This window comes from Tursiops truncatus, chromosome 6 (assembly GCF_011762595.2).
Source record: "Tursiops truncatus isolate mTurTru1 chromosome 6, mTurTru1.mat.Y, whole genome shotgun sequence".
Lineage (NCBI taxonomy): Eukaryota > Metazoa > Chordata > Mammalia > Artiodactyla > Delphinidae > Tursiops > Tursiops truncatus.
In genome coordinates this window covers 18,741,842-18,813,930 of record NC_047039.1, presented here as the reverse complement: position 1 = coordinate 18,813,930, position 72,089 = coordinate 18,741,842, and the positions used below count along the sequence as shown (strand labels likewise).

At 39.5% G+C, this 72,089-nt stretch overlaps 1 protein-coding gene and 1 pseudogene across 1 annotated transcript; one reads left to right on the top strand and one right to left on the bottom strand.

The window, feature by feature from the left end:
• Positions 1-29,554: 29,554 nt before the first annotated feature.
• LOC109550170 (uncharacterized) lies at positions 29,555-61,953 on the bottom strand. Its single transcript, XM_033857738.2, is given in 7 exon segments — positions 29,555-30,951; positions 30,953-32,009; positions 36,804-36,896; positions 55,348-55,474; positions 57,454-57,512; positions 58,728-58,853; positions 61,836-61,953. Coding segments are annotated over 5 exon segments (1,398 nt in total). The 5' UTR covers positions 57,469-57,512; positions 58,728-58,853; positions 61,836-61,953; the 3' UTR covers positions 29,555-30,845.
• Positions 61,954-67,155: 5,202 nt separating this feature from the next.
• Positions 67,156-70,174, top strand: LOC109550164 (nonsense-mediated mRNA decay factor SMG5 pseudogene; annotated as a pseudogene).
• The last annotated feature ends 1,915 nt before the right edge of the window (positions 70,175-72,089 follow it).

Here is a 72,089-nt window from a genome sequence, read left to right as displayed (position 1 = left end):
AATTCTTTCATGATAAAAACTCCCAACAAATGCTCATAGAAGGACTATTCCACAAATAATAAAGGCCATATATGACAAACCCACTTTTAACATCATACTCAACAGAGAAAGTTTGAAGTCTTCTCCTTTGGAATCAGGAATGAGACAAGGATCCCACTCTCACCCCTCCTTTCAACAGTCTATTGGTAGTTCTGGCTAGAGAAATTAGGAAAGAACAAGAAACAATAGGCATCCAAATTAAATGACAAGAACTAAAATTGTCTTTTGCAGATGACATAGTATGTGTAAAAAATCCTAAAGACTCCCCTGCCAAAAATATTTAGAACTAATAAATTTAATAAACAAGGTACAGAATTAACATACAAAAAACTCAGCTGTATTTCTCTACACTAGGAAAAAATTATCTAAAAAAGAAAAAAAAAAACTATCCCATTTACAATAGCATCAAAAATATCAAAATGTTTAGGAATAAATTTAACCAAGGAGGTGAAAAATCCACTCGAAACTTTGACAAAAGAAATTGAAAAAGTCATGAACAAACAGAAAGATACACTGGCAAAATTTTTATTGTTATAACGTCCCTACTACACAAAGTCATCTATAGATTCAATACAACCCCTATCAAAATGTCAATGGGGGGCTTCCCTGGTGGCGCAGTCGTTGAGAGTCCGCCTGCCGATGCAGGGGACACGGGTTCGTGCCCCAGTCCGGGAAGATCCCACATGCCGCATAGCGGCTGGGCCCGTGAGCCATGGCCGCTGAGCCTGCGCGTCCGGAGCCCGTGCTCCGCGATGGGAGAGGCCACAGCAGCGAGAGGCCCGCATACCACAAAAAAAAAAAAAAAAAAAAAAAAAAAAAGTCAATGGCATTTTTCACAAAAATATAAAATTGCTAAAATTAATCTGGAACCATAGCAGACCCCAAATAGACAAAGACATCCAGAAAAATTATTTTAAAAACCTGGAGGCATCATATTTTCTGATTTTAAACTATATTGAAATGCTATACTAACCAAAATAGAAAGGTACTGGCATAAAAACAAACAGGTAGATAATGAAAAAGACTTGACAGCCAAGGAAAAAACTCATGTATATAAGGCCAACTAATATCTGACAAGGGAATTATTAATATGCAATGAGGAAAAGATAGTTCCTTCAATACATAGTATTTGAAAAAGTGGATATTCACATGCAAAATAATGACACTGGATCCTTTTCTTAAACCACTCACAAAAATTAACTTGAAATGGATTAAAGATTGAAATGTAAAACCCGAAACCGTAACACTCCTAAAGGAAAATGTAGGGAAAAGCTTTTTGACGTTGGTCTTGGCAATGATTTTATGTATACAACACCAAAGCACAAACAACAAGAGCCAAGATAAACAAGTGGAACTACATCAAACTTCTGTACAGTTTCTGCATACAGCAAAGGAAAATAACAAGAATATGAAAGGCAACAGACAGAATGGGTGCAAATATTTGCAAGCCACATCTGATAAGCGGTTAATTCCAATATATATAAGAAACTCATACAGCTCAATATCAAATAATAATAATAGTGATCATGACAATAAATAAATAAATAAATAAATAAATAAATAAATAATCTGGTTTAAAAATGGACAAAGGACCTGAATGACATTTTTTTCCACAAAGAAGACATACAAATGGCCAACAGAAACATGAAATGTTGCTCAGTGTCAGTAATCATCATTGAAATGAAAATCAAAACCTCAAAGAGTTATTCACCTCACACCTGTTAGAATGGTTATTATAAAAGTGACAGGAGATAAGTGTTGGCAAGGATGTGGAGAAAAGGGAACTTTTGTACACTGCTGGTTGGAAAGTAAATTGGTGCACCCACTGGAAAACAGTATGAAGTTTCCCCTAAAAATTAGAAATAGAATTACCATATGATCTAGTAATTCCACTTCTGGATATCCATTCTTTTATTTATTTATTTACTTTATTTTATTTATTTTATTTTTGGCCACATTGGGTCTTTTTTGCCGCATGCAGGTTTTTCTCTAGTTGCAGCAAGCGGGGGCTACTCTTCATTGCAGTGTGCGGGCTTCTCATTACAATGGCTTCTCTTGTTGTGGAGCACAGGCTCTAGGCATGTGGGCTTCAGTAGTTGTGGCATGCAGGCTCAGTAGTTGTGGCTCTTGGGCTCTACAGTGCAGGCTCAGTAGTTGTAGTGCACGGGCTTAGTTGCTCCGCGGCATATGGGATCTTCCTGGACCGGGGCTCGAACCGGTGTCCCCTGCATTGGCAGATGGATTCTTAGCCACTGCACCATCAGGAAAGCCCCTGGGTATCCATTCTTAACAGATGAAGTCACTCTCTCAAAGAGATGTCTGCTCCTCCATGTTCTTTAAGCATTATTTACAATAGTCAAATCATGGAAATAGCCTGTGTCCATTGATCAATAAATGAAAAAAGAAAATTATATATATATACACACACATATATAATGGAATATTTTCCAACCATATAAATGTCTGCCATTTGCAACCACATGGATAGACCTTGAAGACATTATGCTAAGTGAAATAAGTCAGACAGAGAAAGACTTATATTGTAGGACTTAACTTATGTGTGAAATCTAAGAAAGCCTAACTCACAGAAACAGAGAGTAGATGGTATCTGATAGGGGCCGGTAGGGAAGGTGGGCTGGGTAGGTGAAGGTACAACCTTCCAGTTATTAGATGAATAAGGTCTAGGGTGTAATATACAGCAATGTGGCTATGGCTAACAATACTTTATTATATACTTGAAATTTGCTAAGAGAGTATATCTTACAAGTTATTACCATGGATAACAGTGGTAACTATGTGAGGTGATGGCTGTATTAACTAAATTATTGTAGCAATCATTTCACAATATATACAAATGTCGAATCATCACATTCTACACTTTAAAGGCACACAATTTTATTTAGCTATTAAATCTCAATAATCTGGAAAAAACAGTGAACAATGTTTTCTTAGTGAAGGAATTTTTCACCACATTGCTCTACATGGAAAGATGTTTTGTAGACATATTTATACAAATATTTCTAACCGAGCTCATATAAGCTCACTTGAGGACTGTATTATTTTAAAGAATAAATGTGTTCATCACATCACTCTGCATGTAAATAGCTGTTTAAATACACACACACACACACACACACACACACATATATATAAATGTTTCATTGTACTACTTTGATGTGAAGCTGAAAACAAGATTTCAGTGAATGATTCTGTACATTCACTGGTTTGCATTTAAATCACTGTTAATGACACGTTTGAAAAACATTTCAAATAACATTACTAGTGTGCAAATTTTAGAGCACTGTCATTTCAGTGAAGATTCACCACATTGGTCTGCATGGTAAACATCAGAGAAAAATGTTATAAATATGTTTGTAAAAGTGCTGCTTGCTTGAGAAGTTGAGAAAATGGTTATTTCAGTGAAAGAATGTATTCACCATTTGTATGCACACTGGACTGCATATATGTGCGTTAAGTGCACATTTATAAAAGATGCTTCTTACAGTACTTCCTCTGTGAGAAGACTTTTATTTAAGTAAACGAATCTACTCACTGTTGGTAATGATTATAAAATAGTGTGTTTAAAGAGCCACGTATAAAAGACGTATCTAGGAGTGCTATTTAACCTCTAGAGGATACTTATTTCAAGCAGTAGGTGACTTTACTACATGAAATGGATGTTGCTAAATGGTTTTATAGACACAGATGTAAAAGATGTTTCTGAGTACTTCTTACTTGTGAAGTTGAGAATAGTGTTTTATCAAGGAATAGATATGTTCACCACACTGTATTGCTTGCAAAGCAGTGTTTAAAGTTACATGTATAAAAGATGTTTCTAAAAGTACTATTTACATGTAAAGTTGGCAACAGTGTTATCCAGGTATAAATGCATTCACGACAATGGTCTCCATGTAAATCATGTTTTAAAACAAGTGTGAGAATTGCATATAACAGTGCTGCTTGCATGCAGCATCGACATTAGTGTGATTTTAGGAATAGATGTGTTCATTACACTGTACTACATGAAAACAAAATTTTAAAAAAAGCAAATATAAAAGAGGTTTTGAGAATGCTACTTAGTGTCCATATTTGAGAACTGTTATTTCAAGGACAGATGAGTTCACCACACTGTAATGCTTGTAAACTGTGTTGAAAGAGAAAATATAAAAGATGTTTCTAAGAGTGCTACTTGCACGCAGATTTGAGATCAGTGTTCCTTCAAGGAGTAGGTGTGTTAAGAACGTTGTTCTCCATTTAAATAACTGTTTTATAACGTGTAAAAGAAATTGTTTGTAAGAAGTTTACCTTCATGAGAAATTGAGATGTGAGGTGATATATCGTTGTGGTTTTTATTTGCCTTTCACTGATTAATGGTGTAAAAAAGATATTACTAGAGTCCTTTTTGCATGCAATGTTAAGAAAAGTGTTCTTTCAAACAAAGGATATGCATGTAAAATAGTGATTCCAGGCACATGTATAGATTTTTTTAACAGTGTTAATTGCATTGACATTTTATTAATTATTTCATGAAACAGATACATGGAAAATCGTGGAAAACAGTGTTTAAAGACACATGCAAACAATATGTTTCTAAGAGTGCTACTTGCATACAAATTTGATGTTATTTCAAAGAATGGTTATGTTTCACACACAGTAAATTATGTAAAACTTACATATATATAAAAGAGGTTTCTAAGAGTTATATATGCATGTGAACTTTGGAACAGTGTTTCTTCAAGAAATGTATGTGTTGACCAAGCTAATATGCTTGTAAAATAGTATTAAAGATAATTGTATAGGGCTTTCCTGGTGGTGCAGTGGTTGGGAATCTGCCTGCCAATGCAGGGGACACGGGTTCGAGACCTGGTCTGGGAAGATCCCACATGCCGCGGAGCAACAAGACCCGTGAGCCACAACTACTGAGCCTGCGCGTCTGGAGCCTGTGCTCCGCAACGGGAGAGGGCACGACAGTGAGAGGCCCACGTACCGCGATGAAGAGTGGTCCCCACTCACTGCAACTGGAGAAAGCCCTCGCACAGAAATGAAGACCCAACACAGCCAAAAATAAATAAATAAATAAATAAATAAATAAATAAATAAATAAATAAAATGTATAATAGCTGTTCCTAAGAGAACTACTTGAATGTGAATTTGAGACGTGTAATTGAAAATAATGAATGTTACCCACACTTTATTAAATGTAAATCAGTGTTTAAAGACACATGTAAAAAATGTTTGTGAGTACTCTTTGCATGCAATTTTCAAAAAGTGTTATTTCAAGGAATGTATGTGTTAACCACACAGCTGTCTGTTTAAAGCACCGTTAAAGACACATCTAAAAAAGATGTGGACAGCTACATGCAAAAGGATCAAACTGGACTACTTTCTCACATCACATATAAAATTAAACTCAAAATGGATTAAAAACTTAAATATAAGACCTGCAACCATAAAACTTCTCAAAGAAAACATAGACAGTATGCTCTTTGACATTGGTCTTAGCAATATTGTTTTGAATATGTCTCCTCAGGCAAGGGGAACAAAAGCAAAAATAAACAAATGGGACTATATACAAATAAAAAGCTTTGGCCCAGAGAAGAAAACAATTAAAATAAAAGGCTGTCTACTGAATGGAAGAAGATATTTGCCTTTGGTACATCTGGTAAGTTAACATGCAAAATATACAAAGAGCTCATATGATACACCTTCAAAAAAACCAAAAAACAAACTTATGAAAAAAATGGGCTTCCCTGGTGGTGCAGTGGTTGAGAATCTGCCTGCCAATGCAGGGGACACGGGTTCAAGCCCTGGTCTGGGAAGATCCCACATGCCGCGGAGCAACTAGGCCCGTGAGCCACAACTACTGAGCCTGCGCATCTGGAGCTTGTGCTCCACGACAAGAGAGGCCGCGACAGTGAAGAGGCCCATGCACCGCGCTGAAGAGTGGCCCCTGCTCGCCACAACTGGAGAAAGCCCTCGCACAGAAATGAAGACCCAACACAGCCAAAAATAATAAATAAATTAATTAACTAAAAAAAATAAGCAGAGGATCTGAATAGACATTTTTCCAAAGAAAACACACAGATGGTCAATAGGCCCATGAAAAGATGCTCAACACCACTAAACATCAGGGAAATGAAAATCAAAACCACAATGAGATATCACCTTATAACTGTCAGAATGGCTATCATCCAAAAAACAACAAATAACATGTGTTGACAAGGATGTTGAGAAAACTGAAACCTCATGCACTGTTGGTGAGAATATGAATTGGTGCAGCCACTACGGAATACATTATGTAGATTCCTCAAAAATTTTAAAATAGAACTACCATAGTATCTAGCAATTCCATTTCTGCATATTTATCTGAAGAAAATGAAAACACTAATTTGAAAAGATATATGAACTCCTATGTTCATTGCAGCATTACTTACAATAGCTGGCCAAGCAGAACTTGGCCTTGGGCACTGGGCTCTCAGGGTAACAAGCTATCTACCCTGGGTGTCCCATACTTGGCTTTCAGCACCAGGTTGCAGAGTCAACCAGCTGCTCAACTGTGACCTCCCATACTTTGCCTCAAAGACAGGCTGCCAGGTCAACCAGCCATCCCTCCTGTGCATCCTGAGTGTCCTAGAATTGGCCTTGGTGTCAGGCTTCCTAGTCGACTAGCTGACCATCCAAGGTGTCCTAGGCACCTTGGACTTTGCCTTAGGTGCTGGGCTTCCAGGTCAACCAGATGTCCTTCAGGGGTACCCAGGATTTGGCCTCTGGCACCAGGCTGCCAGGTTGACCAGCTGTCTATTGTAGACATCCCAGACTTGGCCTTTGGTGCTGGGCTGCCCAGCTGACTAGCTATCTATCTTGAGCATCCTGGATTTGGCCTCATGTGCTGTGCTGCCAAGTAAACCAGCTGTTTTGTCTGGGGAGTCCAGACTTTGCCTTCTGAGTTTGGCTGCTGGATCTACCAGTTGTCCATCCCAGAGTGTTCTGAATTTGTACTGGGCTGCTGGATTGACTAGCTGTTCATCTTGGGCATCTCTGACTTAGCCTCCAGCATCAGGCTACTGGATAGACCAGCTGTCTATTATTGATATATATACATATATACCTATAAAAAAGAAGGAAATCCTGCCATTGAAAAAACATGGATAAACTATAGGGCATTATGCCAAAGCAAGTTAGAGAAAGATAAACATTGTATCATCTCAGTTATACGTGGAATCTAAAATTAAAAAAACCCAAACCTATAGTTACAGAGAACAGATAGGTGATTGCAAGAGGCAAAGGAGTGATGAAGTACATGAAAAAAAAAAAAGGTTGAATATTAAATTTTTAGTCAAATCTGACATTCACAATAGAAGAAAAGAGCAATATAAGTTACACCTATAGTAACTACAGTACTACTACATTATAGCAATCCTATAATGCAGGGCATCCGGGAGGAATTTGTTCTCTGTGGTTGTCACACTGGATGTGAAAGGAGGGACTTGCTAATGACATCTAGTGGATAGAGGCCAGGATGCTGCTAAATATACTACAAAGGGACAAGACAGCCTCCACAACAAAAATTATCCAGACTAAAATGTCAATAGCACCAAGGGTGAGAAATCACTGTTGTAGATTTTAAAAAAACAAAAAAACAAAATACAAAAACTTGTAATTTATAAATCGAACTTCTCAAAACAATTACAATTAATTTCAATTTTAAGAGTTATTCCTATACGTTTCTTTTGAAGAAAACACTAATTCAGATTTTCCAAGCATCTAAACTATCTACTTTTTAAAAAGAATTAAAAAAAAATAAAGCCAAGATCTTTTTCCATTCTCAATTTTAATTATGTTTTTAATTATTTTTTTTAATTATGTTTTTACCTCCCTCAGCCCACTCTTGACCCAAAATTAAGTATAATTTTATATGAAGATTTCTAAAGGTACACAGGAACTTCTCCCTTTCCCTTTTGTGATTATATCTTCTGAAAGGAGGGAAATGAAAAGGTTTCTGAAATGGAATGAAAGATATTTGAATCTAAAGTAATAATACACAATGGTATTCCCATATACAATAAGCATTCTTTGAAAAATATTTATACATGTGATCTTACAGTGTATTCTGTGTACCACCATGTGGTAAACACATTCTTTAAAACATATAACACTACCTGGATGCATCAAATTTAGCACATGGAAACAATTTTTATATGTGTGCTTTAACAGAGAATATATACACCAGTGTTTGGTAAACACATTCTTTCACTGTAATAAGATAAAGATAGATAGCATTTCTAGAAACATCTTTTTTTTTTAAGTAGTTATGTATTCAGTATTTTTTATTTATTTATTTTTGGCTGTGTTGGGTCTTCTTTTCTGTGCGAGAGCTTTCTCTAGTTGCGGCAAGCGGGGGCCACTCTTCATCGTGGTGCGCGGGCCTCTCACTATCGCGGCCTCTCTTGTTGCAAAGCACAGGCTGCAGACGCGCAGGCTCAGTAGTTGTGGCTCACGGGGCTAGTTGCTCCGTGGCATGTGGGATCTTCCCAGACCAGGGCTCGAACCCGTGTCCCCTGCATTGGCAGGCAGATTCTCAACCACTGCGCCACCAGGGAAGCCCTAGAAACATCTTTTATACACGTGTCTTTATATAGTACTACATACACAACAACTTGGGGAATACATCGTTTCAATAAAACAGCACCATTCTTATTCACATAAACAACTGCCATTCTTTGAAACATCTTTTATGCATGACTTTAAATAATATTATACTTGAACCACAGTGTGGTCAACAAAGCTTTTCCTTATAACACTTATTATTCACATATAAAACTAGTATTCTTTGAAACGTCTTTTGTACATGTGTCTTTACATAGTATATTTCATGCAGAACAGTGTGGTGTGGTGACAACATAATTTCCAGGAAGTAACAATACCTGGATGAAAAAAATAAGTGTATGAATCTTAGAAACATCTCATTTACATGGTTCTTTAAGTGTATTTCATTCACCACATTGTGGTGAAATTATCTTTCATTGAAATAACACAATGCTTATTCACATGTATAATTTTCTTCATTATAAACATTTTTTATACACGTGTCTTTACATAGTGTACTCCTTTAATGTAATGTGTTAATTACATTTTCACTAAATAACAGGGTACTTGTTCACATATACAACTAGCATTCTCACACATCTTTTATACGTGTCGATAGTGTATATAATATGCAGCACTGTGCTGAACACATTGTTTCATTAAAATAACACTACTTAGATGCTACTAAACACTAGCACACTTAGAAACATCTTTTATAATATGTTTGAGCATTATATTCATATCATGCACCATACTTTGCTGTACATGTTTTTCATCAAAACATTGCTTTAATTAGTCACACATATACTTAGCATTCTTAGAAACATCTCTTATACATGTGACTTTATATAGTATATTATGTGCACCACAGTGATTCAATCTCCTTACTGTACTTGATCTAGTAGTTCATATTTTTATTTTTCATGATTCATAATTGTTAAGCTATATGTTTCTAAATATTTATCTATTTTTTCTATATTGCCTAATTTGTTGGCATATTATTTCTTCTTAGTGTTTTTATATGACCCTTAGTGTTTCTAATATATCATTACTTTGAACTAATTTTCGTGGTAATACACTGTTCTTTTTCCATTAAACAATTAGCTTTATGAGGAACATCTTTTATTTAAACGTTTCTTTAAATAATGGATTCCATGCACTACAGTTTGGTGAATACATTATGTCAGTGGAATGTCACTCTGCTCTTTCATATATATAAATAACTTTCTTTGAAACATCTCCTATACATGTGTGTTTACATAGTGTATAGCAAATATCACAGTGTGTTGAAAACATCTTTAGTGAGATGTTTTCAACACACTAATACTCTCATTCATATATACAACTAGAATTTTTTGAAACTTATTTTATACAGGTATTTTTACATAGCATATTCCAACACCAGTATGCTGAACATATTTTTTCACTGAGAAAAAAAATGCTATCATTTTATATATTCACATATAAAACTAGCATTTTAGGGTAATCATTTATACATGTGATTTTCACAATATATTCCATGACCATTCTTCCAGTGATCACATTCTTCCACTTAACACGGACATATTCAGAAGTACAACCACAGTAACTGGAAGCATCCTTTATATATGTATCTTAATTAGAGTAACCTTAAGACCACATTGTAGTCATTCTTTCCTTCACTGAAATAACTTTATCATATTCATTTAGAAAATTAGCATTCTTTGAAACAATTTTATACATGAGTTTTACCATAATGTACTACATTATTAATAGTGGTGAACACATTCTATCACTGAATTTACACCCCCTTCATATGCATAAACATTAGCATTCAAAGAAACATGGTTTCCAAACCTGCTTTCACATAATGTTTTCCATGTACCACTTTGTGGTGAATTATTCATTCAGTAAAATAACACTATCCTTATTCACACATACAATTACCATTCTGTAAAACGTGTCTGTATAGCTTTCATTATAGTGAATTTAATGTACCACAGTTTACTGAACACATTCTTTCATTGAAAGAACACTACAGAAATGCAACAAAATTCTCTTAGGACCATCTTTTATACATGTTCGTTTAGAATATATAACACATATTGTATTTGGTGAACACATTTTTTCATTGAAATAACGCTGTCCTTTATTTACATATACAACTAGCTTTCTTGAAAGATTTTCTATACATGTGACTTTTCATAGTGTATTCAATGCACCACAGTACTGTAATCATATTCTCTCACTGAAATACACAGATCTTATTCACATATACAACAAGCATTCTAAGATACGTTTTTTAAAATAAATTATTTATTTATTTATTTTTGGCTGTGTTGGGTCTTCGTTGCTGCACATGGGTTTTCTCTAGCTGTGGTGAGAGGGGGCTACTCTTCATTGCGGTGCGTGGTCTTCTCATTGTGGTGGCTTCTCTTGGTGTGGAGCATGGGCTCTAGGTGTGCGGGCTTCAGTAGGTGTGGCTCGTGGGCTCTGGAGTGCAGGCTCAGTAGTTGTGGCACACGGACTTAGTTGCTCTGCAGCATGTGGGATCTTCCCAGACCAGGGATCAGATCTGTGCCCCCTGCTTTGGCAGGGGCATTCTTAACCACTGTGCCACCAAGGAAGTCCCTCTAAGATATGTTTTATGCACAGGTTTTTACATACATTATACTACACTCCCCAGTATGGTGACCACATTTTTTCACTCTAATAACACTGTCATTATTTCAAATATACAGCTAGCTTTATTAGGAAAAACTCTATACATGTAAATTCATAATGTGTTTTCATGCTCCACAGAATGTTGAACTCAGTCTTGCACTAGAGTAACTGTCATTTTTACAAGTACAACTGCCTTGTTTGTAATCTTCTTTTATACATGTGTCTTAGCAAGTTTTTTTTCTATGTGCCACAGTGTGATGAACTAATTATTTCACTGAAAGAAGATGGTTCTTTATTTACATATACCACAGGCACTCTAACTTCTTTTATACATGTGCCTTTATACAGTATATTCCATTGATCTGGGATTTTCTGTTGGGAGAATTTTGATTACTGATTTAATCTCATTACTTTTTCTTTGTCTGTTTAGACTTGCTGTTTCTCCCCGGTTCAGTTTGGTAGGTTGTATGATTCTAGGAAGTTAACCATTTCTTTTAGGTTATTAAATTTGTTGCTGTATAATTATTCATAATAATCTTCTACCATCCTATGTAATTCTGTAGTGTCAGTTATTATTTCTCTTCTTTGAGTTTTCTCACATTTTTTCTTAGTCTAGCTAAAGGTTTTTCAATTTTGTTATCTCAGAAAAATCAGCTCTTAGTTTCATTATCTTTTCTATTGTTATTCTGAACTCTATTTTATTTATTTCTGCTCTGATCTTATGTCCTTCCATCTGCTACTTTGGTTTAACTTGATTTTCTTTTCTAAACATGCAACTTTGGTTGTTTATTTGCAATCTTTCTAACTTCTTAGTATATGCATTTATTGCTATAAGCTTCCCTCTCAGAACTGCTATAGCAACTCTCAGGGGTTTGGTAAGTTGTGTTCTATTTTTTATTTCAAATATCCTTTGGTTTTTCATTTGATATTTTATTTGACACACTGGTTATTCAGGAGTGTGGTGTTTAATTTTTACAATTTTCCAGCTTTCCTCAAGTTGTTGATTTCTAATTTTATACCACTGTATTAAAAAAAAAGTCACTTGGTATTGTTACCAAAACAAACTTGGGTCCACTTGCACAATGCACTGTAAAACCAATCTACTAACACTGAGAGTGTAGTGAAGGAAAGTACACTGTTTATCACACCCAATGTGGAGCCAAGCAAGGAGAATGGGCCGCTCAAGCTCAAGAGAGATTCAACTCTACCAGGCCTGGAATGAGCCTGAGTTGCTTTGCTAATATATTTGCATGAGAGTGAACTCTGAACAAGAAGGGAAACATACTAATTAAGAGTTTTGCTTTGGGTCTATAGAATTTAAGAGTGTATTGTACCAACCATAAACACTGTGTATTGAAAACAGGAGCATAGATAATTGCACATGGTATTGGAGAGACTCCTGAAAGCCTCTACCATTGAGGCTCAATATGTAGCAGTAATATGCCTCAATGATTAGCAAAATTTTAAAATAATACATCTCAACCAACATTCCATTTGAGGCTCCCTGATTTCAAGGGGTCATTGCATATGTTGGTGGCTTCTGATCTAATACAAAGTATATTCTGTCACAGCACTTACAGAAGTAAGATAATTAGAGCCCAGATTTGGCCTCTATAGACCCCTTGCTATGACACAGTTTTCAATGTGGTTCATATCATTACTTAGATGTGTAACTATGTTGTATACTTTTCGTTCACTAAACTGTAGATTTCTAAGTATATTCATTGTGAATCTTCTTTAGCAATTGAACCCCTGTTATCTGACATATTTCATGCCATTATGTTTCAAAGAAGAAAAAAAAAACAACAGACTGAGAGAAGGAAAAGAGGGAGCAGTATTTTATACATAATGGTAAACTTACCTTTTCTGGTGCTCTTCAATTTCTTCCCATGGATACAAGTTTGCATCTGATATGAATTTACTACAGCCTGAACAATTTATCATTTCTTCCAGGGCATATCCGCTGTAACAAAACATCTCAGTTGTCATTTTTCTGAAAATGTCTTTATGTCAACCTCAGTTTTGAAATACAATTCCCTTGATATAGAATACTGGGTTACCTTTTTCTGATGAGAAGGATGTCATTCACAAGGTTGTTTCAAATGTGTAATATGTCTTTACATTCTCTCCAGAAGCTTTCTTACATTAAAAAATAATCTCTGTTGTAATAGGTTGTATTGACTCAGCCTATTGATACCTTTGTTCTCTGCCAGGAATGCCTGGGCAAGTACATTTACTATATTGACTCAAAGTGAACCCCACAGACATTTCCCACCATCACCACTAGGGAAAACGTTGACTAGGCCAGCCCTTGTGATTCTCATGATTACAGGATGCAGCTCAGCAAGAAACCATCAGGGAAATTTGAAGAATAAGATTTATTACTCACAGGTCCTTGAGAGTACATGGCATACATGGGGCCACTCACTGAAGTTGTGGGGAGACAGGGAGGGAGGGACAGAGGGAGAGAGTACACACCTGGGGCTCTCCGTTTATTAGGATTAGATGGGTGGGGTGTCTATGGTTTCATGGGTTCACAATTTTTGGGTGAATTTAAAGCATAGGCTGTGAGAATTAGGGTATGGGAAAGAAGAAGTGACCCAAGGGGTCGGTTATAAGGTTACCCAGAACTTTCTAGAAGGGAAATTTTATGAGTGAGGCAGTCTGGTTCCTTCTTTAGTTCTTTTGCTAACAGCTGTGTCACACAGTTGGCAATACCTTTATTTGAGATATATGCCTTTGAAATTGATGCCAGGGCAATCAAAAGCTTAATGTCAGGCACTTACACTACAATCCACCCTAGTATACCTAGGCATCAGATTTAATGGTGAGGACACTAACAGCCAGGGTAGCAGATACGTTAAAAGTCAGGGGTAGGTACCAAGAAAATATGCATCTGATTTCAGTTATGATAACAAATCCTATAATAATTATACAAACAATGGTTGGATATTCAGTCAGTAGCCTTTGTCCCAAACTTGAAAGGTCCAGCCATGAAAATACATCAGTGATCTTGGAGGCCCAGGGAATATGTTCAAAGATTTGGACAGTATTACTGAATATTTTAACATCTTGGGCCATCTTGTATCAGTAGGTTTTAATTTGTCCTGAGTTAGTGATGAACATGCAGCAAGTGGTCCCAGGGAGTGCATAAACTGCTCTTTCCTTGGCAAGACGATAAACTAAGGCCAGGTGGTTTTCTGAAACCACTCGAGCAAGTGACTCATGACTGTTACACAAGGGACAGGGGGTCATGGAGGCTTTGTATATGTTGGGTTAAGATTGCCAATAATTATTTCTTGGCACTAAATACCCAATTTTGTGTGGCAAGGGCCAGTGCACTGGTGCCCAGGCTAGTAAGTCCTAGTAGAACTGAAATGCCCAGGACTAAAGCAATGAAAATGGCTTTTTGTCAGTAGAAGCCAAGAAACTCAGTGATTTTTGTGTCCCGTGGTTTATACCTCCACAGGCAGGACTAGAGAAACAATGATGCACTTAGTGTGTAGCCCAGGGAAAGTCAATCAGAGGAGGGCTGGGAAAGAGAGTAACGTACTGGGTGAGTATCTTACACTGTCGCATAGAGTAGAATCCAAAGTTGGCCATTTTTACTGTAAAATATTCATTGGGCTTGTCAGTGAGAAAAGCAGGAATTTGAGCCCATTGATGGTTATCTGTGCTATAGGAGTGGTGTGATTCACAGGGTACATGGACCAAGATTTGTTTGCTTCTGGGCACAAAATCACCAAGGTGGCTTGAAGGCTACCTCAAAATGACCCTTGGAGGAGCTGTTGGAGTAGAAAACGGATGAGGCATCTAATTGAAGGGAAGCCCAGGGCAAAGACATTATTGTTAAGTGGAGTCGACTGAAATTGAATATGTCAGCAGGGTAAGCATTTAAGGTAGAGTACAAGTGATTGGAGGCCACACGATAGGCCTAGCAATTTCTGACTTCAAAGTATGGGCAGCCCTCTCAGCATATTGGCCAAAAAAATTGCTGGTGTTTGTGAAGCATCTTGCCAATATAGGAGGAAGTGTAGTGGACGTGGTTATGAAAGTGTCAGGGGTAGTCCTGGTAGGGGATGGTGGCGGCCCGCAGAAGTCATGGCTGGGAATTCCTATGTAAGCACAGAAAATTGGAAGATCAAGGAGAGCAGGTAGGGCAAAGAGTCTATATGAGTAATGTTTCTAGGCAGGGAAGCTATGTGATGCTGAATGCATAGTTTTAACTGCCACGATAGGGAAGATAGGAGGCAAGGCTGCCCTGCACTTGACAGAGGATGTACTCACTGTCTGACAAGCCTGTTGGTATTAGGAAGGGTCAGCAGGCAAACACCAGGCAAATTCAGGAAAATAATATTCCAGTGTGTCCCCTGATTCTATTAAGGCAATATATTTAAACCACTCTCTCACAAACGCTTAGACCCTGTTGCAGTATTTCAGAGACATCACAGTAAACTGGGGAGCAGAGCAATCTGGGCAAGTGTCAAGGTCTCTGACACAGTGATATGCCCCTGGTGTGTCCTCTCTACTGTATGGGGCATAGTCATCTCCAGCAGTGACCTCTTGGGCTGGGGCAAATCATCTGAGATGATGTCCTCTCCAATTCTGAGTTCACCTCACTCAGGGGTAAGGTCCTCTAGAATGGTGCCACCCAGGGGGCAAGTGACCCTCCAATGGGGCTATCCGGTTGGGATATTGGTCATGGGCTGGGACAGACTAGCCTGATACAGCTTGGAAGCTTTCCTGAAGACTGACTTTCATATTTGGTGCCTCCAGCTACTGGAACAAATTATTAACACCTCCCTGGCGTCATCAGGGACACATTCCCCAAAGGAACAGGTGGCTGCCCTTTCATTCCATGTGCAGTGCATCCAAGGCACACAAAGATTCTGAGCACATTTACAACCCAGGCTAAAGAAGATCTTCTGGATACTATTTAGGCGTTCTTGGGACTGACCCATGAGGGTGATGGACAAATCATGGGAGCACAGTCCCTGTAACCAGATGGGTTTTGTGTATGGTCACTCACAGGGCCAATTAGTTTGTAACAATATTTGATATAAAGAATTGGTGGGTGAGTATCATTTAGACATCACCTCCAGAGAACCCATTTCCTGTGAAGGGATTCAATCCCTCTGCTGCTTAGATGTGGTGTCATGCTAGCCTAAACCCTTCCAACACAGCTCTCCAACATTCCCCGTTTATCCACCCTGTGGTGCAGTTGTGGACAGGAGAAGTATTATTCTAATATTGTCCCTGAGTGATGGTTAGGCCCCACGGGATCTACCAGTAACTCAATTATCCAGACTGCATAATGCAGTAAGAATGGCTACAGCCATACAGAGCACCAATATCTGATGGGCTTCGATGGGATTCCTTCTGGATGAGCTGCTTGAATATCGATTAACAGCTGACTGCAGTTGCTTTTGACAAGAAAGCCATGGGATACCTCTTGCAGTGTGGGAAAGGTACATTCTCCTGCAATATGGAAAGGCTTTTGATGTCAAGTTTAGCCCTTCCTGTATGCCCAAAACCCAAAAGAAACTCAATAGACTCAGGTTTGGTGCAGAGACCCCAGGAAGCATAGTCAGGCGTGGCCACAGACTATACTCAGAATGTGGAGTAGGTGGCGCTGAAGGTAAGGCTTGTTGGACTTTCTGTTGGGCAGTTTCCAAAGCACACTGCTGGGCCTCACCCTAATGGAAGGTGGCAAATTTGCATGTGGTGGCATAGATAGGGCAAATAACCAGTGAGAGATAAGGAATGTGTTGCCTCCAGAACCTGAAAAGGCCTGAAGCCTGAATGTGTTGTGCCTGTCTGAGCGTAGTGGGTAATTCAACAGTGAGCAATGGATATTTGGCAGTTGGGGGAACTTCTCAGCCCTTCAAGTCCCAGGTGATGCTCAGGAACGTAAAGGTAACACTGGGCATTAGATGTCCTGAGGGGCATTTTCCCAGTCACACTGGTGTAGGTGGTGTGTAAGGGTGTGCAACTCTGCCCATATCATTTCCTCAGACGGACAACTCAGCATAATGCCATCAAAATAATGCCTCAAAAATGCAATTTTCCGGGCTTCCCTGGTGGCGCAGTGGTTGGGGGTACGCCTGCCGATGTAGGGGACATGGGTTCTGTCCGGGAGGATCCCACATGCCGTGGAGCGGCTGGGCTCGTGAGCCATGGCCGCCGAACCTGCGCGTCCGGAGCCTGTGCTCCTCAACGGGAGAGGCCACAGTAGTGAGAGGCCCGGGCACCGCAAAAAAAAAAAAAAAAAACAAAAGATGCAATTTTCCAATTGCAATTTATCTAAATCCCAGGAGCAGAGGTCCGTGCAATTGCAGTATTGTTTAAATATGCCATTGGGAGCCATAGCAATGTGTTTAACCCATTGAAAAGTGAAAGCAAATTGGATCTGGGATTCCTTTGAGATGGGAACAGATATATTAACTAGGTCAATGACGGCAAAGGACACTCCTTGGGCCGCTTGTATCTCCCCAATCTTTCTATAATACTAGAAACTGGTGTCTTAATTGGGAAAACCTGAGAACTGAGGTTCAGCTAGTCCATGGTGAGGCACCACTCATCAGTGGCTAGCTTAAGTACCAGATAAACACTGCTATTGAAAGGGGAGGCTGGGGGCTTAATGACTCCCATTTCTGTAATAACAGGGCACAGGACTTCAGGGCCCTGTTTAAGTCAGTATTGGGGGTGCTCACCATGTTGACCTGAGGAAGAAGAGTCATTGGCAGCCAGCTGGCCACTCCCAGCAGGAAGGCCAGCAAACTGGGCTTCCTCCATGTGGCATAGATTCATGTAAGTGCATCCATGCCAATAAATAAAGAACCAAGGGGGCCACCATAAGAGGAAGCCATTTGATGTGAGTGGTCCCAACAGTTACATCCGAATGGATCTGACGGTTTTACCAGCAATTCCCTGCAAGTAGTAGGGCTCCCACACTGGGAATTTAGAGAGACTACCTGGAATAATAGTGACATTGTTTCCAATAGGGCCAAAAAAACCCTGCATATTTTTACTGTCCCAACTGTCCATCAGAATGGTAACAGGAGCGACTGTCCCCAGCGGATGGGAAAAGCCCTCAGGAGCCACCAATTATCCAGGATAGGGGCTTAGGTGGCTGGAAGTCCTGGAGGTTAGGGAAGAACACAGAGGGAGCATTAAGGACTGAGGGGGTTTTGTGGCAAGAGGATGGATGGTAGAAAGGGGCTGCAGTGTGAGAATGCTAGTTCTATAGACTGAAATTTTGAGACTGGCTGTTCAGAGATCAAGTGGCCATGACTCCCAGCAGAGGTCTGCTATGTATTCCCTTGAGGAGCAAAATTAGGATGGGAATTCATTGGGGAGGAAATGGGGAGCCTTTTCAATTGAGGGAAATTTGCTTTAGGGCCGTCTCTCTAGGGCAGTGGGGCAGAGGGGCATAAGCCTCAAGTATTTGGGTGTCTGGGTGCAAATCTCTCCTCCACGTCTAATGACCGGGTTCATGTCCTTCGGTGCCTTTTGAATGGTTTCAAAAGTCTCAATAAAATGGAATAGTGCCACTGTGTATTTAGGGGGAGCGCCTTGTAAAAATCCTCTGGACTAAAGAGTTAAATGGGCCCTCTTTAGGGTTAGAAACAGAGAGGCGTTCATTTGAGTCACTATAGTCATAGAAATGGGACACCCATTGGATCATGCCAATTTTGTGCAGCACAAGATGGGCCTCATCTAATGTTTTCTATTCACTGAGCTTAGCAGTAATCACCACGATGAAAGGTGGGCATGGTGACAGGCAATAAACACCCAGGTGAGGAGAGGGAGGGCTGGTGCGAGTATCAGTGGTTCTTGTCTTCTCTTGTCCTCCCCTCCCCATCACTAGAGGCCTTAATAACCTTATCAGCTTTTTCCTTGGTGGCAGGGGTATCTCATGAGGTGTGTGTTTTGGCTCTGCCCTCATTCGGGGAAAGCCAAGAGGGCTTAGGTTGTGGTATCTCAGAGGAAATGAGCACACAGCCCAGGTGGATCTTTAAGGTCTTTAAGAGGTACTGGCTAGTTGGTACATTTCAGCAGCTGAGAGTAACACTCCAGGGCCCATTCCAAAAACCCGCAACAGTCCATCAGCTCCCTTCTCTCCCCTCTGCTGCACCAAATTTTTAAGTTTTCAATTGAAGATATAATTTCAGATCTCAGTTTGACTTTGAGTTTTTCTCCTGTTACCTGAACCTTATGTGTTGGTATTGGAAATTTCGTGGAGGACTTCTTGTAAGCCCTCTTAGTAAGTGGCTGACTCCCCTTCCTGGGTGTCCCAGTGAAGCACCCAAGAATTAGGGTCTGCCTCCACTAGTGTCTTACACACAGGGTCTTCGGAAAAAGCCCCGAGGCCTCTGGAGAGTAATAACAAAGCCCTGGCCTGCTGTGCTCCCAAGCCACATCCAGGAAGTTCCTATAGGGATTTTACATTTATGGAGGAGTTACTGAATCTCTTCCAGAGTTTCAGAAGGCACTGGCACAAGATGCTCAGAACACTTAACAGTTGTCCATTAATTTTTTTTTTTTTCAACACTGTGTTAGGGATTGGACCCACTGTTTTGTTACAGGGCCCAGCAGTAAGGCCAGGTAATAATCACAAGATTAAGATACATGAAACTAGCCAATATTCAACAAGTCACTCGGTTTATTGCACAAAATTAGCACACATCACAGATTAGTCAAAATAGTTAACGTTCAAAGGGGATAACGAACCACACCAAGGAGAAGTCTAAGAAAGAAATGTGTCAGCACCAGCAGCAATCTCTCTGGTCCAGCAACAGGTCTTGAGACAAGCAAGAGTGGGAAGTTGCCTTCTGCTCCCACAGAGGCTCCAGCAGCATCAGTCGGGAACAGCTCTCAGCAGGGTGGAGTCGGTCCTCCAGCAAAGTGCCTTCAAGTTGCTGAGTTCAGTGGTCTCATTTGAAGGAGCCTGCTGGTAGGGTATAGTGGTTACACCCCAGGGGGACTCCTCTCTCATTAGTTGCTCCTTCTGTTCTGGTGAAGTATTTCCTTGGATGTCATCGAATACCTTACCTACACTTTTTTTTTTAATTCAAGTATAGTTGACTTACAGTGTTTTGTTAGTTTCTGGTGTACATCAGAGTGATTCAGTTGTACATATATACACATATTCCTTTCCATTATGGTTCATTATAGGATAATGAATATAGTTCCCTGTGCTATACAGTAGGTCCTTGTTGTTTATCTATTCTATAGATAATAGTTTGCATCTGCTAATCCCAAACTCCCAATCCGTCCCTACCCTTGGCAACCGTGTCTGTTCTCTTTATCTATGAGTCTGCTTCTTTTGCGTATATGTCATATTTGACATTCCATATGTAAGTAATATCATATGGTATTTGTCTTTCTCTTTTTGACTTACTTCACTTAGTATGATAATCTCCAGGTCCATCCATGTGGTTGCAAATGGCATTATTTCATTCTTTTTTTATGGCTGGGTAGTATTTGTTGTATATATATACAACATCTTCTTTATCTATTCATCTATAGATGGACATTTATATAGGTTTTTTCCATGTCTTGGCTATTGTAAATAGTGCTGCTATGAACATAGGGGTGCATGTATCTTGTAGAATTAGTGTTTTGTCTGGGTATATGCCCAGGAGTAGGATTGCTAGATGATACAGCAATTCTATTTTTAGCTTTTTGAGGAACCTCCATACTGTCTTCCATAGTGGCTACACTAACGTACATGTCCACCAACAGTGTAGGAGGGTTACGTTTTCTCCATACTCCCTCCAACATTTGTTATTTGCAAACTTTTAATGATGGCCATTCTGACCAGTGTGAGGTGGTACCTCATTTTACTTTCGATTTGCATTTCTCTGATAATTAGGGATGATGAGCATCTTTTTGTGTGCTATTGGCCATCTGTATGTCTTCTTTGGAGAAATTTCTATTTAGGTCTTCTGCCCACTTTTTGACTGGGTTGTTTGTGTTTTTGTTATTGAGTTGTATGAGCTGTTTGTATATTTTGGAAATTAAGCCCCTGTCAGTTGCATCATTTGCAAATATTTCCTCCCAGTCCATAGGTTGTCTTTTTGTTCTGTTTATGGTTTCCTTTGCTGTGCAAAAGCTTGTAAGTTTGATTAGGCCCCATTTGTTTATTTTTTCTTTTATTTCTATTGCCTTGGTAGAGTGACCTAGGAAAACATTGTCACAATTTATGTCAGAGAATGTTTTGTCTATGTTCTGTTCCAGGAGTTTTGTGGTGTCATGTCTTATAGTTAAGTCTTTAAGCCATCTTGAGTTTATTTTTGTGTATGGTGTTAAGAGTGTGTTCTAACTTCACTGATTTACATGCAGCTGGCCAGCTTTCGCAGCACGACTTGCTAAAGAGACTCTTTCCTCCACTGTATATTCTTGCCTCCTTTGCTGAAGATTAATTGCCCATATGTGTGTGGGTTTATTTCTAAGCTCTCTTTTCTGTTCCACTGATCCATATGTCTGTCTTTATGCTTAAAGTAACACTCTTAATTCATCACACTAAGACATCCACAGTCATATACCGAACATTTCAAAACAACCAATATGTAGGTTCACATTTGCCACTATGACTCCATTTAAAATTAATTAATATACGTAAGTCCTATGATTTCACACAAGATGAATCATGACACAAAAGAAATCACATCCCAACACCCACAGTATCCCGTTAGGTTGGGGGACAAAGAGTTACAGCAGCAAGTGAGGCAGCCACTTAGAGAAAGCAAGTCTTGGTTGAATTTCCCCTTTCTTGGTGCCATGAGTTTCTGTTGCAAGGATATTTCCCTCATCTAGGTTAGGACACAATAGTCCTGGCATGCTACTGCCTCAGTGGTTTCAGGGGTAAGCTTCCCTCCACCTTACCTATGGGAATACCCTTTCCTTGTGCCTTTGACCAGAGCTCCACCTTGGGCAGTGATAATAGCCTTATGATTCAATCCCCCCTCCTTAGCGCTCCTTGGCGTGAGGTGTGGAAGATAGTTGATTATATTAACAGTTAATTAAGACCTTTATAATTAGTGGTCTAATCATTTTATTAGATCATATGGCCTTGACCATGCAGCTCTGGGAAAACTGTTCAATTATTACGGCAGTTGTGACACTTGGGGATGGGTACTGCTGACAACACATGGCAGAAGAATATGCAAAAACACAAAGCAGTGTCATGGACCTCCAGTAAGTGGTTGCTGCCTTCTCAAAGGGTGTTACCCAGCTGCGTTAGCCAGTCACTGATAAAGGGAACTCCCCTTGGTTAACTGCAAGTACAATCATGCAATCCTGCTGGCGTAGCCAGCAGGATGTACTGGTCTCATTCTATTAATAGTGAGGTTATTGAGTAGGAATCCCTGAGGCACTCACCTAGGATGTACTACTGGTGGTGAGAAACCACAGACACCTCCTACCAGAGCCAATGTTGTGGCTGGGCCAGCCTGTGGTTATCCTAATCATAGAATGCACCTGAGCAAGAAATCGTTGGAGAGCTCTGAAGAACAACAGGTCCTGGAGTGTACAGGGCATACCTGAGGGCCACACAGTGAGTTAGATATATAGGCATGGAGCACGGACCTGGGGTTCTGTCTTTATTAGGGTCTGGGGGTGGGGGTGTGTCTATGGTTCTGTGAGTTCACTCTTTCTTGGCAAAATTTTTTTTTTTTTTGTGGTATGCAGGCCTCTCACTGCTGTGGCCTCTCTTGTTGCGGAGCACAGGCTCCAGACGCACAACCTCAGTGGCCACGGCTCATGGGCCCAGCCGCTCCATGGCATGTGGGATCTTCCTGGACCGGGGCACAAACCCGTGTCCCCTGCATCGGCAGGTGGACTCTCAACCACTGCACCACCAGGGAAGCCCTTTCTTTGCAAATTTAAAGTATAAGAGCAGGAATTAGGGTGCAGAAGGGGAGAAGCAGGGTCAAATGGAGAGTCATCTAGGTTACCCAAAACTTTCTAAAGGGAAACTTCGTGGGGTGTTTTTTTTGTACTTCCAATGTGTTTCAGTGAAATACCTATCTAGAACTGACTGTACAAATCTTAATTCTATAATCCATATATTGTCTGCCTTTGTAATTTGTATGATGGAGTCCCAAATAGCATGCTCTGACTTATCCAGTGTTGGTACACGACACACCTTTGAGGGCATGGACTTGTTTCCAGACTCCATGGGCTCAAGTCTCAGGTCTCCTATGGGATATTGGGTAGGACACTTAACCTCACTTAAATCATTGTATGTTCATCTGAAAAATGTGTGTAATATATTGACAGCCTCATGGGGCTATTATGAAGTGTGAAGACGTTAATCTATATAAAAGGAGTGGCAATGTGCCATTGCAAGTGTTTTACAAGTGTTAGGTGGTGGTGGTGTTACTATCATCAAATTTACATGGAAGATAAAATAGGAAGTTTTAACAGATTCAGTTCATTGGCTGTCCAGGACCCAATCCCTGCTTATTCTTTGGGGGCAGACAAACATCTGCCCCAGAAGATACAGAGTTAAGGCCTATTAGCTGGATTAACCTGAGAATACACATCAAACCTGTGGGCATCACAGTTTCTCTCCTGAGTTTATTCCAGCCACCTCCAAATGGTCCACTTGCCTCTAATGTTAGCATCTTTAATACATTTTCTGCAAAACAGCCACAATGATCTTTTAAAATATGCAATGTCTTGGGCTTCCCTGGTGGAGCAGTGGTTGAGAGTCTGCCTGCCGATGCAGGGGATACGGGTTCGTGCCCCGGTCTGGGAAGATCCCACATGCCGTGGAGCAGCTGGGCCCATGAGCCATGGCCGCTGAGCCTGCGCATCCGGAGCCTGTTGCTCCGCAACGGGAGAGGCCACAACAGTGAGAGGCCTGCGTACCGCAAAAAAAAAAAAAAAAAAATGCAATGTCTTTAGACTTCTGGGCTGCTAGTGACAGAGTACTTAGTACGCAACTGGTACTAATTCAGTCAAAGACAAGTAATAATGAACAAAATATGTCACGCCAGTATTTTCAGTCATGCACAACCAGGCAATTGCTTTTTGTTATGGGGGCACATTCTTGATCCATAGAAATTATCTAAACTAAAGATCAGAAAGACAAATAGGCTGAGAAACAAGTGAACACTGTATCAATGACCTGTGAGAAAATACTAGCGATCGAATGTGTGTGGTTAAGATATAGAGAAAAATGGTAAAATATCTGAAGAAATAATTACTGAAAATTTCCAAAATTTGGTGACAAAATTACTTTTTGTATCCAAGAATCTCAAAATCAAAGCAACATAAATGTGAAGAAAATATGTAGGTACACAACAGAAAAACTTCAAAACCTAAACATGAGAAGAAAAATTTTAAAGCAGCCAGAGGGTTTTCTGAGGCTAAGCACTGAGGTGTGGTGGATCATCTACTCACATAAAAAACAGAAAAACCCAACGACAACAGCAAAAAAGCCGAGTTAACTGGAGAAAATTGTCTTTAAAATATTATTAAAAGTTTCTGGATATTGTCTGTAGTGCATATTGTAAAGGGAAAAACACAATTTTGAGAAAATCTAAATTTTACTAAGAACAGCCAGAGTCTGAAATATGAATGCATTACTTTCCCCTTCTCCCACCCCACAGATCTTTGCTGTGGGCATGCTAATCTGAGCAGATTCAAACCAGCAAATGGGTTCCATTCCCCCATTTCAGAATTTTGCATTTTTACCTCAGGAGGGGCAGGACATGGAATTTCTCATTTCTGCCCGCCCGGGGCTGCAGAAGCTCTTTCTTGCAGACACGGCAGTGAATATCCCCACCCAGACGGTACACATGGGATGGAAGCTCTACTCCAGGTACAGTAAGTCAAAATTATTTAAGTCCTGATAAACCTCACAGTCGCTCACGGGGTGGAGTCTCCACACAGGGAAGGGCAATCCAAGAAGACTAGCCATTACAGCCCCTATCCAGCATGTTTGCAGAGCATGCATGTCATTCCAGGAGAAGCAGGATACTGCCTGAACCCAGTTCCAGAGCAGCGATGCAGAGATTTTACCTGGGAAGGAGAGGCAGTTGGAACAGCTCCTCAGTTTTGCCTTGAGGAAGTGCATCAGAGCAGGGATAATTCAAGCCTAGCAGCATTATCAAAAACCGTGGAGACGATATGTTCATGTTTCCACTCCAACATGTGAAGAGCCTTGAAACTGTCAGTCCCAGCTTCACAACAATGAAGAAAATCTAACAAATAAAGTGAACAGCTACACTTCTTGGATCTATCAGACAACTGAGGTTGTTAGGGGAGACAGTGATTAAAACTGCCCACCCTAGCCAGGCACCACAGTAACCATTTGCATGAGTTATTTTATGACAGGAGATCCTGGTAAGGAACATGGAGCTAACAAGCTACCACCAACCAGAAGAATTAGGGAAAGGTCAAAAGGAGAGAGGAGACTCCAGTCCATTATGTCCTACCAACCTCCCAGAATCCGCCTCACTGGAATCCATCTGGGCTAAGCGATGCACACGTCACCAGGAAGGGCCCTGAGTCAGAATGTTTGGCCAGAGACAACCCGGAAAATAATCCTATCGCCATAAAACCCGAGACTGCGAGCCACATGGCAGAGCAGTTCACCTGGGTTCCCTTACCCTCCTGCGCTTCACCCAGGTGCCCCTTCCCAATAAAGTCTCTTGCTTTCTCAGCATGTGCGTCTCCTCGGACAATTCATTTCCGAGTGCTAGACAAGAGCCCGCTCTCAGGCCCTAGAAGGGGTCCCCCTTGCTGCAACAAGGTCACTGGGAAAACAATTGCCCCAGAAGAGGTGAATACAGAGAAACACAGCTTGCCAAGAGAAGAAGCTGCTAGAGCCAGAAACTGGTAGGTAAATATAATCAAACTGCTGGAGCTTGAGTATGGACTAGCTTGAGATTTAGAAACTCCCGTGAGCCTATTCTTAGGGGAAGTGCCAGACGTTCATGAGTTTTACCTCAAGGAGCCCCACCAAGTTCTCCTGATGACGGTCAGAGAAAAATCCCCTCGTGTTTCCAGCAGGGAGGGGGAAAAGGAGCCATTTTTAATATATCCAGAGCATACTGTTCTGTGCCTGTTCTTAAGAGAAATTACTCTGAGTTAATCTAACTCATGTAGGGGAAGGAAAACACTCAACTCCAAGCCTCCCTGTTTCTCACACCTACAGGAAACAAAAAGCTGAGAAGCACTTGAGAAGGATACATCCCAGGGGCACAGGTCAAGTAAAAGACTGATATGTAATCATAGACTGCTTCCCCTCCCCCCACACCTATTAACTCATTAACAGGATTCTTGCATAAAAGAGGATTACAGCTGAAAGAACTGCAAGATTTAGACTCTGAGGAGGAAATTCTAGGGAAACTCAAAGACAATCAAGAACAGAAAAACAAGCATATTAGAGGAAATTGATTTAGACACCTACAGGTATAGCAAACAGTGAACAGTGCAGTGAACATGCTAGCATAAGTCCTAGCAAGATAAACATAACCCTCTCACTGAAGTCCCAATAAATTATGTCTGGCTTTCAGCCAAAAATTACAATGTATTACAAGACAAGAAAAAATACAGTATGTAGAGACAAAGCAAGCAAGAGAACCAGACTTAAATTTGACAGATTTTGTAATTATCAGACTGGAATTTTAAAATATGATTAATAGGCTAAAGGCTCTATTGCAAAAAAAAGGATGACACGCAAATACAAATGGACATTAGGAGAACAGAGATTAAAACTGTAGGAAAGGGACTTCCCTGGTGGTCCAGTGGTAAAGAATCCTCCTTCCAACCAGAGGACGAGGGTTCGATCCTTGGTCAGGGAACTAAGATCCCACATGCCGCAGGGCAACTAAGCCTGTGTGCCACAACTACTGAGCTCATGCACCTCAACTAGAGCCCACATGCCGAAAATTAGAGCGCCCACGCGTTATGGAACCCCCGCGCCACAACTACAGAGCCCATGCGCCCTGGAGCCTATGCTCCACAACTAGAGAAGAGAAAACCCACATGCCACAACTAGAGAGAAGCCCGCACACCACAACAAAGAGCCCATGCGCTGAAATGAAAGATCCCACGTGCCGCAACTGAGACCCGACGCAGCCAAAAATAAATAAATAAATAAATAAAAATAAAAATATATATATTAAAAAACCTCTAGGAAAGATCCTAAAGGAAAAGTTAGTAGTTAAAAACACTACAGCAGGGATTTCCCTGGTGGCTCAGTGGTTGGGAATCCGCCTGCCAAAGCAAGGGACACAGGCTCAATCCCTGGTCCAGGAAGATCCTACATGCCGCAGAGCAACTAAGCCAGTGTGCCACAGCTACTGAGTCTGCACTCTAGAGTCCACGAGCCACAACTACTGAAGCCCACATGCCTAGAGCCCGTGCTCTGCAACAAGAGAAGCCACCGCGATGAGAAGCCCACACACTGCAACAAGGAGTAGCCCCTGCTCACCGCAACTAGAGAAAGCCCATGCGCGGCAACAAAGACCCAATGCAGCCAAAAATAAATAAATAAAAAGTAAATTTATAAAAAAAAAAAAGAACACTACAGCAGAAATGAAAATACCTTTGACGGGCTCCCAAGTAGCCTGGACACAGCAGAGGAACAATCAATGAACTTCAAGATGGAAACAGCAAATTGAAATGCAAGAGGAATAAAAGGAAAAAAAAACAGAACACCCAAGGGATGTGTGGACAATTACAAAGGAAGCAACATATGTATAATGAGGGTACCAGAAGGAGAAGGCAAAAACAAATGAAATATTTTAAATAATAATGGCTGAGTTTTTCAAAATTAGAGACAGACTCCCACCACAGATCCAGGAAGCCATCGGACACCAAGCCATATATAAATAAAACTATCTAGGAATATGCTGTTCAAACTTCCAGCATATAGAGTATTATTTGAAAGTACCTGAATTACCTTTAAGTGTATAGTGTACTCTGGGGCAACCACTAAAGCTTTTAAAAATGATAACTGGTATATCAAGAGGAAAGAAAATGCAATCACATAAAATGCACAGTTAAAATTACACAAGGCAGGGCTTCCCTGGTGGCGCAGTGGTTGAGAGTCCGCCTGCCGATGCAGGGGACACTGGTTCATGCCCTGGTCCAGGAAGATGCCACATGCCGCGTAGCGGCTGGGCCTGTGAACCATGGCTGCTGAGCCTGCGTGTCCGGAGCCCGTGCTCTGCAATGGGAGAGGCCACAACAGTGAGAGGCCCACGTACCGCAAAAAAAAAAAAAAAAAATTTACACAAGGCAGGAAAAGAGAAGAATGAAAAAGTACAATGAATAAATATTTTAAAACGGCAGATATATGTGAATTATCTAAATATACCAATGAAAAAACAATCTCAGAGTGGATTAAAAAAAGACCCAAATATATGCTATCTATACAAAACCCCTTTGAATGTAGAAAGATATATCAAAAGTAAAGGGATGAAGGGAATTCCTGGTGGTCCAGTGGTTAAAATTCCACCTTCCAATGCAGGGCACATGGGTTCGATCCCTGGTTGGGGAACTACGATCTCACATGCCACAGGGCAACTAAGCCTGTGCACCGCAACTACTGAGCCCGCATACTCTGGAGCCTGTGTGCCACAAATAGAGAGAAGCCTGCGAGCCGCAACGAAGAGAACACGCACCACAACGAAGGGTCTGGCATGCCGCAACTAAGCCAAATAAATAAATAAAATTTTAAAAGCCATTAAAAAAAAAAAAAAAAGTAAACTACAGTAGCTTTATTACTTTCAGACAAAGCTGAATTAACAAAAGGAAAATTATCAGGAATAAAGAGGAGCATTACATAATGGTAAAGGGGTAGATTCAGCAGAAGATAGAACAAGCCTTAAGAGTATGTGTTTAAAAACATATCAAAATAGGAGGCAAGAACTGGGACTTCCCTGGTGGCACAGTGGTTAAGAATCTGCCTGCCAGTGCAGAGGACATGGGTTTGAGCCCTGGTCCAGGAAGATCCCACATGCCGCAGAGTGACTAAGCCCATGCGCCACAACTACTAAGCCTGCTTCACAACAAGAGAAGCCACAGCAATGAGAAGCCCGAGCACCGCAATGCTGAGTAGCCCCCGCTTGCTGCAACAAGAGAAAGTCCACGTGCAGCAATAAAGACCCAACGCAACCAAAAATAAATAATTTTTTTAAAAAAGAACTGAAAACAATTATAGTTTGAGATTTCAACAAACTTCCATTTGTACTTAATGGATTCATCAGTCGAAACAAGGACACAGTTGAACTGAGCAGCACCATCAGTCAATGGGATCTAATCAACGTTTATAGAATACTTTATTCTACAACAGCAGAATACACATTTTTAAGCTCAGGATGGCACTTTGATTGAGATAGACAACATTGTGGGTCACAATGCACAATTCAAAAGACAATGAAGCTAGAATTAATTAAAAAAACAGCCAGAAATATCAAAACATTTGCAGACTGAACAACACACTTCTAAATAACATTTACATCAAAAGAGTCCCAGATAATTTTAAAATATTTTGAACTAAAAGAGAATGGAAATACAACTTCTTTTTCTGTTTACAGGGTAAATAGTGAGTACCACTGTTCACAGCAACTCAATTGAATCAGATTTGTTCCCCCAACGACTGTGCATATGACTTTTGCATAATGAATGTAATGTTCACACTAAATGCACTGGTGACCCTGAGACAATAAAAGTCTTGCAGAAAACATTGTTTGGCTTCTTTCCTGAAGAGGCAATTCACTAACAATTGTATATCTTTTATACACTGGCCAGAAGACAGTAAGAGAAAATAGGAACATGAGGTATTTTAACTATCCAAATGTATCCTCTAACATGTTTACATAATGATAGTTTTTACATAAAAAGTGCATAATTCCCACTACCCTCATGTTGGATTCCAATACAATTAAATTGAAGGTTGTCTTTGGGGAGAAAAGTTTTCCTCATCCATTACCTTCACAGGATGTTTTTCCTGTGTAAATTTCGAACACCCACTGAGTAGTCTGGTGGAAAGACTGTTCATAAGTGATTAATTTCAAGGATTTACCTCTTGTGTGAGTCCTCTAATGTCCAATGAGGGCTGAAATCTGGTTGAAACACTATCCATACACAATGCACATGAGGGATTTCTCTGGGAGTTTTGTTGATTGATGGTTGATTTCTCGAAGAGAAAATTTCCAGGTTTATTATACTCATTGATCTTCCCCTGAGTTCTCTGATGCTGCACTTCCAGTCAAAGTTTCCCCATATCCATTACATTCATAGAGTTTCTCAGTCTGATGTGTCCTAAGACCTGACTTCTGGCTAAAAGCTTTCCCATATTCATCATGAATGGGATTTCCCTGTGTGACTTCTCTGATGTGTTCTTAGGCCTGGGTTGCTGCTTTAAGTTTTCTAAAGTTTACTACGTTGATAAGGTTTCTCCCACGTGGGGACTGTCTGATGTACTCTGAGGTTCAGTTTATAGGGGAAAACTTTCTCACGTTCATTACTAATAGGATTTCTCCCCAGTGTGAGTTCTCTGAAATCTTTAGGACTGGCATCTAGTTAAAGCTTTCTCACATTCAACCCATTCATTGGGTTTCTCCTCCGTGAATTCGCTGATGCAGAGGTAGATGAGAATTTTCACAGAAGGGTTTTCCACACTTACTACACTGTTAAGGTTTCTGTTCTGTGTGAATTTTGATGCCGAGTGAGGTGAGACTTCCTAGAGAGACATTTTCCACATTTATTACACTCATAGGGTTTCTCCCCTGTGTGATTTCTCTGATGTCTTTTTAGGGTTGACTTATGGCTAAAAGCTTTCCCACACTCACTACATTCATAAGGTTTCTCCCCTGTATGAGTTCTCTGATGTTCTCTGAGGTTTGACATGTGGGTAAAAGTTTTCTCACATTCATTACATGCATAAGGTCTCTCCCCACTATGAGTTCTCTGATGTCCAGTGAGGTATGACTTCCTATAGAAAAGTATTCCACACTCATTACATTCATAGGGTTTCTCCCCCGTGTGAATTCTCTGATGCACAACGAGGTATGACTTCCTACAGATAGATTTTCCACACTCACTACATTCATAGCGTTTTGCCCCTGTGTGACTACTCTGATGCTCAGTGAGGTGAAACTTTGTATAGAAGACTTTTCCACATTTATTACACTCATAGGGTTTCTCACCTGTGTGACTTCTCTGATGTCTTTTTATGGTTGACTTATGGCTAAAAGCTTTCCCGCACTCACTACATTCATACGGTTTCTCCCCTGTATGAGTTCTCTGATGATCTCTGAGGTGTGACGTGTGGGTAAAAGTTTTCTCACATTCATTACATGCATAAGGTCTCTCCCCAGTATGAGTTCTCTGATGTCCAATAAGGTAATACTTCCTAGAGAAGGATTTTCCACATTCTTTACATCCATAGGGTTTCACCCTTATTTGAGTTCTCTGATGTACACTAAAGGTAGACTGAGCGGGCGAGGTTTGCCAAAATATGGTATCATGATGGAAGCTCCCTTTTGTGTCACATTTCTGGGGAAAGGTAAGGGCTGCATCAGGGCTTAAGTTTCCTCCAATTTCAAAGGTCTTTATTTCTGAGTGAGTGCTTTGATGTTCTCTGCAGTGTAACTCCTGGCGGAAAGTTTTCTCAACTGTGTCTTTATTCTGAAGTTGAGCAAAAAAGTCTTCCTGCAAGTATTTTCCTTGATTTGCCAGACTTTTCTCTAAGAGGTTATCAAGTTTGCTGTCTTATAAAATAAAGAAAATTAAAATGTCTTATGAACATTAAACACATTTCTTATAGGATGCAGCCTTTATATATATGTGCTATATTGTATTTAATTATTTGCTTTCTAGGCACCAAGTCTCCCTGAAATAAACATTCCAAATGTTTATACTATTCCTATACTCCTTGAGAAAAAAGGACAACAAAATTATGATGATTATTACTATATAGTTGGCATTTTAAAAATAAGGAAATGAATGGTAAATAGATAATAGGACTCTCAAAAGTGGTTCACTCAGGAAATCTGAAAATGAGAGACTGGGATGACTGATTATGAGCAGTAGGTAGAATTGTAAGAAAAATCAGTTAACAAGGGTTTTCAAATGATAGATCAAAGAAGGGATTGGACTGAGGAAGAATAACAATGTCCAGGTCCTTATACTTCCAACTAGAGATTACAGTGGGAAGTCTACAAGCTTCCGGCTGGAGTCCCCCCTTTTCTATTCTAAACACATCAACACTAAAATAAATTTATAATTGCACTAATTTTCTCCTGATTATAGAAACAATTCTATAGCTCAAGCTGAAATCCTCCTGGAGTTATTCACAGAAATACAAATGTACAAGAAGTGTAAAAGTGATGAGAGGTAAAACCATAATTTGACCTAGAACGAATTCACTTCTACATGCTGGCTCTAATGCCTTAGTTTACTACACCAGGGTTGTTCAACAACAAACCTCTCTTGAACATCAAATCATAAGTTTCCACTTTCACTATGATTACTCACTCTCTTGAAACTAGTCTTAACCATGACTAATCTCTATATAAGCACTCCACCTACTTCTCAACATACTTAGTTTCTATTAGCTGAGATCCTTAAATAGCATGTTTCAACCTGTTTCCAAAAGCCTATTTAGAAATACCCTTTTTATTCATTTCACATAAAAGTTTCTTTCATATGTGTGACTCATCTTACCTAGGCTATTTTAACCTTTGATGTAAAATGTCAGCCCTATGCTAAAACCTAAGGTGGCACTGAACACACTACTCTAAATACAACAGAAAACAGGAGTTAAGTGGCATCATTCTGGAAAACAACTTTTTTTTTTAACAACTCCAGGCACATTAGATATTCTAGCTACCATTTCACAACTCCATATTTTCCAATCTAGTCTGGCCAGGCTATTTGTCTCCTATCAGTGGTTCCTTATCTACAATAATATTTTTCAGTTTCAACATTTATCTTCTACTCACAATCCTTTCTCTAAGTAACTCTATATCCCAATTTAAGGATTAAAGATTAATCTAGATATCTTTTGAGGCAATACTATTCTCTAAACTTGACCAAGAAAATACCTTCTTAGAGCTCCCCAACACTAACTTACACTCTCACAATAAGTACTGCCTATACCATTCATCTTAACAATGAATAGATGGAGAGCACATGTGCACATTGAGGCACACACATTTTTAAGCAAATTATTATCACTTAAATCAGGATTCATCTTAAAATTAATGGCATGCTGACAGTTTTTTAGCTACCCCTAAATTAATGGTTCCTCTTTCAACTGATACCTTCTTAGAGCCTATAAAATATATTTCATGCAGCTTTGTGCTCCTAAATCTGAAACAGAACTCTCATTCTCTGATTATTTTTGCACTCCTCTGTGATATGATATAAATTAGTAATCCTTAAAAATGCAGTATGGAACTTCGCTGGTGGTGAAGTGGTTAAGAATCTGCCTGCCAATGCAGGGGAAAAGGGTTTGAGCCCTGGTCCAGGAAGATCCCACATGCTGCAGAGCAACTAAGCCTGTGCGCCACAACTACTGAGCCTGCCCTCTAGAGCCCATGAGCCACAACTACTGAAGCCCATGTGCCTAGAGCCTGTGCTCCGCAACAAGAGAAGCCCATGCACCACAATGAAGTGTAGCCCCCGCCCACTGCAACTAGGGAAAGCCTGTGCACAGCAACAAAGACCCAACGCAGCCAAAAAAATATATATATATACACACATATATATATATATATATATATTTTTTTTTAAATGCAGTATGTTTCAGAGCTACCCAGACCACTCTCAGTTACACTGGCTTAGTCAAAGAAATTTGACTGCTGCACCAATAAGTATGAAATACCTCTCTCCAACCTTATGGTCAATCCAATGTAACTACACAATATTAATTATATATAATGTCCCAGAAGAGGCAGGAATAAAGTAGGGAATATTCTTTTCTGGTGCATTATAATACACCAAGTAATTTACCCACACACATTCATTTTAAGTACATCTTAATTTTTGTATGTGTGTATGTTTTAACATTCTGTTCCAAATAACAAGATACTATTCAGTTTTTTGTTTCTGACCATTATTTATATGGCATTTTCTACCAATAGACTTTTGCTGCTTGATTTCATATGCATAATTTTCATTTTAGCTTCACAGACCATGGTTGTCCTGCAGTGTGTAATATTCCATTGTATTATTATATCATGATTTAACTTTAAGTTCACATGTAAATTAGTATTGAGGTTCCTTCCAAAATTGGCCTTTTTACAAATGTTGTATGAAAAGTATCTTATTTTGTTTCCCAGTGAAAATGTACAGGAAACTCTAGAAGATAAACCTGGGAGTGAAACTACTGAGTCATGGGGAAAAGGTATGTTAAAATTTAAAGAAAATGCTAATCTGTTTTCCCAAATACCAATTAATACCGCTCCTGCCTTGCTGATGATTCCCTGCATATCATCATACTCTTGGAATCATAAAACTTCTCCATGTTTGAAAATTGAGTGAGAAGAACATCATACTACAGTGTGATCTGATCTGAATTTGTGCTTCCCAGAGTAAGCATTTTTTTTCCATCTATGCCATTCATCCCCTTCTTTGAGAAATGCCTCTTTATGGACTTTGACTCTTTTTTAAATGGGTTACTTACCTTTTTACTAACAATTTTAGTAGTTTAATATTTAACATACATTTGAGTCCCAAGTTTTTGTCTCAGGTACTGAATCAGAAAATAAAATATTTTAAATATTTGCTCTCAGAGAGCTTATATTCCAGTGGAAAGAGACAGAGGGAAAAATTCATACTTCACAATAGTATATTAGGTGTTGAGTGGTTGGGAGAAAAATGAAACAGAAAAAAGGAGGAAATAAGACTATTTGACACAGGAGTGACATTTAAAATACAATAGTCATGGAAGGCCATACTAAGGAGATATCTGTCTTAAGAGCTGAATTCCTTATTGTATTATAGAAATAAATTCTTTCTGAGGTACATTTATAACAAATATCATTTCCCACTGTTTGATTTGTCTCCTCATGGTTATAAAAATATGAAACTTAGCATAAATATACATACAACTATTCTGTCCATGATAAGAAATAGTACAGAGTGACCACCCATGGAATTATCATTCTCATAAAGAAACAGAATATGACTGGATCAGAAAAACATCAGGTCTTTCTTAAGCACAAGTTTCTGCATCATTACACGTCACATCACTCATAAAATTTATAGTAATTAATTACTCTCATTTCTGTGCTGTTTTACAACTCTCTTTTAGAGGCCTTAAGAATTTGGACGTTTAGAAAAAATATATTCAATATCGGAAAAGTAAGATGTAACAAAAGTAATGAGATGTAATCCTGATGTTTTTCACATCTTGAAAAGCTAGGAAGCCAAATACATAACTTACAGCTGACAAATCAAGTAACGGTCACAATGATATTGAAGAGGTAAAAACTAAGAGAGATTTATAAAAGAAACTAAGAGATTATATAATAAGAGATTATAATATGAGATTATAAAAGAAACTAAAGTTGGGTGTTAAAATATGGGAAGGAAGAGAAAGTAAGCATTTTAATTTCATAACTGTTTACACATCAGGTGATTACTAGACATTGTCTAAATAAATGGATCATTAAGCAATTGCATGAGATTATAAATTTTTATGGTCACACCTTAAGCCAAAGTACAACCTAACTACGTTATTAGGAGAAAAACACACTTATTCTAAAAAGAAAAGAAAGCAGGGCTATTACTGAAGAGCTTCTGTAACATTATACACAGAAACAGCATTTAGAAGTAACTGCCGATCAATATGAATGGGCTAATGTAAACTATTAAAAGAAAATGCTATTAGACTGTATTTGAGACATACCTAAAATTAATTTGGAAAATCAGAAATATAAAGTGGTAAATTAAGAAAACATATAAAAATAATTCAGGATTCACTAATCTCAGTCAAGGCTGAATTCAATTTTTCAAAGTTAAATTCAAGGTTTAATATCATGCCAAAAAAAATCTCATGAGTATTTTTTGAAATTTGATCAGCTCAGTATTAAAACATGTCATAAAGGTGCTGTAATCAATATGAAATGGTCTAGTGTAGAGATATTAAAGAGGCCACAGAAACAACAGAGAAACCAGGACCAAATACATGATTTACTGACTCTTGACTTCTAAAGTAACAATGCATAAAACTGAAGAAAATTCCCCATGTGAATGACTGCTAAATTGCATGTTTGAATGGAAATGTTTATATCATTTATATTTAGAACAATCATCTATGTATTTGGGTTTGTACTGTATCTTGAAGCTTACTATTTGTAAGATGAGAAAATCAATGTGCTAATATTCCATCCCTTTTCTTACACACTCATTTACATCATATTTGGTATACTCTTTACACATTTCAAGATATAAGTCCTCACAAAGAAAAGTGTTTAAACTATTTCACAGTGTCCACCTCTAACTGACCATTTTGGATCTAACTTCCCCTGGAGTTGTGTCTAAAGTACTCAACTCACCTGCATGGCTCTTGTTTAGAAATTCTTCCTCTAATAACAATGGATCATCTTGCTCCAACTTGATGATTACATCCGGTTTTGTAAAATAATACCCTGTAAATGGGAAATAATATGGCATTTAGATCAGCTGAACTGGCTTTAATGCACATGAATGTGAAGGAAGGAATAGTTATAGGAGTAGCAAAGTTATGGTGCTCGTTTGACCTTTCCTTTGGAGAGGAAACTACAATATAGTTTTTTTCTGAATCTAAAAAGGAATTGATCTCATTAAAGCCCTGAATCATAAGGATACATAACATTGAGTCTACATGTACAGAGGTTTAAATGAGGCTCTGCACAGGAACTTCCAATCATGACCATCATGGTGTAAGAGGAATAATGGTACAAGCCAATCAACTGGAAACCATACAAAATCAATAAAATAATGACCTTTAGGGATTACACATGAGACAATGGCACTGGAAAACAAGGACCTCTGAGAGAAGGGAAAGAAACAGAATTTCTAGGTTATGGTACAGAAAGAAGACACCAAATCACAGCCTGCTGAACTACAGAATGCAAAGTTCAGAGTTCAGGAAAGCCAAAACAATTAGAATTTCTGGAGTAAAATATTTCAGAGGAAAGAGGTATGCTGAGAGAGAGGCAGGAAGCTCTAACAGAAAGGTCACCTTGAGTAAAATTTGTACATTCATATAAGAAAGCTTCCAACAATGCAGGAAAAAGAACCCAAACACAATAGGTGGAAAAATTCCCAAGCATACACAGAGACAGGATGTTTGGAAAGAGTGGAAAGATCTTCTACTATGTGAGGTATTAGATGCTCTGTATCCAAGAGTATTATTGTCCTACTACTGTGACCAAGTTAGTCTTAAAGAATGCTCTAGACCTGAAATAACAAGCAAATACTGAGTTAATTTAAATGATTTACTTGAATTAAATTACATTAGGGGTTTCCCTGGTGGCGCAGTGGTTGAGAGTCCACCTGCCGACGCAGGGGACACGGGTTCGTGCCCCGGTCCGGGAAGATCCCACATGCCGCGGAACGGCTAGGCCTGTGAGCCATGGCCGCTGAGTCTGCGCCTCTGGAGCCTGTGCTCCGCAACGGGAGAGGCCACAACAGTGAGAGGCCCGCGTACCGCAAAAAAAAAAAAAATTACATTAGAAGCAAGCACTGAAAGGATTAAAATTATTCTCAACTAATTTACTACTCCCCCAAAAAATGCCCCAAAGAATTTAAACAAATATCACAAAATCTAGCAGTCAACAATGCAAAAGTCACAATATGTAGCACACTATCAAAAATGACTAAGTATGGGGCGGGGAGCAGGAGACAAGATGGCGGAGTAGAAGAACTTGAGCTCACCTCCTCTCATGAAAACATCAAAATCACAACTGCAATCAACCATTGACAAAAAAGACTTGAACCTACCAAACAAGATATTCTACACCCAAAGACAAAGAAGAAGCCAAAACGAGACGGTTGGAGGGGAGCTTCTGTGATATAATCAAATCCCATGCTCACTGGGTAGGTGGCCTACAAACTGGAAAATAATTATATCGCAGAGGTTTTCCCACAGGAGTGAGAATTCTGAGCCCCACGTCAGGCTCCCAAGTCTGTGGGTCTGGCATCAGGAGGAGGCGCTGCCAGAGCATTTGGCTTTGAACACTAGTGGGGCTTGAGTGCAGGAGCTCCAAAGGACTGGAGGAAACAGAGATTCCATTCTTGGAGGACACACACAAGGTTTCACGTGCACTAGGAACCAGGGCAAAGCAGTGACTCCATAGGAGCCTGTGCCAGACATAGCTGTGGGTCTTGGGGGGTTTCTTGGAGAAGCGGGGGTTGGCCGTGGCTGTCTGTGGGGGCAAGTACACTGCTGGCGGAGGCCTCAAGAAATAATCATCACCATCAGCTCTTCGGGAGATCGTCATCTTGGCACCGACAGCTGGCCCCAACCAACAGCCTACAGGCTCCAGTGCAGGGATGCCTCGGGCCAACCAACCAACAAGGTGGGAACACAGCCTCACCCACCAGCAGACAGGCTGCCTACAGTCTTCCTAACCCCACAGCTGCCTCTAAACAAACCCCCTGACAAGGCCCTGACCACCAGAGGGACAAGACCCAGCTCCACCCACCAGTGGGCAGGCACCAGTCTCTCCAACCAGGAAGCCTACACAAGTCTCTGGACCAACCTCACCGACCAGGGGGCAGATACCAGAAGCAAAAGGAACTACAGTCCTGCAAACTGAGGAATGGAGACCACAAACACAGAAAGTTAGATAAAATAAGACAGCAGAGAAGTATGGCCCAGACGAAGGAACAAGATAAAACCACAGAATAACAACTAAGTGAAATAGAGATAGCCAACGTAACTGAAAAAGAATACAGAGTAATGATAATAAAGATGATCCAAGATCTTGGGAAAAGAATGAGGCACAGATGAAGAAGATAGAAGAAATGTTTAATTATGCACTAGAAGCTTTGAGAAGGGAGTTGAACAATACAATAACTGAAATATAAATACATGAGAAGGAATCAATAGCAGGAAAAATGAGGCAGACTAACAAATAAGTGAGCTGGAAGACAGATTGTTGGAAATCACTGCTGCAGAACAGATAAAGAAAAAAGAATGCAAAGAAATGAGAACAGTCTAAGAGACCTCTGGGACAACATTATATGCACCAATATTCGCATTATAGGGGTTCCAGAAGAAGAGAGAGAGAAAGGGCCTGAGAAAATATTTGAAGAGATAATAACTGAAGATTTCCCTAACATGGGAAAGGAAACAGTCACCCAAGTCCAGGAACTGCAGAGGCCCAGTCAGGAAAAACCCAAGGAGGAACACACTGAGACACACATTAATCAAACTGACAAAAATTAAAGACAATGAGAAAGTATTAACAGCAACAAGGATAAGCAACAAATAACATACAACAAAATTCCCATAAAGTTATGAGCTGATTTTTCAGCAGAAACTCTGCAGGCCAGAAGGGAGTGGTATGATATACTGAAAGCGATGAAAGGGAAGAATCTACAACCAAGAATCCTCTACCCAGCAAGGCTCTCGTTCAGATTCAATGGAGAAATCAAAAGCTTTACAGACAAGCAAAACCTGAGAGAATTCAGCACCACCAAACTACCTTTACAACAAATGCTAAAGGAACTTCTCCAGATGGAAAGAAAAAGTCACAACTAGAAACAAGAAACAAGAAAATTATTAATGGAAAAGTTCACTGGTAAAGGCAAACAGAGTAAAGGTAGGAAATCACCCACACAGAAATGATATCAAAGCCAGCAACTGTGAGAAGAGGATGGTACAAATGTAGGATATTGGAAATGCATTTGAAATTAAAAGACCAGCAGCTTAAAACAATCTTGTTTATATACAGACTTCTATATCAAAACCTCATGGTAACCATAAACTGAAAATCTACAATAAAGACACACACACAAAAGAAGACAAAGCAAGGCAAACACAACTCTAAAGATAGTCATCAAATCACCAAAGAGAAAAGAGGAAGGGAAGAAAAAAGCCCCACAAACACAAATTCAAAACAATTAACAAAATGGCAATAAGAACATACATATAGATATGCTCCACCCAAAAGACTTATAGGCTGGCTGAATGGATACAAAAACAAGACCCATATATATGCTGTCTACAAAAAACCCACTTCAGACCTAGGGACACATACAGACTGAAAGTGAAGGAATGGAAAAACATATTCCAAGCAAATGGAAATCAAAAGAAAGCTGGAGTACCAATCTTCTTATCAGACAAAATAGTCTTTAAAATAAAGACTGTTACAAAAGACAAATAAGGACACTGCATAATGATCAAGGGATTAATCCAAGAAGAAGATATAAAAATTATAAATATATATGCCCTAACATAGGAGCAACTTGATATATAAGGCAAATACTAACAGCCATAAAAGGAGAAATCAACAGTAACACATAATAGTGGGAGATTTCAATGCCACTATTATTAAACCCCACCTTCAAAGGACAGATCAACCACACAGAAAATCACTAAGGAAACACAAGTCTTAAATGACTTAGTTGATATTTATAAGACATTTCCATCTCACAGCAGAATACACATTCTTCTCAAGGGCACACAGAACAATCTCCAGGATAGATCACATCTTGGGTCACAAATCAAGCCTCTGTAAATTTAAGAAGATTTACATCATAGCAAGCATCTCCTCCAACCACAGTGCTATGAGATTAGAAATCCACTACAAGGAAAAAAACTGTAAACACATGGAGGATAAACAATATATTACTAAACAACCAATGGATCACTGAAGAAATCAAAGAGGAAATAAAAAAATACTTCGACACAAATGAAAATGAAAACATGACGATCTGAAACGTGGGAGGCAGCAAAAGCAGTTCTAAGGGGGAAGTTCATAGCAATACAACCTTACCACAGGAAAGAAGAAAAATCTCAAATATTAACAACCTAATATTACACCAAAAGCAACTAGAGAAAGAAAAAACAAATTCCAAAGGTAGCATAAGGAAAGAAATAATAAAGATTAGAGCAGAAATAAATGAAAGAGAGATTGAGAAAACAATAGAATGAAACTAAAAGCTGGTTCTTTGAAAAGATAAAAAATTGGTAAACCTTTAGCCAGAACCATCAAGAAAAAAAGGGAGAGGGCTCAAATCAATAAAATTAGAAAAGAAAAAGGAGTTACAACTCACACCATAGAAACACAAAGGATCTATAAGAGACTACTACAAGCAACTATATGCCAATAAAATGGACAACCTAGAAGTAATGGACAAATTCTTAGAAAGGTACAATCTCCCAAGACTGAACCAGGAAGAAATAGAAAATATAAACAGACCAATCACAAGTACTGAAACTGAAACTGTGATTAAAAAATTTCCAAGAAACAAAAGTCCAGGACCAGATGGCTTCACAGGCGAATTCCATCAACATTTAGAGAAGAGATAACACCTATCCTTCCAGAACTCTTCCAAAAATTGCAGAGGAGGGAATACTCCCAAACTTGTTCTATGAGGCCACCATCACCCTGATACCAAAATGAGACAAAGACACCACAAAAAAAGAAAATTACAGGCCAATATCACTGATGAACATAGATGCAAAAATACTCAACAAAATACTAAAAAAATGAATTCAACAATACATTAAAAGGATCATACACAATGACCAAGTGGGATTTATCCCAGGGATGCAAGAATTCTTCAATATGCACAAATCAATCAGTATGACACACCACATTAACAAACGGAAGAATAAAAACTGTATCATCTTCTCAACAGAAGCAGAAAAAGCTTTCGACAAAATTCAGCACCCATTTATTATAAAAACTCTCCAAATGTGGGCATAGAGGAAACCTACCTCAACATAATAAAGGCCATATATGACAAGCCCACAGCTAACATCATTCTCAACCATGAAAAGTTGAAAGCATTTCCTCTAAGATCATGAACAAGACAAGGATCTCCAGTCTTGCCACTTTTATTCACTTTTACAGTTTTGGAAGTCCTAGCCATTGCAATCAGAGAAGAAAAAAAAACAAAAGGAATCCAAATTGGAAAAGAAGAAGTAAAACTGTCACTGTTCAAAAATGACACGATATTATACATAGAAAATCCTAAAGATGCTAAAAGAAAACTACCAGAGCTAATCAGTGAATTTGGAAAGGTTGCAGGATACAAAATTGATGCACAGAAATTTCTTGCATTCCTATACACTAACAATGAAAGATCAGAAAGAGAAGTTAAGGAAACAATTCCATTTACCATCACATCAAAAAGAATAAAATACCTAGGAATAAACCTACCTAAAGAAGCAAAAGACCTGTACTCTGAAAACTATAAGACGCTGATGAAAGAAACTGAAGATGACACAAACAGATGGGAATATATACCATGCTGTTGGATTGGAAGAAACAATATTATCAAAATGACTATTCTACCCAATGCAATCTACAGATCCAATGCAATCCGTATCAAATTATCAATGGCATTTTTCACAGAACTAGAAGAAAAAAATTGAAAATTTGTGTGGAGACAAAAAAGACCCTGAATAGCCAAAGCAATTCTGAGAAAGAAAAACAGAGCTGGAGGAATCAGGCTCCCTGACTTCAGACTATCCTACAAAGCTACAGTCATCAAAACAGTATGGTACTGCCACAAAAACAGAAATATAGATAAATGGAACAGGACAGAAAGCCCAGAAATAAACCCACACAACTATGGTCAATTAATCTACAACAATGGAGGCCAGAACATACAATGGACAGAAGACAACCTCTTCAATAAATGGTGCTGGGAAAACTGGACAGCAACATGTAAAAAGAATGACACTAGAACATTCTCTAACACCACAGACAAAAATAAACTCAAAATGGATTAAAGACCTAAATGTAAGGCCAGATACTATAAAACTCTTAGAGGAAAACACAGGCAGACACTCTTTGGCATAAATTGCAGCAACATCTATTTAGATCCACCTCCTAGAGTAATAAAAATAAAAACAGAAATAAACAAATGGGACCTAATCAAACTTAAAACCTTTTGCACAGCACAGGAAACCATAAACAAAACAAAAAGACAACCTACAGAATGAGATAAAATATTTGCAAAGAAAGCAACTGACAAAGGATTAATCTCCAAAATATACAAACAGCTCATGCAGCTCAATATCAAAAAAACCCACAAAACAGATCAATAAATGGGCAAAAGATGTAAATAGACATTTCTCCAAAGAAGACATACAGATGGCCAAAAAGCACAGGAAAAGATGCTCAACATCTCTAATTATTAGAGAAATGCAAATCAAAACTACAATGATGTATCACCTCCCACCAGTCAGACTGGCCATCATCAAAAAGTCTATTAACAATAAATGCTGGAGAGGGTGTGGAGAAAAGGGAACCCTCCTCCATTGTCAGTGGTAATGTAATTTGGTACAAGCACTATGGAGAACAGTGTGGAGGTTTCTTGAAAACCTAAAAATACAACTACCATATGATCCACCAATCCCACTCTTGGGCATATAACCGGAGAAAACCATAATTCAAAAAGATACATGCATCCCAATGTTCACTGCAGCACTATTTACAGTAGCCAAGACAAGGAAGCAACCTAAGTGTCCATCAACAGAGGAATGGATAAAGATGCAGTGCATATCTACTGTGGAATATTACTCAGCCATAAAAAAGAATAAACTAATGCCATTTGTAACATCTGTAGCAAAAAGAATAAAATAATGCCATTTGCAGATGGACCTAGAGATTATCACACTAAGTGAAGTCAGACAGAGAAAGATAAATATTACATGATATCCTTACATGTGGAATATAAAAAAATGATGTAAGTGAACTTATTTACAAAACAGAAACAGACTCATAAATTTGAAAACAAATTTATGGTTACCAAAGGGGAAAGGCGGGGGAGGGACTAGTTAGGAGTTTGGGATTAACATATACACACTACTATATATCAAATAAACAAGGATATACTTTATAGTACAGAGAACTCTACTCAATATTCTATAATAATCTATATGGAAAAAGAATCTGAAAAAGAATGCTTATATAAATATTTAAAACTAAATCACTCTGCTGTACCTTGAACCTACTACATTATAAATCAACTATACCCCAGTATAAAATTAAAATTAAATTTTAAAAAAATGACCAAGTATGAAAAGAAGGAAAACATGATTCATGACCAGGAAACAAGTCAATCAATGGGACAGAAGAAAAAATGTCATCTGAGATTAAATTTCCTTCCAAGGACCTCAAAGCTGCTATTCTAATACACTCCATAGGTTAAAGAAGATAGAGAAAAACATGAACATGTTGAGAAAACAGTGTTTAAACAAAAGTCCAGAACTGAACTTTAAGGCAGGACAATATACTCCCCGGAGGGGAGAAAAACACTAAAAGACTCCAAAGGGTTTTGTTATAAGGATTACCAATATTTACATCAGATATAAAACTGACATAGATCTCTTTAATAAGACATGTAGGTTCTCATGTGCTTTTGCACTCACTTTGTTATGTTCCAATCATATACTTATTTGGAAACTGCATTGTTTGCTTGCGAATGGTGCAAAAGGCTAATACCTTAGTGTCATTATGGCAGCTTTTGACCTCAAAGGCACTCTGAGAAGGTCACTGGGACTCCCAAGTCAAAGGGCCATATGGTCCTAATAGACCTGCCATATTCAGTGCCTTCAGGAATTCCTCATTAATTTCAAAGGGCACCCGGCCAACTGAGCATTCTATTACTCTAGTGGTTCTTAAGTTGTGGTTCTGGGGTGACATATGAGAATCTGCATTTCTAACAAATTTTCCCAGATGATTCAAAAGTCTAATATTAGAGTCTAATATTAATATTAGAATGTCTAATGTTCTGGGGTGACATATGAGAATCTGCATTTCTAACAAATTTTCCCAGATGATTCAAAAGTCTAATATTAGAGTCTAATATTAATATTAGAATGTCTAATGTTCTGGGGTGACATATGAGAATCTGCATTTCTAACAAATTTTCCCAGATGATTCAAAAGTCTAATATTAAAGTCTAATATTAATATTAGAATGGCAAACATTTCTGTTCCCCTGTGACTTATTCTAAATGGCAGCTTTTAAAAAAAAGTCAGTATGCCCAAACATGAGTTTTTCAAACTGTTCATGCTTATCTTACAAATTCAGTACATTATTCTTACTAACTTTCTCTGCTAAATAAAGGACCTAAAATTAAGTATTAACTTTCACCTGCCCCAATCAAGTTAGGTTCCTCTTGTCTCCCCAAACCAGTGTCTGGAATCCTGAGCAAACTCAAAGTGCTAGTACTTATCCAAAAATATAATGACACTTTTAGACAAATGAATAAATAAAACCCATTGCCAGCTGACCAGATCTAAAAGAAAAGTTAAGCCATCTGGATTTTAAAAAATTATACCAAGTGTAAATATGAATCTACACAAAAGAAATAAAGAGAAAAGTAAATGGATAATATATAAATAAAACATTGTTCTTGTTTTAAAAATATATTAAAGTGCAAATAACATTTTATAAGAAGAAAACAATGTATTATGTGGATTATAAGATATGTAGAAGTAAAATAAATGACAACAAGAACACAAAGGATGAAAGACAGAAAAGGAAAATATTCTGTAATAACAAAGCTGAAGTAACAAGATATTTGAAGGCAGACTGACACTTCAGAGATGTATATTTAGAAACCACTAAAAATACAAACAAGTATATCTCAGAAGCCAAAAGTGGTTAAAGGAGATTCATTAAAAATAAGTAGTTCAGGGAGTTCCCTGGTGGTCCAGTGCTTAGGACTTGTGCTTTCACTGCTGAGGGCCCAGGTTCAATCCCTGGTCAGGGAACTGAGATCCTGCATGCCACACAGTGCAGCCAAAGAAAAAAAAAAAGGTAGGGGTGGGGGGGAACGAGTTAATCACAGAGAAGGTAGGAAAGAGGGGAGGAAAAAAGACAAAAAACTAGAAGGTAAACAGCAAGAAGGTTTCAAATTCAACCACAAAGATAGCATTAAATATAAGTGATATGAACATTTTGCTAAAACACAAAAATTGTCAGAGCTAATAAAAAGTAAAACAAACATACTCTCTCTTAGAAACTGACTGTGAATGTAAAGACACAGGTTAGAAATAAAAGGACAGAAAAACTATATATCACACGAAGCACACAATAAGCAAATGATAGTCTGACTGACTATACAGTACCAAACAAAATTCAGGAAAAGAAATACTACCAGGAATAAAAATAAACAATGCAAAATGCTAAAAGGGAAAATTCATCAGGAGGATGTAACAATCCTAAGTGCTTTGCCACTTAAAAACAGAGCTTCAAAATGCCTGAAGCAAATCTTGTTAAAAAAGATAACACACAAATTATACTTAGATACTCACATTCCTTTCTCAGTATTTAATAAAACAAGTAGATAAGATATTAAAAGGATATAGAAGCCTTCAGCAATATGATCAGCCCACTGGAACTAATCCCCATCAAGAAAAAGTACTCTTTTCAGTCACATATGGAACATTCCCCAGGATCATATGCTAGGCCCTAAGACAAATTTCAATACATTCAATAAGACTGAACCATGCATGAAATATTATCCAGAGTGACACACAAACAAAGGATATAAAAATTATAACAATAAGAAATTATGAAACAAATAGTTGGAAAGTAAACAAATTCTACAAAACCAATGGATCAAACAAGAAATCACTGGACATTTTAAAAAATATCTTGGATTAAATGAAAATAAAAACACAACATCAAAACTTGTGTGATGCAGCTAAAGCAGTTTTCAAAGGAAAACAGCCTTATGCTTACATTAAAACAGCAAAACCGGGTGGCGCAGTGGTTAAGAATTCGCCTGTCAATGCAGGGGACACGGGTTCGAGCCCTGATCCAGGCAGATCCCACACACTGCAGAGCAACTAAGCCCATGTGCCACAACTACTGAGCCTGCGATCCACAACTACTGGGCCCACACGCCGCAACTACTGAAGCCTGCGCGCCTAGAGCCCGTGCTCCGCAACAAGAGAAGCCACCGCAATGAGAAGCCTGCGCACCACAACGAGAAGCCCACACAACACAACGAAGAGTAGGCCCCGCTTACTGCAACTAGAGAAAGGCTGCATGTGGCAACGAAGACCCAACGCAGCCAAAAATAATTAATTAAAAATAAATAAATAAAAATAATAAAGCAAAACCAAGTCTCAATTCATGAGCTTAAATTTTATCATAAAACAGCAAAGAAAGGAAGGGCAAGGTAAACCAAATCAGTATAGAAAGTCCTAAGGTATCCAGAAATAAATAAATAAACTTCTGAAAGTTAATAACCAGGTTCATCAAGGTTGCAGAATACAAGATAAATATGCAAAACTCAGCTGTATTTCTATGTACTAGCAATGAGCAATCCAAATATGAAATAAAGAAAACAATTCCATTTACAATAGCATCAAACAGAATAAAATACTTAGAATAGCTTTAACAAAAGTATAAACCTTGCCCATTTAAAGCAACAAAATATCATTGCAATAAATTTTAAAAGGCCTAAATACATGGAAAGACAGATAATCTCAATGTTCATGGATCAGAAGAATTAAAGTTGTCAAGATGGCAATACTCCAGGAGTTGAGCTACAGTCGAACCCTCTCAAAATCTCAGCTCTACTCTTTTACAGAAATTGACAAACCAATCCTAAAATTATGGAAATGCAAGTTACCCAGAATAGCTAAAACAACCTTGATAAAGAAAAAACTTGGAGGGCTCACACTATTCAATTTCAATTACTCTGTTATAGAAAACACTCCTGTTTCTCATCTATATTACTGTCTCTATTCACAAAATACTTCTGTATTCTCAATACTACTTCACTGCTCGTCACTAAACGTGTAGAGGTTTTTCCCACTACCAGGCAACTGCAATACGAGCAAGGTGTCCTACATTCAATTCAGTTCTGACATATCTACTTGGAGTTTGCATCAGATCCCACAGGCTAGGGGTTCAGTCCCGCAAGATTGCCTCTCCTCACACTTTAGATGTCAATTACAAGTCCAGGTTGCTACCTGTGCTTCTGACCAGCTAGTTATAAATGGGAGGTTCCTGCATCCTGGTCCTCAGGTTTAATTTGCTAGAATGGCTCACAGAACTCAGGAAAACAGTTTGCTTACTAGTAATAGATTGCCAGGTTTATTACAAAGCATACAACTCAGAAACAGCCAGACAAAAAAGCTGCATAGGGCAAAGCTTCCATGCCCTGTCCAGGAGCATCAACCTCCCACCACCTACAAGTGTTCAGCAACAACAAAGCTCTCTGAACCCTAGAGTTCAGAAATTTTTATGGAGATTTCATTATGTAGGAATAACTGTTGTTAGTAATTAAGTCAAGCCCTGGAGGTCTGGGGGTGGGCCTGAATGTCCCAACCCTCAAATCACTTGATTGGTATTCCTGGCAACAAGCCTACATCCTCAGGGGGTTTCCAAATGCTACCTCATTAACATGAACTATGGCATGGTTGAAAGGGGCTTCTTACCAATAACAAAAGACACCTCAATCTCTCTTACATTTAGGAAATCTCAAGGGATTTAGAACTCTGTGCCAGGAACAGGGATGAAGAACAAATCTTCTTTCTTATTATAAATCACAATATCATACTATACTATTAAGGTAGTACTGGTATGAGAATAAACATTATAAAAATAGAGACCAATGGAATAGAAGTGAGAGGACAGAAATAAACCCTTACATCTATGGACAACTGGATTTCAACAAGGGGGCTACAATTCAATCAGAAAAATATAGTCTTTTCAACAAATGATGTTGGAAAACACTTCACTATTCACATTCAAAAGAATAAAGTTGTAACACATACCATCTATAAAAATTAACTCAAAATGAATAACAGACCTGAATGTAGAGAAAAAAATTATAAAATATACAGAAAAAAATAGGAGTAAATGTTTTTGACTTTGAGTTAGGCAAAGTTTTCTGAGATTTGACAAAAAAGAGGAAAAGAGAAAATAGTCCAGCTGGATATTATCAAAATAAAAAACTTTTGCGATTCAAAGAGCTCCATGTAGAAAGTGAAAAGACAACTCATAGAATGGAAGAAAATATTTACAAAACATATAACTGATAAAGAGACTTGTATCCAGATTATATTAAAAAATCTTAAAAGTCAACAATGAAGACAAATAACCCAACTTATAAATGGAGAATGGGATGTGAACAGACATTTCTCCAAGGAATATACACAAACAGCTAATAAGCAATTAACACATTAAAATGCTCAAAATTAGAGAGATACAACTCATAACTATGATGAAATCCCACTTCACACTCCACTTTTTTAGGAGGGCTAAAAAAAAAACAACAGACAGTAACAATTATGCAGGTACATGTGGAAAAACAGGAACCCTCATTCATTGCTGGTGGGGTGGTAAAAGAAGTACCACTGCTTTGAGAAGTTCTTTTGGCAGTTCCTAAAATTGTTAAAACAGAGTTACCATATCACCCAGTAATTCTACGCTAAGTATATACAAAGTAGAATGGAAAACTATGTGCACACAAAAACACAACTGGTCTAGCAGCATTATTCATTAACAGTCAAAATGGAAACAACCCAAAGCCCACCAATGGAAAAAAAAATGTGATATATCCATAAAATCAAATATTACTTAACCAGAAATTGAATTTGATTACAGATACATATTATAACACTGATGAACCTAAAAAGATCATGCTGGGCTTCCCTGGTGGCGCAGTGGTTGAGAGTCCGCCTGCCGATGCAGGGGACACGGGTTCGTGCCCCGGTCTGGGAGGATCCCACGTGCTGTGGAGCGGCTGGGCCTGTGAGCCATGGCTGCTGGGCCTGTGCGTCCAGAGCCTGTGCTCCACAGTGGGAGAGGCCACAGCAGGGAGAGGCCCGCGTACCGCAAAATAAAAAAAAAAAAGATCATGCTAAGTAGAAGAAGCCGCTCAGAAAAAGCTATATATTTTGTGATTCTACTTATATGAAACCTCCAAAATAGGCAAATCTCTATAGACACAGAGTAGATTAGTAGATTAGGGTTTCTTCTAGGGGTGATGAAAATATACTAAAACTAAATAGTGGTGATAGTTCCATATCTCTGTGAACATATTAAAAAATACTGAATTGTGGGGCTTCCCTGGTGGCGCAGTGGTTGACAGTCCACTGCTGATGCAGGGGACACGGGTTCCTGCCTCAGTCTGGGAAGATCCCACATGCCATGGAGCGGCTAGGCCTGTGAGCCATGGCCGCTGAGCCTGTGCGTCTGGAGCCTGTGCTCTGCAACGGGAGAGGCCACAACAGTGAGAGGCCCGCGTACCCCCCCCCAAACACACACACGATATATATATATATATATATATATATATATATATATATATATACTGAATTGTGTAAATTAAAAGGGTGAACTTTTGGTACACGAATTCTACCTCAATCAAGTTGTTATTAAAAAAAAAATTCCAACAAAGAAAATTCCAGGTCTAGATTGCTTCTGTAATGAATTCTAGTATGAACTTTTAAGGAAGAAATGATATTAATTTTACAGCACTAGGAATAGAAAGAAAAGAAATAGGTGACAATGAGTATTTAAGGCCGATGACTAACATCATACTTAGTTGTAAATAATAAATAAATTCTTCACATTAAATCCTGGCCTGTTCAAAAAAGAAATTAAAATGCATAGAGATTAGAAAAATATCTTTATTTACAAATCATATTATTTAATATATATAATAGTCTAAGAAATCTTCAAGACATCTAGTAGAAATAACAAGTGAAGTTAGCAAAACAGAGATAAACAACATCAATGAACATGAATTATATTTCTACTTAAATCCAAAAAAAAATTGGAAATTGAAGTTTTTAAAAGTATCATTACAGATAGCATCAAAAGATTTAAGGATACATCTCACAAAAAAGGCTGAAGACACATAAGTGAAAACTGTAACACACTGCAAAGGAACATTAAATGCTAAGGAAAAGTAAGGACATTGTTCACACATCAGAAAATTCAATATTATTAGATGTAAATTTTCCCCAAAATCTTCTAAACATTCAACACAATCCTTATAAAACACCACTAGGGTTTCCAGAAAAAATAAAATTTTTTAAAATTTATAGGGAAAGAAAAACAAACTGTAATAGCCAAAAGAAAAAGTTAAGAGGACTTATTCCTTCTGATGTAAAAACTTACTGCATAGACAGATTAATCAAAATAGTGCATGACTAGTGCACTAGTCAAATAGTGCATACCTATTAAGATAGGTATTTAGATCAATAAACCAGAATGATATTGAGAGAAGCCTATGCATATATGTACAATTTATTTCAAAAGGTGCCAAGGCAACTGAATAGGAAAAGGATAACCAGTGAGCCAAGCAGACCTTTAGCTGCAAAAATGAATCACAATCTATATTTCACACCATTTACACAGATTAACCGGAAAAAGTCAAAGACTTAAATGTAAAATCTAAACCAAGGATATTTCTAGAAAAAAACAGAGGAGAAAATCTGAATGACCTTTGTTAGGCAAATTATGAAACAGGGGGTGGGGGGAATAGAATAGGAAAGTAAAGGAAATGATAGATTGGACTTCATCAACATGAAAACCTTTTGCCCAACTGTTTCACAACTAAAAAGATCAACCACAGATTAGGAGAAAAAATTTTCAACATGTGTATCTTATAAAAGTCTTCTATCAAGATTGTATAAAGAACTCTTTCAACTGAATTATAAGCTGAAAAACTCAACAAAACAAATGGGCTAAGGATCTGAACTTACTTTTTTAAAAGCTATGTGAATGAACAAATAGCATACAAAAGTTGTTCATCGTCATTAGTCAAAGAGAAATGATAAATGAAACCCAAGTAGATACAACAGACCCCCACTAAAAGGATAAAAACTCATCGGGTTTACATCACAAAATGATGGTGAATATTTGGAGCAACTAGAATTACTATAAGTTACTAATGCCCACGTAAATGACACATGCACTTTAAAAACATTTGGCAGTTATTGTTTTCTTCTTCATATACAGGCATATGTCAGAGACACTGCAGGTGTGGTTGCAGATCACAGCAATACAGTGAATATCACAATAAAGTGAGTCGCACAAATTGTTTGGTTTCCCAATACATAGAAAATCTGTGTTTACACACAGAGTAGACTAGTAAGTTTGCAACAGCATTATGTCTTAAAAAACAATGTACATATCTTAATTTAAAATAACACTTTATTGCTAAAAAATGCTAACCATCACTGAGCCTTCAGTGCATGGTAATCTTGCTGGTGGAGGGTTTGCCTCAGTGTTGATGCTGCTGACTATTAATGGTGGTGGTTACTGAAGGCTGGGGTGGCTGTGGCAGTTTCTTAAAACAAGACAACAATGAAGTTTGTCACATCAATTGACTCTTCCTTTCATGAATTATTTCTCCGTAATATGCAAAGCGAATTGACAGCATTTTACAGACAGTAAAACTTCTTTCAAAACTAGTCAATCCTCTCAAACCCTGCTACTACTTTATTAACTAAATGTATAATATTCTAAATCCTTTGTTGTCCTTTGAAGGATCTTCAGAGTGTCTTCACCAGTAGATTCCATCTCAAGAAACCACTTTCTTTGCCCCTTCAAGAAGCAACTCCTCATCCATTAAATTTTTATCATGGGATTGCAGTAGCTCAGTCACATCTTCAGGATCTGCTTCTAATTCTGATTCTTCTGCTTCTTCCACCCATCTGCAGTCACTTCCTACACTCAAGTTTGGAACCCCTCAAAGTCATCCATAATGACTGAAATCAACTTCTTCCAAACTCCTGTTCAGGCTGATATTGTAAACTCCTCCCATGAATCACAAATGTTCTTAATGTCATCTAGAATGGTCAGTCCTTTCCAGAAGGTTCTCAATTGACTCTGCCCAGACCCACAGAGGAATCATTACCTATGGCAGCCATAGCTTTACAAAATATATTTTTTAAATAATAAGACTTGAAAGTCAAAACAACTCAACACATGGGCTGCAGAATGGATGTTGTGTTAGCAAGCATAAATATACTAATCACATTGTACATCTCCATCAGAGCTCTTGAATGACCAGGTGCATAACCAATGAGCATGTTTTGAAAGAAATCTTTTTTCTGAGCAGTAGGTCTAACAATAGGCTTAAAATACTCAGTAAATCATGTTGTCAACATATGTGCTGTCATCCAGGCTTCGTTGTTCCATTTCCAGAGCACAGGCAAAGTAAATTCAGCATAATTCCTAAGGCCCCTAGAATTTCTGGAATGGTAAATGAGCCCTGGATTTAAATTAAAGTCACCAGCTGCATTAGCTCGCAACAAGAGAGTCCTTGAAGCTTTGAAGCCAGGCATTGACTTCTCCTCTCTACGTATGAAAGTCCTAGATGGCATTTTTTCCGATAGAAGAGTATTTCATCTACATTAAAACTCTGTTGTGTCATGTAGCCATCTTCATTAATCATCTTAACTAGATCTTCTGGATAACTTGCTGCAGCTTTTCCATCAGCACTTGCTGCTCCCCCCTTGCACGTTCATCTGATAGAGATGGCTTCTTTCCTTAACCCTCATGAACCAACCTATAATAGATTCAAACTCTTCTGCAGGTTGCTTGCCTCTCTCAGCCTTTACAGAATTGAAGAGAGTTAGGACCTTGCCCTGGATTACACTTTGGCTTAAGGGAATGTTGTTTGACCTTTTATCCAAGACACTAAAATATTTTCCATATCAGTAATCAGGCTGTTTCACTTTCTTATCATTCATGTGTTCACTCCAGTTATCACTTTAATTTTCCTTCAAGAACTTTTCTTTTGCATTCACAACTTGGCTAACTGGTGCGATCAGCCTAGCTTTCAGAATATCTCGGCTTTCAACATGCCTTCCTTACTAATAATTTCTATTTTTTAATTTAAAGTAAGTGGCATGTAACTCTTCCTTTCATTTGAACACTTACAAGCCATTGCAGGGTTATTAATTGGCCTAATTTCAATATTATTATGTCTCAGGAAATAGGAGGCCTGAAGAGAAAGAGAGAGATGGGGGAATGGCCAGTCAGCGGAGCAGTCAAGACACACACATATTTATCAATCAAGTTTGCCATCTCATACGGGTGCAATTCATGGTGCCCCAAAACAATTACAACAGATCACCATAACAAGTATAATAATGAAAGAGTTTGAAATGTTGTGAGAATTACCAAAACATGACACAGAGACACAAAGTGAGCAAACGCTGTTTGAAAACTGGCAGCAATAGACGTGGCTGGACCCAAGGGGCTGCCACAAACTTTCCATTTGTAACAAAAAGTAACAGCTGAGAAGCCTAATAAAGTAAAGCACGATAAAACCAGGTTTTCCTGTAGGTATACATAAGACCCAGGAAACAACAACTAGGGTCTTTACACAAAGGTATGAAAACACAGCCACACACAGACTTGGACTTAAATATTCATAGCACCTTTGCTTATGATAGCACCAAAGCAAAGAGGACCTCATGTCTTATCAACAACTGAAAATACACGCCAAAGAACGAAACATTACTCATCACTATAAAGAATAAATACAGACAACACACAATAATATCCATGAATCTCCAAAGAATTATGCTAAGGGAAAGAAGCCATACAGACAGGATATAAAGTGTGATTCCATTTATATGAACTTTCAAAAAAGGCAAAAGTATTGAAATAGAAAGAGGATCAGTGATTATCATAAAATGGGTGGGAAGAGAGGACTGACTGAGAAAGGCCATAAGGAAAATTTTCACATGATAGAAATACCTGTATGATTTTGGTGGTATAGCCGTACACATTTTTCAAAAGTCACTGAATTATACATAGAAACTTGTTGAATTTTATTTTCTGTTAATTATACCTCAATATAGATGATTTTTTAAAAAAACAGGAGAAGAAACAGAAAATCAAATACACTGTAGGCAGTCGCATGATAAAGTAGGCTCACCCAATGAGACAAGGTGGCTGTAGTTCTCCAGCATCACATCTCTGTACAGGGTCCTCTGAGCAGAGCTCATACACTGCCACTCCTCCAGGGTAAACTCCACAGTCACGTCCTTGAATGACACTGATGTCTGTGAAAGCACATTTCTCATCAATCTGAAGAATTCAAAATTAGGTGACATGGATAATACCTTTGGAATGTAAGATGAAAACTGAAATTTTTTCACATTATGAAAAATCAAAAATATCTGACAGTACACACATTATCTGTGATGTCCTAGGGAAGCAGGCATTTTCCAAGTTTTGGCTCTGCCTTTAAATTCCATCCAAAATTTGATCACTTCAAAGTACAACTGCTAACATCACCATTTCTTGAAAGGATTACTGAAAGTCCTGCTATATCATTTATTTCCACCACTATCTCACTAGAGCCCACTCTCAGAGTTATTATTAAATTATAAGTCAGGTCATGTCTTTTCTCAGCTCAAAATTCTCTAAACAACCTAGTAAACAGAGATAAATATTGAATTCATAGATTAGGAGATTCAGTATGATGGAGATTGTCAGTTCTCCACAAAGAAATCTATAGATTCAATGAAATCATAATCAAAAGCTTACCAGGATTTTTAGAATCACAAGTTTATTCTAATATTTACATAGAAAGCAAACAACCTAGAATATGAAAACAGTTTTGAAAAAGAACAAAGTCAGAGGACTGATATTACTTGATTTCAAGACATACCATAGAGCTTAACACAAAGAAAGTGTGTGATATTAATGAAAATGAAACACAGAGATCAAAAGAAAAAGTATAAAAATGATATATACAAACATAATGCACACACACAATTATTTAATTTAGGTGTCTGGGCAATTCAATGGAGAAAGTATATTCTGACACAAATCATGTTAGACTAAAAAACTCCATTAGAAAAATAATAACAATAACCTTGATTCATACTTTGCACCACAAAAAATAATTAATTCAAACTGATCAAGACCTCAATGAATATGCTTTCTGTTTAGATTTTAGAGTCACGTGAATATATCACCTATCTAAAAAAGAAATTGACAGCTGGTGTACTGAAGTTGGAACCAGCAAAATGGTTGAGTGCATGCTCCCTCAACTCAGTATTTAGAATATACTAACAGTACAAATTTCCAAGCCCAACAGCAGGCTCTGAAATTCTAGATTTATGACAGGGCCGACCCGTTAACATGTTTGGTTGTTTTCTGATCAGCATTCCCTGTGTTAAGTAGAAAGTTTAAATATATGAAAACAGAAATTATTGATGTAACAACAAATATAAGAGAAAACTATCAACAAGGTCATGAAAATACATTGCAAAAACAGACAAAAATGTACAATTTTCTCTGAAAATAATAAAAAAAATAGAAAACCAGACTAGATCCATGACTGTTTAAATAAAGTGACTCAGTAATCTACATCAACACACAAAAAGCAGATGTACTCACAAAGTCCAGTTTTAGAGGTGAGTTTCAGGAAGTCTATAACAGATGATTTTCTCATATGAAATAGACACAGAGAGAGAGAGAGAGAGAGAGAGAGAGAGAGAGAGAGAGAGAGAGAGAGAGAAAGGATAAAAGAAGGAAGGGGGAAGGGAAAGGAGAGGAGAGGAGAAAAAAGCAGAAAGAGCCCCAAAGACTAATATAACCAAGATACCACAGTTAGTCAGGGACATAAGAAAACAAAATTATAGGGTAATGTAGTGTGTGAATACAGAATAAAAGTTCAAATATGATAATAGCAAAAAGATGTCAGTTACAAATTTAAAACAAAAAAGGCTCACACCCACTATCAAGTAGGGTCTATACAAGAATTCAAGAGTAAGTTAACATTCTAAAATCCATTTAAGCTACTTGCTACCTCTAATATTTGGAGATTAAAAAAAATAAGCTGTAGCTTTACTCCAATAGATACAAAAAGGTATTCGATATAATTCAGGGTACATTCATGACCCAAGTAAAACTGATTATAAAAGGGAAATAACTTACACTGATAAAAGATGTGTAACAGAATCTGAGAGCAATCTGAAATCAAGAGTTGAATCTATCATACCACTAACAGGGGGATGAATAAAGCGCTCACCTCAGATATGTTCATTTTCAGTAGGTCTTGGGAGAGTGTAGAGGACGGTGAAGATTCAGCTGGGGGGGACAGAAAGAGGAAAAGGTCAGAACACCTGGCCTGCCTTATAGTTCCTACATTCACCTCCCAATCACCTCAGCAGCCCAGCTGAGGGGCAGCCTCCCTAAGGACTCACTTTGGCCCTTGAAAAGGCAAGGGAAGTACCCTGTGGAAGCACCACTTGTCCATCTTCCAGTTTGAAATGATCATGGGGCTTAAACCTACCACTTCTCAGTTGGTAAAAATAATTTTTTTTACTAATTTAAACAATACAAACAAAAAACTAACATACTAAAATACACCAAAGAACGACACGTTTCATTAAAATTAACAGTAGAAGAAAAGACACTGCCTGCATCCTTACTTTGTTTTCCTAGCAATATTGTTTACCCCTGGAGTTAGAAAATCCACAGGAAGCCCAGTAAAAAGGATGGCAAGCTTTAAGACAATTTTTAAAAACATTATTGAAGTGGGCTGCATTTTCTCAAAAGGGACTCTTGATAAGTTTCTTCTGATGACTGAACGGTATGAACGACTGTTCGACTCCTGGCTCTGTCACATTCCGGGTGGGCCTGGAGAAGTCACAGGCGCTCTCAAACTCAGGACCACCTCACCACCCTGAGACTCAGATCTGCTTTCTGCTTAACGTGTGTTTAATGCAGATGCTCATACCGCTATCACGAGATAATTGGGAGGCTTCTGTAAACCACCCAAGGAAAAGAACAAAGTGTCTTCTGAACAACATCTACTGTCACTTTTTCGGTGGTTAGTACCTGGCACTTGCCTCTTTTTCCAAATGACACCACATCGAATTCTAAGAACAACGCCAGGAAGCAGGCATTATTCATAGCCTCCTTTGCAGACCTGACTCGTCCCCAGGTTACTTCTCCCGCCCACAGTACCGGTGACACGGCTGTAACTGACCGGGTCTCTCCCGCTCCAGAGCAGGGCTGCCCAGCACACTCTCCGCCCGCGCTTTCTGGCCCGCTCACGGCCAGCGTGACCACCGCGCCTTCCCTCCCACTGTCCGCCCCGGCGTCCCCCCGTCAGATGCAGGCGGGGCCGGGCTTTCCATCCCCACACGCACCGTCCCCGCTCCTAACGGGTCTCAGCGCCACCTGCCCCCGAGACCACAAGGCCCGAACCGGGATCGCCCCACCCACCTTCCCAGGGCCGACGTCCAGGCCAGACCCGGGCACTGCAGTCCCGCCTGGACCAGAAGGCCCGAGACGTACCACTTCCGCCCCCGCCACGAGAACGCCGCTCTCAGCAAAGCTCCGGGCCACGCGAAGTTCCCGTCTCCACCGTGCAGATCCCGCACCTGCGAGGGCCGAAGCTCCACGCTCTTCACACCACGAGGCCTGCGAGGGCGGAAGAGATGAGGCGGGGCCTATGTTGCACAGGCGCAGAGGAAGCCCCAGAAACCAGGAGGGCTGTGGAGGGAGAAAGACTACATTTCCCGTCGCTCCCCGCGCCCTGGGGTGTCTTGAACAGAGCAATCCATTTATTGCAGCAGAGTAGAAATACGGGGGAAATGCTTGTTCCGTGGTCCTGGGTTCTCCGAGACCCCGGATTGGGTGTTTCTCCGCACTGTGGTTCTTGAACTATCTCCATACCTGGCCTATGTGGGTGTACCAAGGCAAGCAGGTAAAGGTCATGACTGATACCAGATTCTCCAGATTGGTAGATCCTGATAGTCCCGAGAAAATATCCTCCTAATGGAATAGAATTTTCCGTCTCTGCATTAATTAACCTACTTGGCATCAAGGGGGCGTCCTTTGTGAAAGACAAATAGCGTATTTTCTCAAAAGTGAGTTCACTGGTTTAGTCATAATGGGACAGACTTCTTTTTCATTTACTGCAATTTTGAAACCAAGTAGGACGCTACAGGGCTCTTCTGGATACAAAAGCCCTTCCCTGTCCCTTGCATCTTTGTAGGAAAAAGGTTTCAGCTCCTAGACCATCGCTGAGTTCCAAAGGACAGATTCAAACAGTTACTAACCAGGGAACGGAGGGAGTGCAGAAGCAAAGAGAAGCAGTCAAGAAACAATACTGCAGCTATAAAACAGGGACCTGGTTCCTCTTCAAGGGATTATACATAAAATATCTTTGAGTTTTGCTGCAGGATCTAAAGCCCCCTCTCTGCAGGAGGATGGTAACTTCAGGTTGAGCACAATATTCCTGAAGAGCACCCAGTCACCTCATCACCAACCAAAGTAGATACCATGCAGGCTCCGACCCCAAATATGCCTATAAAACTCTTTCCTCAAAATCATCTAGGAGTTCAGGTCTTTTGAGCATGAGCCACCTGTTCATTCTCCTTGCTTGACCACTGCAGTAAATCTTTACCTGCTCCAAACATCAATGTTTTGGTCTGTTTGGCCTTACTGTGCATCAGGTACATGAACTTGCATTTGGCAATGATTTTCTAGGTAAAAATGCCTGACCTTCTAACACTAAATCTAAATATGACAGTATAATGCACTGATAGCCCAACCATGTTTGTTTTATGCAAATTAGATGGCCCTCCTCATGACATAGGCCTAGCAAAATACTCAATATACTTTGCAAGTATTTTTTTCATACACCACCAATTCTGACCTGAGCAAGGCTGTTGAAAAATCATTATTCTTTCAACATTTTATGGAGTATTTCCTGTGTTCTTTAATGTATATAAATATATTTGAACATTTTGTTTTAAATTATACAAAAACACAAGATCAGTTTCATCAAAAGAGTAGTGCTTGATGGGATAATTGGAGGAAGTTCCCACTCTCCATCTCCTTCCCAAATATAACCAATGTTAATTAGCCTCAACTTTATTCAGTGCAGTACACCACACAAATACATTTTTCAGATACAAGCTTTCCTTTTTTCTACTTATTTACAGCTTATTTTGACCCTTAATTAAAATGTAATCATATCATCAGGTCAAACTATTTAGAACTACATTGCTGGGCTGCACCCTGCATGCCTGCAAGAAAAGATATCTTTACAAAAGTGAAATAGTGACATTATCCTGTCTGCCACTAATATAATCCTGCCCACTATATATCCTCTCTCTTCTTTAACTCTCTTATGCAGGTTAATACTTTTCTTCATATAGACTTACATATAGGTAAACATTTATTAAGTTCTTTCAATTTGAATCCTATTACAGTAAATAAAACACTCTCACATATGGTATAACAAGTATTTATTTGCACATAGGAGAGATGCTTGTTTTGATATATTAACAATATTTTCTCCTTCATCCTCTAATTTATTTTTTAACTAATTTTAATATTAATAGTCTTGGATTTTCATGCACAAAATGACAAGTTACTCATTTTCAATTTTATCATAATTTGTCCTCTATTATGGGCTGAATTGTACCCATCTTCCAAATTAATATGTTGAAGCCCTAAGCCTGAGTACCCTACTATGTAACTATATTCAGAGTTAGGGCCTTCAGAGAAGTAATTAAGTTAAAATGAGGCTGTTAAGGTAAGCTCTAATCCAATCCAACTGGTGTTCTTATAAGAAGCTTTGGATACACAAGGAATGCATACCTACAGAAGAAAGACCATATGAAGACACAATAAGAGGGCAACACTAAAAAAGTCCCAGAGATCTAAAGCACAATATAGTGAATACAAACAACAATATTGTATTGTAATCGTCAAACTTGCTAAGAGACTAGATCTTAATTATTCCAATCACCAAAAAAAAAAAAAAAAGATAATCATGTAACATGATCAAGGTGCTGATTGTCCCTACAACAGCAGTCATACTACAATACATAAACCTATCAAATCAACATGTTTTACAACTTAAATTTACATAATGTTATATGTCAAATATATTTCAATTTAAAAAAGGAGACAACCACCTGCAAGCCAAGGAGAGATTCCACAGAAGACACCAAAATTAAGGACACCTTGATTATGAACTTCTAGACTCTCTAACTGTAAGAAAATATATTTCTGTTGCTTGAGCCCTTAGTCTGCACCATTTTGTTATGGCAGACCTAGCAAACTAATACACCTCTCTAATGAATTAAAAGTAATAAGCACAAAAAGGCTGGTGGAGCTTTATTAAATAAGTCATAATTGAATTTAAGTAAAGATTACTAACGGACATAAAGTACATATACATCTCATCTCATATATTATATATATTATATATGAAATATCTTTTCTGTGTATTCATAAAACCTGCTGTGTGACACCTATTATTCTAGATGCTGTGTTGACAGTAGGGAAAAAGAAATAAAAATCCCTTTACTCTGCTCTTGGTTTTCTGTTCAGGATTAGTCTATTAGTTGGAGTCACAGCAAGCGAGCAAGAGAGTATGGCACTAACCTGGGAGAAAGTCCTGACCAAATTGGTGCTGCTCCCTTAGGTTGAGGTGCTTGGTCATGGCTGGCCCTTTGTTCAGGACAAGATAGTCCAAAGAAGAGCCTTGCTCTCATCTCACTTAACAAACCTTAATGGCAAAACACAAAAAGATCAAACCGTTTACAAATAACATAAATACATCTCAGAACCAAGCTCAAGAATATTTTTTTGACTACAAAATATCCACCACCCAACGAGTCTCTAATCCAATTAAAAATGATCAGATTTGTAAAGATTCAAGAAAATGGGATCCATGCTGAGCAAAATAAACCAATTAAAATTGTTGCTAATCATATACTGGTGTTAGAATTAGGAGAAGGGTTTTAAAACAGTTACTGTCACTGTATTCTGTACATTCAAAAAGTTAAGTAGAGGCATGGGAGATAAAAGATTCAAACTGAACTTCTAGATGTAGATGAAAACTACAATGCTTGATATAAAAATACAGTTGATGGGATCAACAGCACATTATGAATTTCTAGGGAAAAGACATAAGAAAAAAAAAGAGAAAAAAATTAACAATAAACAGCAAATGGTAGAAAAACTTCAAGTGACCAGGTAAATATGCACTTGGAGTTCCTGTAGGAGTGTGAGGGATATGGGAGAGAAAATTTAGAGAAATAATGCTTGAAAACTTTTCAAACTGTAAATCCATACATCCATGAAGTTTCTGTCAAGCATAAGAAACATAAAGCTACACCAAAGTATATCATAATCAAATTGCTCAAAACCAGCGATAAATATAAAATATTAAAAGCAGCTGGAGGCTCCCCTGGTGGCACAGCGGTTAAGAATCCACCTGCCAATGCAGGGGACATGGGCTTGATCCCCAGTCCAGGAAGATCCCACATGCCGCGGAGCAACTAAGCCTGTGTGCCACAACTACTGAGCCTGCGCTGTAGAGCCCATGAGCCACAACTACTGAGCCCACAGTGCTGCAGCTACTGAAGCCCATGCGCCTAGGGCCTGTGCTCTGCAGCAAAAGAAGCCACCACAACGAGAAGCCTGTGCACCGCAATGAAGAGTAGCCCCTCCTTGCCACAGCTAGAGAAAGGCCGTGCACAGCCACAAAGACCCAACGCAGCCAAAAATAAATAAAATAAAATAAATTAATTTTTAAAAAAAGCTTTAAAAAATAAAAGCAGCTGGAGAAAAAAATAATCTGTACAAGGAAGCTAAGATAAAGATGACAAATTTCTTGTCAGAAACAAAGCAAGAAGAAAAAAGAAAGAAAGAAAGGGACTAAAAAAAAACCTGTCAACTTGGCAGTTGGGGAGAACAGCAAAATCTTTCAAAATGATGAAAAAATAAAGTTTTTTAAAAATACCTCTTGGGGCTTCCCTGGTGGCGCAGTGGTTGAGAATCTGCCTGCCAATGCAGGGGACACGGGTTCGAGCACTGGTCTGGGAGGATCCCACATGCTGCAGAGCAACTAGGTCCGTGAGCCACAACTACTGAGCCTGCGCGTCTGGAGCCTGTGCTCCTCAACAAGAGAGGCTGTGATAGTGAGAGGCCTGTGCACCGCGATGAAGAGTGGCCCCCGCTTGCCACAACTAGAGAAAGCCCTCACACAGAAACGAAGACCCAACACAGCCATAAATAAATAAATAAAATTAAAAAAAAATACCTCTTGATTTTATTTTTTAAAGAATTTGTGTTTCATTTGTATTTGCTTTTTGAATTTAATCACAGCTACTCTCAGGGGCCCTTTTTCCTGAAAATTATTAGTTAGAAAGTAGGGTGAAACCAAATCACAGATTAGACATCCCTCTGTAAAAAATAACAATTAAAATAATCATTTTATCTGAGTATTCTGACAAACTTCAGGGAAAGAACCTGACATAGGATTTAGTCACCTCCATATATCTGTACAACCACTCAAGACTATAAGAGTGTTGCACCCTCAGGGAGCTTTCAAGGAAAAGAAGGGGGTAACCTAAACTAGAATTATCAGGGCAGAACCTAAATTTCAAAATAGGTCCATATAACTCCATATTCTTTTCATCCTGATCATTATGCAGGAGGTGCGTGGAGGAAATTAATCCTTTCTGAAGAGAGCTGAATTCAGTGACCAAACTGCTTTACTAAGGTTAATTTTTTAAGACCTGCAGATCTTAGATTTGCATTCTCTGGAGAACTAGATTATTGGTGGACCCATATAATAAATTACATAGCTCCAAGGAGAAGCTAGAGTGAGACTCATTACAAAATTAGTTATTTAAAACATCAAGTTATTTAAAACATCAAGTGTACCTATGTATGCATTATGTGAGTCCCAGATGAAGAAGAGAGAAAAGAGCAGAGAGATTACTTGAAGGATGAGGGCCAAAAATCTCCCAAATTAGAGAAAAGGAGGTATGTACAAATTCAAGAAACTCAATCATCTACCAAGAGGATAAACCCAAAGAGGCCCACACTGAGATACATTAAAATTAAACTGTTGAAAGACAAAGAAAAAGAGAGAATCTTGAAAGTAGTAGGAAAAAAGTGACTTGTCACGAACAAGGTATCCATCCTCATTAAGATTATCAACCAATTTCTCAGCAGAAATCTTGGAGGCCAGAAGGCATTGGATGCTATATAGAAAGTATTGAAAGGGGAAAAAAATCTTATCAACTGATAATTTTATATCTAATTGAGAGTTTTATATCCAGAAAAAAATGTCTTTATAAATGTGTAAGATATTAACATATTCCCTGTTAAACAAAAGCTGAGGGAACTCATGATCACTACACTACCCTAAAAAATGCTGATGGGACTCCTCCAGATTATAATGAAAGGACACTAGGGAGTAATTTGAAACCATATGAACATATAACAATCTCCAGTAAAGGTATACCCATGAGAAAATTTTTAAAAATTATAATTTTGTTTATAACTTTACTTTTTATTTTCTACAGGATTTAAAAAAAATGCATGAATGTCATTATAAAACTGTGCTAATGAGTACAGAAAATATAAAGATGTAACTTATGACATCAGTAACATAAAGTGCAGGGAGATGGAATTATAAAGGGGTAGCTTTGTGTGCAGTTACATTTATATTGTTTCAATTCAAAATAGAGAACTATAACTTTAGGGTGTTATATGTAACCCTTATGGTAGCCACAAAGAAAATATCTGTAAAAGGAGTTAGAAGGCAGCTGACACATGTGACTACAAATAATTAACTAAACACAAGGGAAGGTAGTCATAGACAAAATGAGTTACCACAAAAAGCCATAAGAATTACAGAAAACAAATAATTACTTTATTTATGGAAAAATAACAAAAGAATTATTTCTTAACAGTAATTAAATATAAGTGGATTAAAATTCTGAAGCACAAGGCATAGTTTTGCACAGCTGATGGTTACAAAAAGGATATACTATATACAGCAGACTCACTTTAGATCTAAGGACACACATAAGTTAAAAGTGAAAGGATGGAAAAGATATCCTATGCAAATAGTAACCAAAAGAGCTGCATGGCTATATATTAATATCAGACAAAATAGATGTTAAATCTAAAACTGGTAAAAGAGAAAAATAAGAACATTATGTATCGGTAAAAGAAATATTTCACTGAGAATATATAATAACTATAGCTATGTACACAACAAACCTCAGAGCTCCAAAGTATACAAGGCAAGTGTCGACAAAATTGAAGGGAGATATAGACACGTCCACAGTTAGAGAGCAAGATTTCAATATCCCATATTCAATAGTAGAACAACCAGCCCAAGGATCAATAAGGAAATAGAAAATTTGAACAACAATATAAAACAATTAGACCTAAAAGATATATAGAGAACACTCCACCCAGAAAGCCCAGAACACACACTTTTCTTCAAGTGCATATTGAACATTTTGTATGATACATCATATGTTAGCTTACAAAAAGAACCCCCCCCCCCCCAAAAGCGAAGAAAGCCTTTGTGAACTATAGGAAACCATTACAAGTAATAATCTATGCATAACTGTGGTCCCAGAGGATGAGACAAAGAAAGGGGTAGAAAGTATATTTAAGGAAATAATGGCTGAGAACTTTCCATCTCTGCAGAGAGATTTGGACATCCAGGTTTACAAAGCTTGTAAGTCCCCAAACAGATCCAACCCAGAGGGATCTTTTCCAACAAGCATTGTGATAAAACTGCCTAAAATCAAAGGTAAAGAGAAAGTTTTAAAAGCAACAAGGGAAAAAAAAGCATCACATGCAGTGGAAACCACCCCCCCCATAAAACTATCAGCAGATACCTCAAAATAAACTTTGCAGGGTATGAGAGAGTGGGATGATAAATTCAACATGCTGAAAGAAAAAAAGATCAACCAAAAATAGTTTACCTGAAAAGTTGTCTTTCAGAAATGGAGTGATAAAGACTCTCAGACAAGAAAAATCTGATGGAGTTCACAACTGGCAGACCTACACTGCTTACACTGCCAAAGGGAGTTCCTCAGGGTTAAATGAAAAAACACTAAGAACATTAAAACAAAAAATACAAAACACATTGGTAAGGCAAGTATATAGTGAAATAGGATTACAACAATGCATAAATATGATGGTGTGTTAATTAATCATACAAATGTTAAAGGACAGAAGCATTAAAAATAACTACACTTACACACTAATTTGCTATAGATAAACAATATAAAAATACATAAACTGTGACCTCAAATCATAAACTGTTGGGGGAAGGGAGTAAAAGGGTAGAATTTTGTATGTGAATAGTTAGGTTGTTGCAGCCTAAAATAGACTGTTACATGTATAAGATGTTCATGGCTTATCAGCTTCACAGTCGCCACAAAGCAAAGACCTACAGTAGATACACAAGAGAAAAAGGAAAGAAAACCAAACATTCCTCTACAGGAAATCATCAGTTCACAAAGAAAGACATCAAGAGACAAGAAAAGGAACAGGAAGACTACAAAACAGCCAGAAAAAATTAACAAGATGTCATTAGTAAGTTCTTACATATAAATAAATACTCTAAATGTAAATAGATTAACATTTCCAATTAAAGGACAGAGTGATTGAACGAATTTTTAAAAAGACTAACTGTATTCCACCTAAAGAGATTTTTTTTTCAGCTTTCATGACAAATAAAAATGAGGAGATGGAAAAAAATATATTCCATAAAAATGAAAACCAAAAATGAGCAAGGGTAGGCAGTCACGGGCAGCCATCTCCCTTCGATGGCGGCGGAGCAGGGCCGGCTGCTGCCGCGGCCAGAAAGACGGCAGTGGTGGAGATAGTGGTAGGTGTAGCGGGGTCCTGTGACCGGGAGCCATCCTCGGGCCCAGGCACCATGAGCCAAGGCTCACCCCCCCCGCCAAACGGGAGAGCAGCGAGCCCGCGAAGCAAAGGTCCCCAACACTAAGCAGCTTTATCCGGGCTGTGGTAAAGGCTGTGCATCGACTTGACCTCATCCTTTGCAACAAAACCGCTTATCAAGAAGTGTTCAAACCAGAGAACATTAGCCCGAGGAGCAAGCTGCGTGACCTCTGCGTCAAGCACCCGGTGGACTATGGGAGGAAGGCTAAGGAGCTGCTGTGGAGAAAGGTATGCTACGAAGTTATCCAGCTCATCAAGTCTAACCAAAAGCATATCCACAGCCGGAGCACCTTAGAATGTGCCTACAGGACACACCTGGTCGCTGGGATTGGCTTCTACCAGCATCTCCTTCTCTATATCCAGTCCCACTACCAGCTAGAACTGCAATGCTGCATCGACTGGACCCATGTCACCAACCCCCTCATAGGATGCAGGAAGCCAGTGTCTGCCTCAGGGAAGTAGATGGATTGAGCACAGACGGCATGCCACCAATGGCTAGTGTACCTGGGGGATTTGTCATGATATCAGAATGAATTAGCTGGCATAAACTCTGAGCTGCTAGCTGAGAGATTTTACTACCAAGCCCTGTCAGTGGCTCCCCAGATTGGAACGCCTTCATCCAGCTGGGCACCCTTGCAGGCAGCAAGTACTATAATGTGGAAGCCATGTATTGCTACCTGTGCTGCATCTAGTCGGAAGTGTCCTTTGAGGGGGCCTATGGGAATCTCAAGCGGCTGTGTGGCAAGGCAGCCAAAATGTACCACAGCTGAAGAAGTGCGAGACTAGGAAACGCTCTCCCAACAAGAAGCGATGTAAAGATATAAGAGGTTGCTGGTGAACTTTATGTGTCTGCAAAGCCTCCTGCAGCCCAAAAGTAGCTCCCTGGACTCAAAGCTGATGTCACTTTGCCAGTCAGTCCTGAAGGACTTCAGCCTCTGTCTCTTCTACCTGCCCTCCCCACCCAACCTCAGCCTGGCCAGTGAGGATGAGAGTGGATATGATTTCCTCCCAGACCTTCTCATCTTTCAAATGGTCGTCATCTGCCTCATGTGTGTGCACAGCTTGAAGAGAGCAGATCCAAGCAGTAGAGTGCAGCTATTGCCTTCACCCTGGCCCTCTTCTCCCACCTCGTCAGTCATGTCCACATAGGGCGGCAAGCTGAGCTGGAAGAGGGCGAGACTCCTGTCCCGGCATTCCAGAGCGATGGCACATATGAACCAGAGTCCAAGGGACCCTTGGAGAAGGAGGGTCTTGAGCCTCTTCCTGCAGCACCTCAAGAGGGCGAAGCCAGAAAGAACCAGAAGTTCTCCCACCTCTCCTGCCTCTACCGCCCACCCACAGCTGGTGATGACAGTGACATGAGTGAAGGCATTGACTAGGACTTGAGCCATGACTCAGTCCAGGCCAGCAAGGGCTTGGACAGTGGCTCTGACAGGAGTCTTGAAGGTGGGGGAACGGCCTTTGATGCCAAGACAGATTCAGAAATGAAGAGCCAAGAGTCCAGATCAGACCTGGAAGATAAGGAGGATGAGGAAGGGACATGGTCCCCAGCCCTGGAGCCACCTTGGGCCAGGTCAGAGGCTCCTGAATCCTTCAGTGGCCCACTGGACCCCAGCAAGGCCAGCATTGCCAGCAATCTACAAGCGATGTCCACCCAGATATTGCAGACTAAACGCTGCTTCCAACTGGCCCCCACCTTCAGCAACCTGCTCCTCCAGCCCACCACCAAAGCTCCCACATTGGCCAGCCCCAGGCCCTGTGTCAGAGGGGATGTGGACAAGCCCTCAGAGCCAGCCTCTGAAGAGGGCTGTGAGTCGGAGGGAAGTGAGTCCAACAGTGGGCGCGCCTGTTGGAATGAGCGCAGCATCCAGGAGAAGCTGCAAGTCCTCATGGCCAAAGGCCAGCTTCCTGCTGTGAAAGTCTTCCTGGACTGGCTGCAAACCAACCGCAGCCTCATCACTGTATGTGCGTAGAGCTCTCTAAGTCTGTGGAACTGCCTGTCTGTGTTGCTGAATCTGTTGCCAGCTGCTGGAGAACTCCAAGAGTCTGGCCTGGTCCTGTGTCCCAAGGTCCAGGATCTTCTTGAAGGTTGTGAACTGCCTGACCTCCCGTCTAGCCTGCTGCTCCCAGAGGACATGGCACTTCACAATCTGCCTCCCCTCCAGGCTGCCCACAGATTCTTTAACTTTGACACGGATCAGCTCTTGCTCAGCAGCTTAGAGGAGACAGTCGTGCACATCTGCTGCATCCACAGCTTTGGCCACTTCATTGCCCGCCTGCATGGCAGCATCCTACCGTTCAACCCAGAGGTCAGCATCTTTGTCAGCATCTCCCAGTCTGAGCAAGAGAGCCTGCTGCAGCAGGCCCGGGCCCAGTTCCTCATGGCACAGGAGGAAGCTCAGCGGAATGGGCTAATGAGAGACATGGCCCAGCTATGACTTCAGCTTGAGGTCTCTCGGCTGGAAGGGAGCCTGCAGCAGCCCAAGGCCCGGTCAGCAATGTCTCCCTTCCTCGTCCCCAACACCCAAGCCCTCTGCCACCACCACCCTATCATCCGCCAGCTGGCCACCAGTGGCCTCTTCATTGTCATCATCCCAATGACAGTGATCGATGGCCTAGATCTGCTGAAGAAGGAACACCCAGGGGCCCAGGATGGAATCCAATACCTGGAGGCAGAGTTTAAAAAAGGGAACAGGAACATTGGCTGCCAGAAAGAGGTGGGGAAGAGCTTCAAGTGGCATAAGCTGAAGAGGCAGGATGTAGATGCCTGGATGCTCTATAAGATCCTGGACAGCTGCAAACAGCTGACTCTGGCCCAGAGGGCAGGTGAGGAGGACCCGAGTGGCCTGGTGACCATCATCACAGGCCTTCCACTGGACAACCCTAGCACGCTCTCAGGCCCTATGCAGGCACCCTTGCAGGCCACTGCAAATGCCAGTGTGGATATTAAGAATGTTCTGGACTTCTACAAGCAGTGGAAGGAGATTGGCTGAGACCGACCCACCACCTGTAGTCACCCCACCACACGCAGACTCACTCATTGTACACAGGAAGGAAGCCCAGCTGCACACAGGCTGCAGGAAGGGCCCAGGAGCCAGCTGGGAGGGCGGGGGTCCCCCTGTTTCCAAGATAACGTCAGGAAAGCAAGGAAAGTGCTTGGAGCAGGAGAGGCCTGTGGGCCCCTAGCCAGCCTTCCTGCCTCAGCCCCCCTGCTTTCCCCAGGGGCAGGTGGTAGGCACGGGTGTCTTCGTTTCATTGGAGTAGTTCCTGGACTGCTGGGGGGAAGGGACAGCAGAAGGGGCCCTTCTTCCTCACCCAAGGCATAGGGCGGTTGGTGCCAGGAGTTTGGGCCCTCTGGCCTTGTGGGTAGAGTTGGGTAACACCAGGTGTCTGGGTGGTTCTCTGCAGACCCCTCCTCTCCTCGAGGCCCACCATCCCCCTCTCATCTCCCTTTGCAAAAGCTGGGCAGCTCTGGAGCCTTGGGGACTCTTAAGAAAGAGGGGCCTGGAGCTGCCTGCACCAATAGCAGGGCAGAGCTTAGATCCATCTTGCTGCAGGGGCTGCACATCCACTACCCCACTTCTCGTTTCTATCTCCCTTCATCTGGCTTCCAGTGCAGGGAGCAGGCCCATGACGGCTTCAGGCAGTCAGGCCTGTATGCCAGTGAGGGCTCCTGTGCCCACCAGCCCCGTGGTCACTGCACTTTGTGCTCTGGGCTGCTGTGCTGGGACAGAGTGGGATGCCAGTAAGAGGAGGGGGGGTGATGTTTGAGGCCATCACCTCCCTTACTCTCTAGGGAGGGGCCTATGTTCCGATGGGCAGCAGAAAGGAGACATCCCTTGAAGCTGCCCGGCCAGGGGCCCTCTGCCCTGATAGGCTTCCCTACTTTTGTCCTTCCCCAGGACTAAAGGCCTGGAGGAGCTGAGCACGGGTCTAGCTTTTGGAGTGTCGAGGTGAATGTGGGAGCAGAGATCATGAGTGGAATAGCAAGAGCAGGGCTGTGTGTGGGAAGCTTTGGCCAGGATTGCCTCAGCCCCTCCCCCTCAGGCTGCACATATAGCTCGGACTGGGGGTTGAAGGTGGGGATCTCAGCTCTGCTGTTCCCCCCAGCCCCAGTGCTAGCCTAGCTTCCCAGGCTGTTCTCAGAGGACAGCAGGCATCCTGCCTCTTTCCTCTGAGATGGTAAGTCTGGGACAACCTTGGGGCAGTGTGATCACCCCCATTTCCAGTCCCTGGCAGAGACTGAGACTAAAGCATCACTGAATAAAGACCCACCCCCACCTGAAACCTAAAACAAAAACAAAAACAAAACCACAAAAACAGAAATGAGCAAGGGTAGCTATACTTATAACAGAAAAAATAGACTTTATGCCTAAAATTTAACATGAGACACAGAAAGTCATTATATAATATTGAAGGGTCAATTCAGCAAGGGATTTAACACTTGTAAATTTTATACAACTGACATTGGCACACCTAAATATATTAAGTCAATACTAACAGATCTGAAGGGAGAAACTGGACAGCAATACAATAATAGTATGAATTTCATTACCGCATTTTCGACAACAGATATATGATCCATACAGAAAATCAATAAAGAAAGAGCACACTTATGCCCTACTTAGACTAAATGGACCTAACAGGTATACACAGAACATTCATTCCAGCACCAACAGAATAGACATTTTCTCAAGGATACATGAAATGTTCTCCAGGAAAAAGCATATGATAGGTTACAAAGCAAGTCTTAGCAAAATTAAAATATTTAAATCATGTTAAGTACTATTTTTTTTTTACCACAATGATATGAAACTAGAGATCAATAATAGGAGGAAACCTGGAAATGTGCACATATGTATAAATTTTTAAAACACATACTCCTGAATAACCAATGGATCAAAAAAT